This window comes from Chenopodium album, chromosome 13 (assembly GCF_948465745.1).
Source record: "Chenopodium album chromosome 13, dcCheAlbu1.1, whole genome shotgun sequence".
NCBI classification, from domain to species: domain Eukaryota; kingdom Viridiplantae; phylum Streptophyta; class Magnoliopsida; order Caryophyllales; family Amaranthaceae; genus Chenopodium; species Chenopodium album.
This window is the reverse complement of record NC_137846.1, coordinates 21,816,980-21,889,068: the sequence shown is the minus strand read 5'-3', so window position 1 is coordinate 21,889,068 and position 72,089 is coordinate 21,816,980. Positions and strand designations below refer to the sequence as shown.

The following is a 72,089-nucleotide window of genomic DNA, read 5'->3' as shown; positions in this document are numbered from 1 at the left end:
GGATTCCTGATTGATCAAGGGGGATAGAGGCCAACCTAGAGAAGATACAGGCGGTGATAGACATGAAGTCACCTCATACTGTAAGGGAAGTCCAGAAACTTACCGGTTGTCTGGCGGCTTTGGGTAGATTCCTTAGCTGGTCAGGTGACAAGTGCCTCTATTTCTTCCAGGCGATCAGGAAGAAGAAAAGGTTTGAATGGGGGGATGATGCTGAGGTGGCCTTTTAGAAATTAAAAGAACATTTACACTTTTTGCCAAGGCTTGTTAGCCCTTTGCCCAAAGAGACGTTTTACATGTACTTAGCCGTCTCAGATCATGCCCTCAGTGCCGTTCTCCTTGTTGAAAGAGACGACATTCAGCTTTCGATTTATTTCATTAGCCATGTGCTCAGAAATGCTAAACTACGGTACCCCATGGTTAAAAAATTTGGCCTCGCTCTTAACATGGTTGTTAAGAAATTGAAACCTTACATCTTGGCACATCCGGTTGTGGTATATACAGACCAACCCCTCAAACATCCAATGGCAACCTTGGAGTCATCCGGTAGACTGCTCAAGTGGGATATTGAAATGCAAAGTCTTAAAATCACTTACGAACCAAGAAAGGCAGTGAAGGGTCAGGAGTTTGTTGACTTCATTGTCGAAATGACAAGGCCGGTTACTCCGGACAATCCTGGTCAGCCTTGGAAAGTGTATGTAGACGGGAAATCTACTATGAATGGCTGTGGTGCAGTAATAATCTGTCAGTCTCCTGAAGGGGACAAATATGAGTGTGCACTACAGTTTAAGTTCCAGGCCTCAAACAATGAGTCAGAATATGAAGCCCTGCTAGCCGGTATTTGCATGTGTAAGGCGGTAGGGGCAACGAAAATCGACGCCTGCTCTGATTCTCAGTTGGTCGTAAGCCAATGCCATGGTGACTATGAAGCCACCCATCCGGCAATGATCAAATACATTCAGGCGATCAAAGCTGAAGCTGGGACAGTTAAAGAATTCCATCTAAGTCAAGTGCTCAGGTCTGAAAACAATCAGGCGGATGCACTGTCAAAATTGGCATCCTCCGCCTCCTATGATACGCCTCAGTTAGAACCTGAGCTTACAGAGAGGCAAGCTTCAGAGGGCTCTTCTGGGAAATTATGGAAAAATGTAGTATAATTGAAGAAGAGCCCATTGGAGTACTTGACCGAAGCTCTACCTAGATGGATGGCATACGGGCATAGTTTCAAGACGGCACGCTACCTGACTCACCACAGGAAGCGGCTGTCCTAAAGAAGCGAGCAGCAAACTTCGAGATGAGAAACGGAGAACTCTTCAGGGCGGGTTTCTTAAAGCCGCTGTTGAAGTGTGTTACCCCAGAAAGGGGCAGGAAGTTCTTGAAGAACTGCATGCGAGATATTGTGCCTCTCACATAGGCGGCAAATCCCTGGCTGTCAGGACCAGGCGGTAGGGTTACTTCTGGCCCACTCTTGAGTCAGACGCCATGGAGATGGTAAAAAAATGTGACAAGTGCCAAAAATTTGGCAAGCTCATCCATCAGCCGGCAACTGACCTGACAACAATCCACAACCTAGTCCCGTTTGCTAAATGGGGCATGGACATTTTGGGTCCTTATACGCATGCATTAGGCGGTAAGCGATATATTCTGGTGGCTGTGGATTACTTCACCAAGTGGTTGGAGGCAGAGGCGGTCAAGAGCATCAAGACGAAAGATGTCATTCTTTCATTTGGAAGAACATCATCACCCGGTTTGGGGTACCTATGTCTATGGTGTTTGATAATGGCCCTCAGTTTGAAATGCCTCAGCTCAAGACTTGGTTGGGAGATTAAGGGATCTCACATTATTTTGCATCAGTCGGCCGACCCCAAGCAAACGGCCAAGTTGAAGCCTTCAACAAACTTATCTCAAACGACATCAAAAAGAAAATTGAAAGAGCCGGTGGTTTATGGGCTGAAGAATTAATTTATGTCTTATGGGCCACCTGGACAACTGAAAAAGGGACAACCGGTGAAACCCCATTTCTCATGGTATACGGTGCTGAAGCCGTCTTTCCCATTGAACATTATGAGCCGACTCTACGAGTCATGCTATACGATGGACAGGCAAACTGGGAGGCCATGTGGCTAGCATTGAACTCACTCCCGGAACGCAGGGGTAACACCGCCTTGTATCATGAGATTTACCGTCTGTGAATGACTCGTGCCTACAACAAAAGAGTACACAAACGGCCCTTGAAAGTTGGGTATTGTGTTACAGAAAATGGAGGCAACCGGTAGGGCCAATGAGCATGGAAAGCTAACTCCCAATTGGAAAGGCCCCTCCGGATCTATGAAGAAGTAAGAGACGACAACTACCGCCTGGAAACTCCAGATGGTAGGCGGCTACCCAGAACTTGGAATGTAGATAACTTAAAAAAGTACTACTTTTAAGAGTTGTAAATTTTTGTAATTGAAAAGCCTATCAATGAAAAAGTTGCTTTTTGTTTTCAATGTTGTTATTTATTTCTTTATACATATGCGCAATGTTTAAAGCACCGCCTGCGAAATGCACAGACGGTCGACTTTCACATACTAAAATTAAACTAAGTTAAAACTTAGTGGCTAAATCAATGTCTAAAAATCATGAGGCCAATGGCTGAATGATACTTATTTTATAAATTCATTTGCTCTAACATGAATACGGCGTCCGGCGACGCCCATTCGGGTGGAATCGTCACAGAGAGTATCTCTTATCCGGGTGACAAAGTTCTCTACAAACGCATTCAGACGGCAAAAATTGAACGACCTACTGGGTCAAGTCATAGCCATCTGACCAGGATAATCTAAAGAACGACTAAGTATCCGAAAACCGGATGTCTAAGGACATTAGCCGGTCGCCGGCCGAAGTTCTAACTTAGATTATTTATTGAAATTATGCAAGTTCACCCAACGGGGCAAAAAGACATTGAGCATAATTGGATTGCAAGTACCCTAGGCGGAGGAGAAGAAGTTCAGTACAACTATTTCACTGCTTGGGCTAACGGCTACCCTTTTGCATGCTTGGACGGCTGTGTACTTGGTTTGGGGCAATCACTATTGTGATTGATTGACTTGAGAACCTCTCATACTCCTTAAAGTATCAAAAGTTCCCAAGCTAATCAATCAGCAAAGTACTGAAACCAACCACACAGCGGCCTAGGGGCAAGTACAGCCGGTTTGTTATCTGCCGCATGCTCTCAAAGAGTTAGGCAAAAACTCAAGTATATATATGTATGCAAAATTCAAACGCTAAAACTGAAACAAAATTTGAATCAATACCGACTCAGTCGGTACTTTCATAAATAAAACCCGGCCACAAGAGTTGGGAAGAAATGTTGACCGGATAACCATCCGAGTAAAAACAAAAACTGTTGATTCATTACACATTAATACTCGGCACACAGGTCGGAAATGCAGACGGCTTAAAGCCAAATTGAAGACAAAGAAGCTTAATTTTGGGGCACAGCCGGGACCTCCTCTCCTGTCCATTCAAGCGGCGGTTAAGTAGAGTTCACTTGAGCATCTTCTCGTTCTTGCTCTTTCTCACCTCCGCCTACAGCTTGAGCTGGCTCTTCTTTGATCTCTCGGTTGGCCCAAGCATGGAATGTCCCAGGGTCTGGTTTGCCCTCGGTCTTGGCATTAATGACCTCATCAGCATACTCATAAGCCAAGGCCCATAGACCATATTCCTGCCCCGGACATAGAGTTTCCCAGGAAAGCTTCATGCGGTCCATGCAGTCGGACTCGTTCTCTTCAACGATCCGGTCCTGCTCGGCCTCTAGCGTTACCTTGAAGTTAGCTTGAGCTTGGGCCATCTCATGCTTCAGGCGGTTGACATCCGCGCGGAGATCTGTTTTCTTCTTGTCAACCGCCTCAAGCGCCTTGAGGTCCGCTTGAGCATTTTTTAGTGCAGCCTCAAAGTCAGAGGCCTTTTTCTTGGCAGTCTCCAGCTCAGTTGTCAAGCGCCTAATATTTTCCGCCTGTTTCATTTAAAATGCTTTAGTCTCAAGTTCATTTATTGTATTTTGATATTGAGCAACGTCTGCGGAGTCTTGCGCAGCTTTAGTTGCTCGTTTTACCTTAGTCTGCTTGTGGTGCCATGGTCTCTTCAACCCATCCACCCTCAGCATAGCCTATGGACACAAGCGGAGTGTTAAGAACTCAAACGGAAAAATACTTAATGAAATTTGATTTAAAGGGTTATACCTCAGACAGGAGGGCCATGATCTGATCAAGGTTGAACGTCTCAATGCCCGGAATGACATCCTTCTCCTTCTTGGGGATGACCCCAAGCATAGACTTGGCGTACTGCTGCACATCTGGCCACCGGGGGGAATCTGCATCACAACCAAGATTGGGTGAGTAAGCTGTGTAGGCGGCACCTATCTGCAGACGGCTCCATAATGAACCCTTTGAAGTCTGCTTTGAGTGAGACTTCACCTGCATGGGCCTGGGTGGCTCAAACGGTGATCTGAAAGGACTAGCCATACCTTGCTCAATAATCTGTAAGCTGTCATCACCCACAGTCGTGGCAAAACTACGAGCCGCCTTAAGCTTTTCGTCCACCTTAGGCATCGCCTTTGCGCCAAACTTCTTGCCTAGGTCTATTCCTAGGCCAAAGCCTTGTAAGCTGATGCTCTTCCCCCTGATGTTGAGATGGGTCTTCCCAATCGGTAGTTCAAGAGCCGTTTGGGTCAACGACACCTTTTGGGACTTGGTGGAGCTGTGGGCTTCCTTATCCGGCTTTCGCTTGATGAGCTTGTTGAAGGACCGATGAGGATTCTAAACACAATTGCACAATGAGTATATAGTCGGCAATGAGCCGCCTCTAGTGGGAGATTAAGACAAAATTCAAAGTAAACAGGTCAAACGGTGAATACCTGACCCTTGGCGGCTATTTTCGCCCTTTGCTTCTCCGCCTTGTCTTTGCGGATCTGTGCGGCCGATCTCCTGAGGGTCTTGTCGCCTAGGAGCATTCTCAAAGCTTCTTCTGCAAAACACAAAGGAACAGTCAATTCAATATAATGAAAAGACGGTCAGTGCAATAATAGAGGCGGCAAAGTTGCCGGATGTGTAAAACACCTACGCTTTGTGAACACCATGCTTAGTCCACAGGCGGACAAGAACTAATGCCCTGTTCCTCAACCACTCATGTTTCGGGATCCAGTTTTTCGGGACACTTATTAATTCCCCGGTTGAGAGGGTGTCCGTTTTTAGTTCGAAGAACCCCGAATCTATGATCTTTTCATAGTCCTCATCCAGGATGGTGGGGAAGTTGCACTTCTAACCCAGAAGGTCAGGCTTTTTATTGTATCGGCGGAGCTCGTAGTTCTCACGCCGTGTGGGGGCAGTAACCAAATAGAATGGGTTCTTTCAGTTGTCCCACTTAGACGGTTTGTCTAAGGTCATCTGATACTTGGGATAGGTGGTCAAAATGTACCACGCCCTCTAGCCGCCTGGGTTGCGGCTAAGATAGTGCATGTGAGCGAATGCCTCCCAGCTAGGGTGCAGACCCTGCATCTCACAGGCGGCGACGTACCCCAAAATATTTACCCCAAGATGGCCTTCACAGCATCATGTAAGGGGAACCGGAGACCAGCCAAAATGCCACCTCATAGCAGCCGAAGTAACTGTTGGCATTCTCCTGGTCGTCCTTCCAAGCAATGGTGCCCAACTCAGGCGGCACCCGGACTATACCCTTCACCAAGGGACCGTTTGAGCTTAAAATTTTCAAGTCTCTTCTCCATACTCTCTCTCTCCTTAGTAGAGACATGAATCTTGAAGGGATCTGCCTTCTCACTCCAATTCTTTCCCTCCTCAACCTCACTATCCTCAAGAGGGGAAAGGGGGGCATCACTGCTATCCTCAGAGCTAGACCTAGAGGCGGTGCTTCCCCCGTCTCTCTCTTGGGAGACCTCTTCATCGTCTGATCCCAAGGCAGACGCAGTTCTCTCCTCGTCTCCATCTTCGGGATCAAGATCTCCAAGTCCATCATTAGAGACGGCCTCTTCACCGTCTCTACCCTCAGTCTCATATAAAATCCTATCACTTGGGGTCATGGGGATCCCAGAAGGGGAGTATTCCCCCGAATCAACTTGCATATCTTCCCCCTCAACCGGGGTCACTTCCTCAGACGGTACTTCTAATGTACCGTCTCTCCTTCGCCGTCTAGTGGCTATTTGTTTGGTTTTAGCCATTGTGTCCTGCACAGGCATAGAGACGGTCGGTTTGGGTGATGTACAAAATTGCTCCATACACCTAGAGCCGGCACCCCCAGTCCTAGACTCAGCCGTACTAGGAGACCGGCTGACTACTGATCTAGGCTGTGCTGTGTGTGTTGGTGATGAATCCATTTATTGAATGAAAGTATACAAACGGAAAAAGCAAGAATGAGCTGAAGGGGGTAGAGACGGTACCTTTAAATTTGACTCTGAAAGGGGTCAAGCATTGACCAGTTGTAGCAAGCGGGTTGAAGGTGATTTTGCTTGTATATAGCACAAGCAGTTGCTAACCGGCTGGGTAGACAGGCGAAAAATGAAATTGCTTGTATTTAACACAGACGGTGGTTAGAGTTTCTCTCTAGAACTCTTTGACTTTCTCTCTCTAAAACTTTTTGGAAACGTCCAAAAATGAGAGGGGTAAAAACTGTATTTATAGAGGGGTAATTTCAGGGGCATTCCTGTAATTTCCCCAGAATGTGAAAAGTTAAATTTCATAGTTAAAATTCAACCAGTGGTAGAGTGACACGTGTCATAGATGCCATGTGGCGCGCCGCGTCACATTTGTGAGGGGCAAATGTTTTGGTTAATTTTTACCCAAGCCATGTGGACCACCCAGATGGCGACATATGTCAGCCCAGGATTAGTCCAAATTGGACCTATCCCCACTTGACACGTGGCGTTACCAGGAATTAGGAGAAAAGACGGCCTTTAGGGCCCAAATCCCGAAACAGCTGCAATTCGGCGTAGCCCATCAGAATTAGGTCAGGGTGACCTAATCAGGGGCACATTTTCCAATGACACTATAAATAGGGAGATTCCCCCTATTTTGGGGACATCTACAATTCATTTATCACAACCTACCCCACATTCTCTCACATCAGAGAAAACACCTGATCTCGGAATCCGAGAAGATATCGCTTCTACATTTCCGCACTTTTTACATTCTCCGAACACATTCTAACTTGATCGTCGGAGGCGGAGCTCCAACCACCTGGAGTCTCTGTTGTTTTGCAGGTACATGCCGCATCGGACTAGTCTTCGAGCTGTAACTCTCCCGAGGGACTAAAAACACCCAAAACACCATAAATAATTGTGTGGTTCATATACAACATGCCAAAAGATTATTTTTCAATCATTAATCCATCACAAATAAACCACGCTTCATAATTCAATCACCAATATCAACCAAATCACAATCTCCAATTATAATCTAGCATGATACTACTTGGGATTAATTAATCAAGCCTAGCATGTTACTACATCATAAAAAATATGCTAAGTACGCGAACGTACTTTAAATACGATCTTAAAATTGCCACGACTAATAGAGATCACTCACTTTAAAGTCTCCTACAAGCTAAAATCATAATATGGCATTAAAATCTACTCCACACAAATTTCCAGCAATATATACTCTTATTAAACCACTCATAATTTAATTAAAACAAGCTGAAAATTCATTTAAAACCTCTTACTTTAACCCCAATTAATGGGTAATCAAAAGTCGTTTAAGAAACTTAAGTTTTAGCTTACTAACAAAAATTCCAGCAATATTAATTTATGAAAACTTGTTGTAGTTATACTTTAAAACCCTCAAATTAAAGGTTCAAACCACCCTAAATCATACTCCTTCAATAATCAATTATTTATAAAAGGGTTTCAAAATTGGGGCTTTTTAATTGAAATTAAAATCTGAAAATTAATTCACATCATACTTTAAATCAATCATTATAAAACCATCACAAAAACTCATAATTTATAATTAGATCTAGGATTAAACAAAAGGAAAAATAAAAAAAGAATAATTTTTTTTTTTTCCGAAAAGGAGGCCGGACAGCAGCCACGGCACCACAGCCGGCTGCTGCCGTGCTGCTGGTGGCGCCGCCGCTGCTGCCGACTGCTGCTGGTGGTGGCCGGCGGTGGTGAGTGTCGAAAAGGGGAAGGGGAAAAAGAAAGAAAAGAAAAAAAAAATAAAGGAGAAGGGAGAGAAAGTTTACCTTGGGTATTCTCCACTCCGGACAAAGTTTAATTTGCCCAAGTGTTGATATACCCTTTTCTCTAGAAACCCTTTTTACCTAACTTTCCTTTTTTAATCCTTCCTAATCCGTTTCCTAATAAAACTTTACTAAAATAAAACTTTCTTAAATTAAATCTCAACTTAATAAAATAATTAATTAAATAAAACTTTCCTTGTATAAAATATTTCCAAACTTATTTAGAATAAATAATTAAAATGCCATAAATAATTCATTTCAAATTATTTAAATACCTCACAAAATACTTATTTAAAATAAAATACGTATAAAAATACAGGGTATTACAGTCTACCCCCCTTAAAAGAAGTTTCGTCCCGAAACTTGGGAAATGAGATTCAAACTTTTTCCTCACTTTGTATAATATTGTTGTACTTTTTGTCATGCCTTTACCTTTTTGTGGCTCTTTGAGAACACAATTACTCAAAATACTCGTTAAAATTGTGCAAAAAGTACAAAAATAACTAAAAAATATAGGAAAAAGTGCGAAATTCTACTACATTCTACTTCCCTTAAAGAAAACGAGTTACATCCCCGTAACTCAAAATACCTGAAACAACTCTGGGTATTTCTTTTTCATTTCATCCTCGGCTTCCCAAGTGGCTTCCTCATATTCTTGGTTAGACCATAGCACTTTCACAATCTTAACATTCTTATTGCGTGTACTACGCACTTTACTGTCAAAAATCTTGACAGGTCTTTCCTCATAGGTTAAGCTTTGATCTAACTCAATGATTTTAGGTTGTAACATATGAGACTTATCAGGGATATATCTTCTCAATTGAGACACATGAAATACATCATGCACTCCATAGGTAAGGCCAACGTATAGGCCACTTTGCCTATCCTTTGCAGTATCTCATATGGGCCAATATACTTTGGACTAAGCTTTCCCTTCTTTCCAAACCTCATCACTCCCTTCATTGGTGACACCTTTAGAAACACTTTATCACCAACTTCAAACTCCTCTTCTCTACGCTTCAAATCTGCGTAGCTCTTTTGGCAATCTTGAGCTGCTTGAATTTTAGCTTGAATTTACTTTACTTGCTTCACTGTATCTTTGATCATTTGAGGCCCTAGAATCATTGTTTCACTTATGTCGTTCCAACAAATGGGACTACGACACTATCTTCCATACAAAGCCTCAAATGGAGCCATACCTATGCTCTCATGATAACTATTATTATAGGAAAATTCAATTAAATCCAAGCTATCTTCCCATCCCCCTTGGAAGTCTATAACGCAAGCTCTCAACATATCCTCCAAGGTTTGAATGGTCCTCTCAGTTTGTCCATCTGTGGCAGGGTGAAACGTTGTACTCATATTAAGTGTTGTACCAAAGTTTTGTTGCACACTTTTCCAGAATTTTGAAAGAAACCTGGAATCTCTATCAGACACAATATCCTTTGGAGCTCCATGTAACCTCACAACATTTTTGATGTAAGCTTTTGCAAGTTGCTCCATATTCCAAGTCTCCTTCATTGGTATGAACACTGCAGATTTTGTAAGTCTGTCCACCACTACCCAAATAGTGTCATTTCCACTCTTTGACTTTGGAAGGGAAGTCATAAAGTTCATTGAGATACAATCCCACTTCTATCCAGGAATTTCTAATGATTGCACAGTCCCTTGGGGTCTCTTGTGCTCTATCTTCACCTTTTGACAATTTAAACACTTTGTTACAAATTCCGCACCTTCATTCTGTAGGAGTTTATAGGTACTACGCAGCGGAAAATCATGAATCATATTCATAAAAGTACCTAATCCCAAGAACACATGCATAACACACAAGACACATAATCATACCTTTGAAGCGTGAATTCCACGTTGCAATTTGATTGACAAATCAGGGAGAGAATAGAGCCCCAAGCGTTGCTCTTCTACTTAGTCCACGAGCTTCGAACGAGCCGTCCACCAATACTAGATTGGTCGAGTGATTGAGGAAAACCGCGATCACCACCATTAATGGACTAACCGACCACCACGATCTACCACCACCACGAACCACCACACTAGCGCCAAGGGAGGAGGAGAGAGCCGTGAGATAGAGAGGAGTGTTTGAGAGGGGTTGGTCTCGTGTTTGCTAATTAGGGTTTGATCACACTGATCAGATAATTGCATACTACTTGCAAACCCTAGGCCCCTAGTCTATTTATAATCATATTATAATTAGACTAGGGTTAGGAAGCCCAAAACCCTTCAATCCACTCCATGTGGCCGGCCATACTAGAGGATGAGGCCCATCATGGGCCTTGTCCTCTCGTGCCCGATGTAGACCCTTTGTGTGACCTTATAGGATCCGTCCAATTGGGCTTTGGGCTATTTTACTAGCCCAAAGATCGTTAATACCTCTAGCTATGATAAAACGACGACCCAAATGTCCGAACTTAATTATCTCCATAATTTGATCCAATTATATATCTAGTAATTGCACACGCCGAAGACATAAATCCTTCACATTCTTCATCCTAAGCCACCAATACACCTTTTTCAAATCCTTGTATAGTTTATCCCCTCCTAGTTGCACCGAGTATGGTGTATTGTTACCCTCTTCCATTAGTTTTCTTTTAACTTCCTCACATTTCTGTGGTACACACCATCGACCTTTGTATCTTAAACTCTCATCTTCATGAATTTTGAAATTTGTAGCTTCGCCTTGTTTTATTTTCTTGCGAATCCTATCCAACTTCACATCTCCTGCCTGATTCTCTCTTATTTCATTGAATATTGTTGGTTGGATGGTTAGGTTCGCAAGTATGCCTGCTGGCACTCCCCATTCTACAACTTCTAGATGCATTTTCCTCATCTCTCTACATAACTCATTAGCCACTACTAAAGTATTCAATCCATGACTGGTCTTACGACTTAGAGCATCTGCAACTACATTTGCTTTCCCTTTATGATATTGTACGTCCAAGTCATAATCCGTCGTATACTCCAACCATCTTCTTTGGCGTGAGTTTAAATCTTTTTGAGTGAAGATATATTTTAAGCTCTTATGGTCTGTATAAATCCTATATTTCACTCCATACAAGTAATGCCGCCAAATCTTTAGTGCAAATAATGATTGCAGCTAATTCCAAGTCATGAGTTGGGTAATTTACTTCATGAGTCTTTAATTGCCTTAATTCATATGCACATATTCTGACATTGTGTATGCAACAGTACTCTACTTTGAACTCTTCAAGCTTACTGTCCTTCTTCATACAGACATAAACATGCATTTAGATCACCATCTAAAGTCATCTTGCCTGTTTGGAAACTTGCATCCATATAACCTTTTGACAACTTATTCACTTTTAACACCATTAGCTAGAAAAATTCCTTTAGTTCTTCTCAAGTACTTAAGGATTTGCTCTTTTGCAACTTTCAGTATGCTTATTCTGAATTTACTTGAAACTTGCTCTACACATGTACTAGTCATATGTAACATTTTGCTTTGTACATATCATGGCACATATAATGGACTCTTTTGCAAAAGCATAAGGTACACTATCCATACAACTCAACTCTATTAGCTTTTGAAAGCACTGAGTTTTACTGAGCGTACTACCATGAAACATGGAAAAACATCCTCTCTTAGAGTCTTGCTTCATGAACTTGTCAAGATCCTTATCAACATAAGTCTCTCGATGTTGTCCAATCATTCTTCAAGATTCACTTCATGGATCCTAATTCCCAATATGTACTCAACATCTCTTAGTCTTTCATATAGAAACAACTCTCTAACCACTGCTTGACTTATTCAAGCATTGATATGTCATTTCATATGAACTGTATGTCATCTACATACATGACCAAGAAGACCAATTGCTCCCACTAAACTTCTTGTCTCTACAAGATTACTTTTCCGTTCTTTGAGGAAATCAAACTGTTTGATTGCCTAATCGAAACGAATGTTTCAATTCCCTTATGCTTACTTCAATCCATTAAATGAATTTTTGAAGTTTGCAAAACTTTCTGTGAATTCTGGATTTCAAAATTCTTAGGTTTTATCATATACATACCATCCATCAAGAACATTTCATGAAGGTGATTTTGTTCTCCATTGCTAAACTTCGTAATCGAAATCAGCAATCACTAGAAGAATCCAAATAGGCTTACGCATCTAATAGGTTTGACCCTGTTTGTAAGACTATCACGGACTAACACATCTTCACAGACATGGAGTCCATTCTGGATCTCATGACCTTAAGCCATTTCTTGAGTTGGCACTTATCCAAAGCTTGCTTGTAGGGCATGGGTTCCAATAATTCCAAGAGGAAAATTTTAGAATCCACCTTTTCTCAGAATTTCAACAAACTGTTTATTTTGATCCCAAGTAACCTACAATAGGTATGAGCAACAATAGAATTATTCTCTTCAACTCTTTGAAGCCTTTCATTCAAGTTGGGACGATAGAAGCCTTGCTAGTGGAATTAGCTTGCTTCGACACATGGTTTATCAAATTAGCTGATTTCATATGCCTTCGTCTCTGATGTGGTGTTATCCACATCCATTTGTTGCTCGTCTTGAATCTCATCGAGATCTAACTTTACTCCCACTTGGCTTTGTAGGAATAGATTTCTTTCTATAAAGACACTATCGCGAGCAACAAACACTTTGTTTCTACGCGATTTGTAGGAATAATACCTCTTAGTTTCCATGAGAAAACCCATGAAGAACTATTGTCTGATTTAGGGTGCATTATGTCATCTTTGTAAACATTTTACATCGACTTCATAAACCTTAATCCTGTTTAGAAAAGATAACTTTTGGAACATTTCCAAATCATAACTCTTATGACATCTTTTCTACTACTTTGGTTAAGTTTCCTGTTTAGTATATTTGTAATTGTTGTTGTAATGCATATCCTCAAACGATATTTGTAAATCATTAAAGCTAATCTAGGATCGAACCATGGCAAGCAAAGTTTGATTCCTTCTTTCTACATACACTTTAAATGTAATGTTTCTGGATTGTGAACTAATTCAACAATTCCCTTTAGATGATCATTTACTTTTTGAGTTAAATATTTATCACAACAATCATATTGTGGTGTTAAATTGCTTATCTCAAACTGATTTTACATTTCATTTTGGAATTGTTGAACATTTCAATGTTTCCAAGCTTTACTTCATTAAGTAATTATCGATATATTTACTTAAATCGTTAGTGAAAGCAATAAAATAGTTAAATCTCTTTGCTAATTCTTGAACTTATTGGTTCACCCACATCATATGCTTGTGTTCCAAAAGGTCATTAGCTCTTTTACCCTTTCAACTAAAAGGCAACTTGGTCATCTTACCTTATCAAACATGACTTCTAATTCTCAAGTGATTCATAATCATATAAGAATAAGAGTCCACCCAATATAACTTTGGATGTGCAAAATGGTTTATGGGACCTAATCTTACTTTGTTATAAGTAAGTTTACTTTAAATCATCTAATTTTGCTTTTGTGATCTACTTATATCAATGTCATAAAGCAAAATAACTCATATCTAGCAAAATGAAAACAATTTATTACCTTGGTCATGGATCAACACTTGTCCAAGCCAAGTAAAAACAAATCAGTATTCAAACTAACACTGAAAATTGTCTCATCAAAACTGGAAAATGTTCTAAAATCATGATAAACTGATCAGAAAATAAAACTATGAAGCTATCTCTGGCCACTCAAACACTTCTAGTGCACCTTCAAGCTCCATTTCCATGCTAGCCTCACTTGTTTGCAGTTCCTGCGCAACATTCATAATGTTAAGCACTGCAACTTGGTATCACATACCTAAGTGAAAGTTAAAATGTTTATAACATAATACCTGAGGTTGATGCTCCATTCTTCTTGAGGAAGTCAAGGTATTTCTGGCAATTGCGTTTCCAATGCCCCTTCTTCTTGCAGTAAAAGCATTCACTTTCACTTACAGCCTTGGGTTTTGGATTCGCCTTAGGCTTCTCAGGAGCCTTGGCAACTTGCTTGCCCTTCTCTTAGCACTAGCCTTTTGCCCCTTCTTCTTGAACCCCTTTCCCTTTTGAATCACAAGAACTTCCTTCTTAGGTTCCTTAGGGATTTGTTTTTCAGCACTAACCAGCATTGCGTGTAATTGATTCATAGTCTTTGCAGTCGCAGTCATGTTAAAATTCATGATAAACTAGTTAAAACGTTCTGGAAGTGAGTGGAGAATGATGTCTGTTGCCATCTCATCACTGTATGGGTGCCCCAGTTTCTCCATACTTTGAATAAGGCTGATCATTTTGAAAACATGATCATGAACTGTGGCACCCTTCTCCATCCTACAATCTAGAATCTCACGATGAAGTTCGTACCTTTCAACTCTTGCTTGTTTCTTAAACAAGGCTTTGAGTTCTTGCATGATTGTGTACGCATCCTGATCCTCAAAATGCTTTTGGAGACTAGGTTCCATGGTAGCAATCATCAAGCAAGTGATAGGCACAGCTTTATCATGATCTTCCTTGTGCCTCTTGACTTCTGCCGTAGTTGCAATTTCTAGCAGAGGTCCTGGCAATGGGGTGTCAATGACATCCTCTCTACCTTCAGATTTCAGAACGAGCCTTAGCATTCTTTCCCAAGTGGAAAAATTTTCTCCTGTCAACCTATCCTTCTCAAGGAATGGTCGAAGATTGTAAATGTTGTTGTCATTGTGATTACGGCTACCCATCTATGTCAAAATAAGGAAAAGTTGAGTAATTATGTTTAATTTAACATTAAAGTACCATATACGAATTAATTAGGTAACTTTAAAGCACTTTATTCAACATTAATTGATCCCAATTGAATTTTAAGTGATTCCAAGATCCTTTATTTGTGTAATAGTTGACCGGACTGAGGCCCTACCATCAAGCATTACATTTTCAAGGTGAGTAAACTCTTTACTGATTACAACTCTTGTAACTCTTGGTTGAATAATTAAACATCACATGCTTAATTATTACCCTTTGCTTCAAGGTTCTAAACTCTTTAGGTAACCTTGTTGAGCATAACCAATTAAATATGTAGAACGTGATCTACCCCAAATTACCCAAGATAACAAGTGACACTCTGCTGAGGCCGACCCATCACTCAAGATCGAAGGATTGTTGGGTATCTAATTGGAAAAGGAATCTCAATATTATTGGGACCTAGATTCATTTATGTTGTGATTATTTAGTGAACTCTAGCGCATCATCAATCAACATAAATAAAATCTAACATGCATAATCTACTAATGCAATAAAACATGACATAGTATGGCCCCTTAGTCCTAAGAAAACTAGAAATGAAAAGCTCCCACTTGAATCATCATGGATTTCCATCCACCTTGCTCCTTTGGGCCTTTACTTCATGAGCTTCTATGGACTAACACTATTTAAATAACTAATCTATTTACTTTAAATCAAAGTTACAAAAATACTTAACGGTACGCAAACCGTATTTTAGATTACATAAATACATCACGATGCGCAGATCGTATTTTAGAATCTATGGGCCATACTAGTCTATATATACAACAACACAATATCATATATTATAAAAGTGTCATATAATAAATCACTCAACATGCTTGTCTAAACTACAACATCGAATGTTCATAATGTAAGGCAACGCATTTCCTAAAATATCATATATTTTAAATCATAATTAGATAATATCATATATTATTCATGGCCAATCATAAAATATCATATATTTTAATTCAGGCATGAGATAGAATCAAATCTTATTTTAATCTAGAAAGATAAATCATATTTAATCTTCCATGATTATCCTAACAACTTTAGGAGATTCTATCCTAATTATTAGCCAATCAAATAATTTTAAAATCAATTATCCTAATCTAATTATGGGATAATCACATTATTTAAATCAATTATTATCCTTTTGGAATATGCTTAGAATATCCTAATCAATCTTATTCAAAATGAACCTCTTTAATTATGGATAATTACCAATTTAACAACTTTAAATAAGGATAATATCAAATATAACAACTTTTGCAAGATTTGATTTTATCCTAAAATAAAAGATTTTATCCAAAATAAAACCAATTTTATCCCAAAATAAAAGATCATATTTTCAAAATATTTAATTTATCCCAAAATAAATCATATTTATCTTGAAATATTTTTAAAATAATTTTTTTTTTCAATTTAATTAAAAATAACTTTTATCAAAATTAAATCAAATCAGTCCAAAATTTAAAATTAAATCACATTCAACTTTAAAATTAGGGTTCATCATAAAATTAATCCCAATTTAATTCTAACTCTTAAAATTAAATCAATGATCATACATAAAACATTTTTATGCATAAATCAATCTGATTAAAATTATGAAACATAAAACAATTCGAATTAAATAAAAAATCAAGCACAAAAATCATATTTTAGGGCTAGGATTTTCAAAAATTCGAAAATTAGGGTTCTAGGGTTCAAACATTTCGAATGATCTAGGGCTTAATTCGGTCCTCTTCATAGCTATTTTGAGCATAATTAAATCACATTTAATCAATTCCAAAATTTTAATCACATTAAATATAATAATTGAACCATAATTAAATTAATTTCTCCCTCTTAATTGATTATAAAATTAACCTGGACTTCAAATTAATCGTATTCATATGATCAAGCGCGTTCCTGCAAGAGGCTAACTAATACCACTGTAGGAGTTTATAGGTACTACGCAGCGGAAAATCATGAATCATATTCATAAAAGTACCTAATCCCAAGAACACATGCATAACACACAAGACACATAATCATACCTTTGAAGCGTGAATTCCACGTTGCAATTTGATTGACAAATCAGGGAGAGAATAGAGCCCCAAGCGTTGCTCTTCTACTTAGTCCACGAGCTTCGAACGAGCCGTCCACCAATACTAGATTGGTCGAGTGATTGAGGAAAACCGCGATCACCACCATTAATGGACTAACCGACCACCACGATCTACCACCACCACGAACCACCACACTAGCGCCAAGGGAGGAGAAGAGAGCCGTGAGATAGAGAGGAGTGTTTGAGAGGGGTTGGTCTCGTGTTTGCTAATTAGGGTTTGATCACACTGATCAGATAATTGCATACTACTTGCAAACCCTAGGCCCCTAGTCTATTTATAATCATATTATAATTAGACTAGGGTTAGGAAGCCCAAAACCCTTCAATCCACTCCATGTGGCCGGCCATACTAGAGGATGAGGCCCATTATGGGCCTTGTCCTCTCGTGCTCGATGTAGACCCTTTGTGTGACCTTATAGGATCCATCCAATTTGGCTTTGGGCTATTTTACTAGACCAAAGATCGTTAATACCTCTAGCTATGATAAAACGACGACCCAAATGTCCGAATTTAATTATCTCCATAATTTGATCCAATTATATATCTAGTAATTGCACACGACGAAGACATAAATCCTTCACATTCTTCATCCTAAGCCACCAATACACCTTTTTCAAATCCTTGTATAGTTTATCCCCTCCTAGTTGCATCGAGTATGGTGTATTGTTACCCTCTTCCATTAGTTTTCTTTTAACTTCCTCACATTTCTGTGGTATACACCATCGACCTTTGTATCTTAAACTCTCATCTTCATGAATTTTGAAATTTGTAGCTTCGCCTTGTTTTATTTTCTCGCGAATCCTATCCAACTTCACATCTCCTGCCTGATTCTCACTTATTTCATCGAATATTATTGGTTGGATGGTTAGGTTCGCAAGTATGCCTGCTGGCACTCCCCATTCTACAACTTCTAGATGCATTTTCCTCATCTCTCTACATAACTCATTAGCCACTACTAAAGTATTCAATCCATGACTGGTCTTACGACTTAGAGCATCTGCAACTACATTTGCTTTCCCTTTATGATATTGTACGCCCAAGTCATAATCCGTCGTATACTCCAACCATCTTCTTTGGCGTGAGTTTAAATCTTTTTGAGTGAAAATATATTTTAAGCTCTTATGGTCTGTATAAATCCTATATTTCACTCCATACAAGTAATGCCGCCAAATCTTTAGTGCAAATATGATTGCAGCTAATTCCAAGTCATGAGTTGGGTAATTTACTTCATGAGTCTTTAATTGCCTTAATTCATATGCAATCACCTTTCCATTTTGCATAAGCACACATCCCAAGCCATTCTTGGATGCATCACTATACACATCATAGATTCCACTATCGTCTGGCAGTGTAAGCACTGGTGCTGTAATTAGCTTCTGTTTTAAGAGTTGGAATGCTTCTTCACACTTATCATCCCACTCGAACTTTTTGTCCTTCTTCATTAGAGTAGTCATAGGTTTAGCAATCTTTGAGAAATCCTTCACAAAACGCCTATAATACCCTGCTAAACCTAAGAAACTCCGAACATCAGATACTGTTTTAGGCGTAGGCCAACCTTTCATTGCCTCGATTTTTGCTGGGTCTACTTCAACTCCATCCTTAGACACAAAATGTCCTAGGAATGCTACCTTCTCTAACCAGAAGTCACACTTAGAGAACTTTGCATAAAGATTGTTTTCTCTTAGTGTTTGTAGAATTGCCCTTAAGTGTTCTACATGCTCTTCTTTGCTCTTTGAATACACCAATATATCATCTATGAACACTACGATGAACTTATCCAGAAATTGATGAAACACCCTATTCATCAAATCCATAAAGATTGCCGGTGCATTTGTCAATCCAAATGGCATCACTGTAAACTCATAATGTTCATATCTTGTCCTAATTGCGGTTTTAGGAATGTCCTCATCTGCAATCCTCAGTTGGTGATACCCAGACCTCAAATCAATCTTAGAAAACACTGTTGCGCCCTTTAGCTGATCAAACAGATCATCAATCCTTGGTAATGGATACTTGTTCTTTATTGTTACCTTATTTAGTTCCTAATAATCAATACACAGTCTCATACTTCCATCTTTATTCTTAACAAATAAGAATGGCGCTCCCCAAGGAGATGCGCTTGGTCTAATGTATCCTTTTTCCAATAAATCCTGCAGTTGCTCCTTTAACTCACTCATTTTTGCAGGAGCCATATGATATGGTGCTTTGGATATTGGTGCTGTCCCTGGGACTAAATCTATTGTGAAATCAATTGCCCTCTTAGGTGGCATTCCAGGGATCTCCTCTGGAAATACATCGAGGAACTCATTCACCACTTCTATATCCTCTGGTTTAGTTGCCTCCTCGTGATCCATGTTTCTCACACTGCAGAAGTACACTGGATGTCCCTTCTTAATGTACTTTTCCAACTTTAGCACGGATATCAACCTTAGGCACTTGGTTTCACCATGCATCCAATAAGTCACTGACTCATTCTCACTTGTGTTCATTTTCAACTTCTGCGATCGACAACTGATTTTTGCACTGTAGTTGCTCAACCAATCCATTCCCAGAATGAGATCAAAATCACTAAACCCAAACTCGATGAGGTCAGACAGGAACACTTTCCCTTCAATTTCTAAATGCACGTCTCTAAAGGTTTTGGTACATTTCACTACCCCACCCGTAGGAATAGTTATAGGTAGGTCTACTACGTCTACTGTTTTCAAACAGTCTTTAAGTTTCGAAACAATACCCTTTGAAATGAAAGAAAAAGTTGCACTAGAAACAAACTTTAACAGGAATAGAGTTAATATAGAAAAAGTACATGTGATGACATCTTTCGTGGAATCGGCCTCAGCTCATGCTTACTCAACACATTCAGTTTCCCTGTAGCTCCACCTTTCTGTTGATTATTCCCACTGCTATTGTTGTTGCTCTTCGCTCCATTCTAATGCACTCCTTTATTCCCAGAAAAGTTGTTGTTCCTTAAAAGTTCCTTTGGGTTCCTCCGGAATTATTATTCTGCTTATTCCCATTAGGATTTTTTGAGAAACACTCGTACTCCCTATGCCCCAGCTTATTACAAGCACGACAAGTAACTAGATTGTCTTCACAATCCCTTCCGGGGTGGTTATTCTTGCACCTCTTGTAGAAATAACGCCTCTCATTCTTGTTATTCCCTTGGTTATAGTTTCTAGTCCCTCAATTGAATTTTCGTCCTCCTTGATGATTGTTACCTTGGCAATTATTATTGTTGTGGAATTTATTGTTGTTATGGTGGTACTTTTGCTTCTTAAAGTTGTTCTGGTTACCCTGTTGGTTCCCAGAACTTTGTCCCACCTCTTTCCTTTTCTCCTTCCCTTCTATCTCAGCTAGTTCTTTCTTCTTCTTCACTTCTAATGCATAAAGGTGTGCGGCTCTCCCATACACTTCATCCAAGGTTTCAAACACTTGCCCACACAACTTTAACTGTAAATCAGTAGTCAAACCACTCTCAAACTTTCTCGCCTTTGCCTTCACTGTAGCAACAGACTCTTTAGCAAAACGAGACAGCACAATAAACTTTGTGTAGTATTCGGTGACTGACATCTCTTCCATCTTGAGGTTTGAAAACTCCTCAGCCTTCTGCTTCTGTAAGAAGCTAGGTAAAACTTATCTCTCACTTTCTTCTAGAACTTAGTCCAATTGACTCCAGGTAATGCCCTAATGGTGGCTTCATTTTGCTGCCACCAAAGGTCAGCTTCATCCCTCAGATAATAAGTAGCACATCCCACCTTAGAATTTTCTAGGCACCTAACTGTCCTAAACAATTTCTCAAACTCCCTTAAGAACCAATTTTCCAGTATGGTAGGGTCAGACTCTCCCTGATAGGTTGGTGGTTTGCTTTGGGCCACCTTCTTGAAAAGCTCTCCTTGAGCATCCCCATTGTTAGTCGAGTTCCTTGCCAACTGTTGGGCAACAACTACCAATTGCCTCACAACTTCACTCAACTCTCCTCCATCATTATTGTTACCACTTACCCCTGCCATGTTTCTTCTCTAGAATTAAGAACAAGGGTCTATATTAGATATGGTCTTAGTTAGCTCTCAAGGTATACACTCATCTATTAATTAACACCCTTAGAACTTTCGCAATAAATTTGAAGCTAACAAATTGGGATAACAAAAGCTAAAATTCCCTAAATTTGTAGCTTTGTCAATAAATTATTGATTGCTAACCAACCATACATTTAATAAAGCATCACATAGATGAATAAAAATAATTCCCATAAATTCCTATAGCGTAGAAATAATTTATTGAAGTGCTTTTGATTGAGGATTGGCTCATTGAAATGATAATATGAGGTGAACAATTTTGGGAAGTGAAATGAATTAATTGACAAGGATATAAATAGAATTTTATTAATAAAAGAAATGAATAGAATTATTGATATGTTTATTTTATATAGTATTTTACCCCCGTCCCTTGGTCGTAATTGGTAGTATTTTTGGCTCTTTAGAGCCACTTTTATTACTAATTGGTGTTTCCTAGTGTTTTGGTAGTTTTGGTTGAGTTTTGTAGGGAATTGCACATTTGGAGTTTTTTTCCTGGGATTTTATGAAGTGACGACGAGCATTGGAGGAGCACGACCGATATACCGAGGCAATTGGACCGAGTAGTCAAGCCCCAAGGAGGAAACCCGGATTGGGCCGAAGTATCGGAGCCCAATCGAAGTCCAAGGCTTGCCCAAAGTGGCCTTGCTTTCCCAAGATGGCCTTGCCCAGCTAAGATGGTCTCGCCAGAAGGCGCGCCCGGCCGGGCGGGGCGAAAGAATGCAAGATGCCCGATTTCGCGCCCGACCGGGCGCGAGAGAAGACATAATGAAGAAAAAGGCGCACCCGACCGGGCGGTGTGGCTCCCGACCGGGCGCGTGTTTTTGGAAGTTAATTAAGCTCGATTTTAGTTCGTTTAAGTTTAGGATTTTCGAGTTTAATATATATACATTTTTGTTGAGTAAATTGAGTACCTTTTTCTCTTAGCTTTCTCTCTCTACTTAGTTTTCAGATTAGTTTTCTCTCTCGACAATTCTACAACCTTGTTCTTAATACAATTCATTATTTCCGTTAATTTTGGTAACGATTTCTTCTCTATTATTTTCAGTAATTTAATTTCTTTATTTCATCATGTCTTGTTTAATTGCTTTGATTAGTTTAGATTTAATTATGCGTGAGTAGTTTTCTTTCTAGGGTTTATGCGGATCCATAAATAATATTAAGGGGTAATTTATTATTGTTGAATGTCAATGCTTGATTAATTTCCTATTGATTGATTTAATGTTATGCAATTAGATTAGGCCTGGTTTAATTGTATGAGTTATGCAATATTGATTCGAGATTCGAGAGATGAGAATTGATGTTTAGGCTTAGTTTCAATAGGCAGACTAATTTATAAATGGTTAAGTCGAGATTTGAGAGATGAGATTTAATACCGGTAAATTAACTCTGTGATTGTAATACGTAGCGAAAGCCCTTTATGATCTGATTAATTGATGCATTGATGATTGATTATTATGTTTTAGCCTGGAATATTATTTACTGGTGAACCTATGCCCTAGACAGAAGAATTTTTACAGGCAGATACGAGAATTTCTGGAGGTAATCCACCTTCGGAACCCCCATCTAATTCTAGTGATTCGGAAGATTTTTCAGAACCTGAATAAGAGATGACGTCACCACCACTTCCTCCACCTCGCATGCTTAGCGATTATTCGCAGCCGTCGCTGACAGCTTTTCCACACCTTATTCCTACTCCGGCCCTTGATGGAGCGCAATTTGAGATCAAACCCAGTTTATCACGATGATATAGAGGAAGCAATTCAGTGGAGCTTAGGGTGAAGATCCTAATCTTCACATTGCAGATTTCTACCAATATTGCAGCACCATTAGGCAAGCTGGGGTCACGCAAGACTAAATCAGGGAGATTCTTTTTCCCTTTTCTTTTTGTGGAAAAGCTAAATTATGGTTTAATGGTTTGAATAGAACTGCACTTGTTGTTACTGACTAGGAAACTCTTGCTTTGAATTTTTATAATAAATATTACCCTGTAGAAAGAACAACTTTAAGGTGTGCTATTCAGAACTTTGCCCAAGAGCCAGATAAAACTCTATATGAGGCTTGGGAAAGGTTTAAGGATCTACAGAGAGAATGCCCCCACCATAATCTGGCACAATGGCAGTTGATCTAAGCCTTTTACAATGTTATAATCCTGCAGATTCTAGATCAATTCTAGAGTCTACAGCTAGTGGGAGATTCATGAATCTTAATGTTGAAAATGCAAGTCAGGTTATCGAAGACATGGCAATTCACAATTCCCAATATGGGAATCCGAGAGGATTTGCTAACAAAGGAAAACATAATGTCGATTTCGTATCCTTTTTGCAGGCTCAGTTAACATCTATTTGTCAGAAACTAGATAATCTTACTGTTGTTCCTAACTCTGTAGCTAATGTTTCTGCTATTATTAACAATGAAGCTTTTTGTGAAAATTGTGGAATTGTAGGACATTGGGAGCAAGATTGTAGGAGTTCCATAGAGCAAGTTAATGCCTTCCAATCTTATAGGTAAAATAACCCATACTCCAACTCTTATAATCCTGGCCTCTAGAACCACCCATATCTTTCCTACCAGAGTACCAATGTACAAAACCCTCCACCTCCACAACAAACACAACAGCAACCACCACCACAACAAAAATATTACCATCCTAATTCTGGCCAGAAAAACCAGTCACAACCCTCCTCATCTTCTGACCCTGCTATGTCAGAAATTAGAGCAATGCTTTCAAGCATGCAAAAGCACATGGAGAGTAGGGATGCACAAATTGATTCGATTATAGCTCACAATAAAATCATGGATAATCAAATTGCGCAGATTTCATCTACCCTACAAACCCGTCAGCAGGGAACTCTACCATCACAACCGATCCATCCTACAGATCATGCTAATGCAATCACTCTAATGAGTGGTTCACACTATGATGGGCCTCCTATGCCCAAGGATGATGGACCTGTTGCTAATCCAGATTCCCTTATACCAAATGCTAATCTTACTAACCTTGCAGGGCTATAAAAGGAAACGAACCCTTCTAATGTTTCTTTGCAAGGTGAATCTCAGGACAAGGGTGGAAATGTGCGGAGCCCAGTTATCAAGCTTCCATTCCCCAATAGACATTTGAAGAGTAAGTTTGATAAGCAATTCAGTAAGTTTTTGGAGGTTGTGAAAAATTTGTAGATAACAGTTCCTTTCACTGATTTAATCACTCAGGTTCCTGCATACGCTAAATTTATGAAAGATATTTTGACTAGGAAAAGGGCCTTTGATAAGGTAGAAACTGTAGCTTTTACAGAGGAATGTAGTGCTTTATTGCAAAATAAATCCCCTCCTAAATTAAAGGATCCTGGTAGTTTTTCTATCCCTTATCATATTGGTAATGTCTTCATAGATAAAGCATTATGTGATTTAGGTGCTAGTGTTAGTGTTATGCTATCGTCTGTGTGTGCTAAACTTAATGGGTGATTTGAAAGTTACTAACATTACTTTACAGATGGCATATCGTTCTGTTAAATACCCCTTAGGTACTTTAGAGGATGTTCCTGTCAGAGTTGGTAAATTTTTTATCCCTGTTGATTTTTTTGTGTTAGACATGGCTGAGGATACACAAATTCCCATTATATTAGGTAGACCTTTTCTCCATACTGCAGGAGACATTATTGATGTTAAAAATGGAAAACTAACCCTTTCTGTAGGAAATGATAATATCACTTTTAATTTAGGGAAGGTTTTAAAAGGACCTATGCTAGAAGAAAATTGTTGCTTAATTGATGTCATTGATATAATGGATGATATTTGTGAAGAAAGCTTACCACAAGTTCTTGCACGGGATCCCTTGGAAGAAGTTCTTTGTAGAGATTTATCTGCAGGTGATGCAAGCATTTGGAGTACTGAGGTGGATGCTATTGAAAAAGCTCTTTCAGTAGAAGAGCTTGATCCTAAAGAGACCATGAAGGTAGTGAAATTAGTTCAAAAATCAAAACCTACAGAGGTCAAGAAACCTAAACTAAAACCTTTCCCTTCTCATTTGAAATATGTTTTTCTTGATGAGCAGGAACTATACCTTGTGATCATTAGTACTGCACTTGATGACCCACAAACTTCCCAACTTCTAGAGGTTCTTCGAACCCACAAAGGGCAATTGGGTACAGTATTGATGATCTCAAGGGTATTAGCCCTGATTTTTGTATGCACATGATACATTTAGAGGACAACTACAAGCCATGTATTCAACCCCAGAGGAGGTTGAATCCTAATATGCAAGAAGTAGTCAAGAAAGAGGTGATGAAATTACTTGATGCAGGTATTATCTATCCTATTTCTGACTCAAAGTGGGTAAGTCCTGTTCAGGTGGTTCCTAAAAAGGGTGGGATGACTGTGATTAAAAATGATAAAAATGAATTGATTCCCACTAGAACTGTTACAGGGGAGCGTATTGGCATTGATTATCGTAGATTAAATATCGCCACTAAAAAGGACCACTTCCATCTCCCTTTTATTGATCAAATGCTTGAAAGGTTGGATAATCATAAGTTCTTTTGTTATTTGGATGGGTGTAGACACCCATTTGTGTCTCCCCAAAACCAAACCCATTGATGAATACCTTTTGCGTCGAATGATTATCGAATAAGGTGAAAGTGTGAAAAGTCAAGTGTTGCGGTTGGTTTTTATTAAAAATTCTTTCTTTCTGTTTTCGAAAAACAACTCTATTTTATGAAAACAGCTAATCCAGTTTAGTTTGGTTCACGACAAGGGTCCAATAATAGTGTAGTTGGATGGGGCTTGCAAAGAGCTTTCCAACGATATATTATAAGCCTAATTCCGATGAATAATGAGGAAGTTATGGCCAAAATACTAAACTGGGCCTGGTTTGATCTTTACATGCGGCCCAATGATCTAGGGGAGGGCCCGATGTTAATTATTATTCCTAAAGTTATTAGAATTAATTATAGTCTTCAAGAATTCTCTAGAAGGTTCTTTTAAATCCTAATAGAATTAGAATTAATAATTAGATTTTGATAAGTTTTACTTGGAATAAAATATTATTTTATGAAAAATACGATTTCAGTTTTCATACGGACTTTACAAGTCAATTTTTATTGATAAGTGGACTCCGTGTTTGAAAGCGCGTAGGAATCCAGGCTGTTGCCAAATGACAGGCCTTGTCGCCACGCAACATAGCTTGTCGCCAAACGACAGGATTGTCGCTACGCGACAAGACTTGTCACCAAGCGACAAGGTCGGTTTTGCAGCGACAGCGTAGAGTTTTATTCCTTATCAAATTCTACCTATTCCGGACTGTTTTCTTATAAATAGGGTCCTAAACCTCCGTTTTTATTCATCTACAACAATCATCTCTCTCTTTCTCTCTCTAAAGCTAGAAGCTTTCTTTCTCTCTCTATTCTTTTTCTAAACCTTCTCTCTTACAAAATTCCGCATTCACGAGATCTAGACACGCCTAGCCAAGTTCGAAGTTGCCTTCGCCCTAGACATGAAAGGTTATAATTTCTGAGGGTTTGGTCCCTAATCTTTCTTTCAATTATTTAATTTGATTGTTTAATTCAATTATTTTTCTTGAAGTTACTAACGCGTGTATTTTGTCATTAGAAAGAGGCACGAGGCATCAAAGTATGTAATCTTATTGCTCTATTCTTGTGGAAAGCATGTTAAAATTTGTTTAATTCCTAATATCATGTTAGGATGTCTTTATTGCTTTCTAGTATCATGTTTAGGGTGCTTCCTATGCTTTCTAATATCATATCAATAGCATGTTAGTATCATGTTAGGGTTAAAGCTTTGATTTTTATTGCTTAGTGACATGCTAGGGTTTGTTATTAATCTTTTTAGTATCATGCCTAGGATCTTGCTATTATATTTAAGCTTTATTATTAACATGATTATAATGATGATTATAATGATTATTATGTTGCTTGATATATTTATATTGTTATTGCTTGATCACGCCTTTTATGCATGTTTAAAGGGAATTTGTACTTGTAATCACGCTTAATAAGATAATTAATAATTTTGTTTAAGGCTAATATGATTATAATCCAAGTGATCGCCAATAATAGTTTTTCTTGTGCATTAAGTTCAACCAACATAGATAAACAGGTTTAGGGTTAATCTGTTGATTGCATGCTAGTCAGAAAGCGCACATGAATACGAGAAGAATAAAGTACAGGCCTATTATTAGGGCAGGTTCAATCTCTTTTAGGTTGGATTTGTACCTTCATCCCCGAACCCTATTTGGTTCAAGACCTTTTGGAGTTGACGATCTCATGGATCGTTAAGGGGTGTAATCTTCACCTTGTGAACGGTTTACAAGTTCCTAAAACTTGTTAGCGACTCTTTTGCTCTAGCTTCCTTCCCTTTGGACGCCACCATACTTAAGTGTATGATCACAGTGGGGTTCAAGTTTGGGGTAATGCTTGAAATATTCCCTACAATGGGTATTCGGGATTTTTCCAAATTCCAATTCACCCTGAAGATCAAGAAAAGACTACATTTACATGTCCTTATGGTACTTTTGCATATCGTAGAATGCCCTTTGGTTTATGTAATGCCCCTGCTACCTTTCAACGTTGCATGATGAGTATCTTTTCTAATTTCATAGAGTCTATCATGGAAGTATGGATGGATGATTTTAGTGTGTATGGGTCTTCATTTGATGCATGCCTTGTAAATCTCGCTAAAATATTGAAAAGATGTGAAGAATGCAACTTAGTATTAAATTGGGAAAAGTGTCACTTTATGGTGATAGAGGGAGTAGTCCTTGGTCATATTATATCTGGTAAGGGTATATAGGTAGATAAGGCTAAGATTTCTGTGATTGAGCAATTGCCTCCTCCAGTCAATGTTAAGGGAGTTAGAAGTTTCTTAGGTCATGCGTGGTTTTATCGTCGCTTTATCAAAGATTTTTCTAAAATTGCTAAACTACTAACTCAGCTTTTACTCAAGGATGCCCCATTTGATTTTACAAACGAGTGTCTTGAGGCTTTTCACAGGTTAAAGCAAGCATTGATATCGGCGCCCATCATATGTGCCCCCGATTGGACTCTCCCTTTCGAGATCATGTGTGATGCAAGTGATTTCGCGTTAGGTGTCGTGCTAGGACAAAGAAAGAACAAAGTTTTGCATGCTATTTATTATGATAGTAAAACTTTGGATGAGGCCCAAGTCAACTATGCCACTGCGGAGAAGAAGTTTCTTGCTGTTATTTATGCTTTAGAAAAATTTAGATCATATCTAGTTGGTTCTAAAGTCATTGTTTTTACTGACCATGTAGCTTTGAAGTATTTAATTGCCAAGGCAGAGTCAAAGCCTAGGCTCCTCCGTTGGGTTCTCTTGCTCCAAGATTTTGATGTGGAGATTAAGGATAAGAAAGGTGCAGAGAACGTTGTGGTAGACCACTTGTCACGTATCAGGTATGATGAGGGTAAGAATTCTCTCCTTATAGATGATTCTTTCCCTGATGACCATTTATATGCAGTTGTAGAGAAACACCCTTGGTATGCAGTTATGCAAATTATTTGGTGGGTGGTACTCTACCCCCTGATTTGTCCTACCAATAGAAAAAGAAGTTCCTTTATTATGTTAAACATTATTTATGGGATGATCCTTTTTTGTTTCGTGAGCGTGCAGATGGATTGTTTCGCAGGTATTTTCCCGAATGGGAAGTTCACGGTGTTCTTACTAGTTGTCACAACTCACCGTATGGAGGACATCATGGTCCCACCAAAACGGTGGCCAAGATTAATAAGTCAGGTTTTTATTGGCCCACTATGTTTAAAGATGCTAACACTTTTGTGCAGGCTTGTGACTCTTCCCAGAGGACTGGCATGGATGCCTCAAACTGGAATATTAGAAGTTGAAATTTTTTATGTTTGGGGTGTTGATTACATGGGACCTTTTCCCTCTTCAAGAGGGAATCGCTATATACTTGTCGCCATTGATTATGTATCCAAGTGGGTTGAGGCCATTACCACTCCTACCAATGATGCCAAGGTGGTCCATAGGCTTTTCAAGAAAACCATCTTTCCAAGATTTGGAGTGCCTAGAGCTATAATTAGTGACGGAGGATATCACTTTCATGAGAGGAAGTTAGACACCCTCCTCAAAAAGTATGGTGTATACCATAAGACAGGTCTAACCTATCATCCCCAAACGAGTGGTCAGGTTGAAGTTTCTAACCGTGAGATCAAGGCCATTCTAGAGAAGGTGGTAGCAAAATCAAGGAAAGATTGGAGTGACAAGTTGGATGACACCCTTTGGGCGTACAGAACTGCACTTAAGACCCCGATTGGTACTACTCCCTATAAGCTTGTGTATGGTAAAGCATTTCACCTCCCGGTGGAATTGGAATACAAGGCATATTGGGCTATTAAGGAACTCAATTTGGATGCTAAGCTAGCGGGAGAAAAGAGGCTTCTTCAACTTAATCAACTAGATGAGTTTAGGTTGATGACCTATGATAGTGCACGTGTCTGCAAGGAGAAGACCAAGAGATGGCACGACAAGATGATCATTCCGAGAGAATTCAAAGAGGGTGATAAGGTGTTGTTTTTCAACTCTAGACTTAAACTTTTCCCAGGAAAGTTAAGGTCAAGGTGGTCGGGTCCTTTTACTGTTAAAAGGGCAAATAATTTGGTTATGTGGAATTAATCAATGAGCATGGTAACGAGTTCAAGGTTAATGGCCAACGACTTAAGCAATACCATGAAGGAGCTACGATTAGTGCAATTGAACTACTTCACCTAATCGATTCCAGTTCATCCTGATTAACGTGTGGTAATAGGGTCGTGCGGGACCTAGATAAATCAGCGCTTTGCGGGAGGCAACCCGTATTTTCTTGCCTTTTAGTTTAGTTTTATTTATTTTTATTAGTGTGAGGAGAGAGGAGAGAAATTAATGAGTTTTATGAGGTTTTGTACAGGTTTGATGGGAAAAAGTTAGTCAAATTTGGAGACAAGAAAAGAAGGAAAAAATCGGACTCAGTGCTGTAGCGCGCCCGACCGGGCGCGAGAGTAAGGTTTAAGTATGAGGAAATTCGCCTGACCGGGCGAAGCTCCGCCCGACCGGGCGCGAGAGCGAGGATGGAAAATTTACAATTCTCGCCCGACCGAGCGAGATCGCGTCCGACCGGGCGCGAGAGTTGACGAGTACGGAGCTTTCTCACGCCTGATCGGGCAAGAGGGCGCCCGACCGGGCGCGAGAGTCAAAGTAATTTTGAAAGGGAAGCTCGCCTACCATTGGCATGAAAACTATAAAATGGAGGATATTTATCATGTTCTAACCGGTTTACTCGCCCCCCCCCCCTCTCAACATGCTAGTGCTCGACCTATTCATCACCCTATTCCTAAAATTTTCCAATGATTTTCGGGTGTTTATTTCCTAGGTAGGAATGAGCCACACAATGCCCAAACCAACGAGCTAGCTGTTATTGGAAATTATGTGTATGGGTACGGTAAATTGAACATGGGTAGGCTTATCATCCACCATTTGAGTAGGCATGCCACGGCTTCTAACACAGCTAGTACCCCTATCCGGTAAGGAGGCCTAATTACTAGGATAGCGGTTAAGAAGGCCAGTTTTAGTGAGACTAGGGCCCACGGTCTCACTAATTATGGGGGGAATACCTACTTGACCACTAGGCATCTAGAGGACGTAGGTTGGGTTAGGATGGATGGCCAAACCCCCTATTGGTGTGTTAGGGTAGGAATGGAGAAACCATTGCCTATTTTTCCCCTTCCTAACCCCGATTTGACCGCCTTTCCCCCTGGGAAAGACTCTTATACTTATGCTACTCTAGTCGCCCATGCCCAGGGGCATGCACCTCCACCACCTCCACCTCATATGCCTCCACCTCAGCCCGAGCCTATGATGCCACCTTCTCCACCTCATATGCCTCCACCTCCCCCTAGGCATGACACAGAGACCGTATGGGATCTCCAGAGCATAGGGCAGGCCTCAGGCCGTATTGAGGGGAACTATGGGGAGGTTAGGCAGATGGTTGGTTCTATCGACCAACGTTTGGGCTACATTGAGAGGAACTAGGGTAGGGCTTTATACCCTATGTTTGATGATTATGCTCGTCGGGGTGCTACTCCCGACGATGCTCTCTACCCTGACTGGTTCCAGGCACCGCCCCAGGGATACGTTGATCCCACCTCCCATGGTATTTACACCGACTATTCGGCCTTTCATAGATATAGCCAGGACATTCCTTTTGGGGGGCCTTCGGGGGGGACTTATAACCCTAATTATTTTGGTGGTAGTTCTTCTGGTGGTGCGGGTGGTAGCGGCGGCGGTTTTGGCTTCAGGGATGATGAGGCGGATGATTAGCCATGCTTGGGGGAGATTTTTGGATTTTGGTATCTTTCTTCTTCTCTTTCTCTTATTTTTGGTGTGTTTTAGTATAGATTTATTGCTATCTAGTATAGTTTTATTGCTTTGATAAAAATGAAAAAAATACAAAAAAAATTGAAAAATAATAAAAAATACAAAAATACGTTCCAATGAATTGTAAATCATGCTTCCATGTGCCCCATACTTGAAAATTGTTTTGATTCTTGGTATATGATGATGAGCATTGTGGATAGGTTAGCCATGATTTGATATTCGATTGCTTGGATATCTTAACATGCGTCAATTTTTCCCAACTACTTGTGAATACAGTGCTTGACTAGCTGATTTGGTTAGGAATTGTGTGTTAGTTCCTGGTATGTCAATGAATTTGAGTATTGGTTTGCAACTTTGAGTAATGTTTGTATGACTCATTATTATGCACATTGAGGAGGACGAAAGCATTTGTTCCTTTAGGTGACCTTCAGATGATTTTAGATACATTTGTTCCCTTCTTGCTACCCATGTTGTTGCCTTGACTTTTTGTTGTTTATTAACCACATTTCAAGTCGATTTGCCCCATTGGTTACTAGTCCCAAGCTTGGCTTGGGGGAGCTATTAGCTTAGTGAGTGAGGTGAGGGAGTTTTGTGGTGTGCTTATTATTTGCACAATTTGGGTGGATATGAGGAGTTGATTTTGTTCTTGATTGTAATTTATTTTTGATGATCTTGAAAGTTAAATTTCTTTGAAAAAATATAGTGTGATGATATGAAAAAAAGAAGTTCAAAAAAAAATATAGGAAAAAAAAAAGAAAAAGAGTGAACTTCAAAAGGGAAAAAAATAGAAAAAAAAAGAGCAAAAAGAGGAAAATTTGTTATATGTTCAAATATTCTAAGTGAAGGTTGATCAAAAGAAAAAAAATTTGAAAGTTGAGTTTCAATGGAAAATAAAGTTTGTTATTCACTCAAGTTTACATTGTTATATTTTTGTGAGTGAAATTGTAAGTGTTGGGATTTGTTTGTTATGATTGGAGTTGTTTGGTGAATTTTTGGTGGAGTTGAGTTATGTTGGAGATGATATGGCCATTACTTGTTTTGACCTTGGGTTTTATTAGGATTTGGCTCCCTTAAGCATTGCTTTTCTCTTGCATTTTCCCAAATATGCCTACCATTTACCCTAGCCTTACATTACAAGCTTTAAAGACCTTCCGACCTTTATGCATAGAGTTGTGTGAATGTGAAATTAGTTGTTTATCAATCCAAAGAATGATTTAACATATTTCGAGTCGACTATTATGTTGAGTTCTTATCTTCTTAAACACACGAGTGTTGTGAGTTTGGGAGGGCATTGTTCACATAAAGGGGTTGGGATGGAGAGCGATCGAGTACATCTTTTACTCGCCACATAAATGAGAGTTGAGTGTGTGAGCACTAGTCATGAATTCTATATGATCTAGTGGTTTTCTCTATTTGAAAATTGTTGGGGAGGATGAGTGATTGGATGGATGAGATTGGTTGATGTTGATGCATGCTTGTTTGCCTTGAATTGGTTACTTTTGATTTTGATTATTTGGGGTGAGGCATGTTTTATGTATTCAATGATGAGCTCTTTGCTTAGGGACAAGCAAAGGTTTGGCTTGGGGGAATTTGATATGTCTATTTTATATAGTGTTTTACCCCCATCCCTTGGTCGCAATTTTTAGTGTTTTTGGCTCTTTAGAGCCACTTTTATTACTAATTGGTGTTTTCTAGTGTTTTCGGAGTTTTGTAGGGAATTGCACGTTTGGAGTTTTTTTCCTGGGATTTTATGAAGCGACTACCAGCATTGGAGGAGCACGACCGATATACCGAGGCAATTGGACCAAGTAGTCAAGCCCCAAGGAGGAAACCCGGATTGGGCCGAAGGATCAGAGCCCAACCGAAGTCCAAGGCTTGCCCAAAGTGGCCTTTCTTGCCCAAGATGGCCTTGCCCGGCCAAGATGGTCTCGCCCGAAGGCGCGCCCGGCCGGGCGGGGCGGAAGAATGCAAGACGCCCGATTTCACACTCGACCAAGAGCGAGAGAAGACTTAATGAAGAAAAAGGCGCGCCCGACCGGGCGCGTGTTTTTGGAAGATAATTAAGCTCGATTTTAGTTTATTTAAGTTTAGGATTTTCGAGTTTAATATATATACGTTTTTGTTAATTAAATTGAGTACCTTTTTCTCTTAGCTTTCTCTCTCTACTTAGTTTTCAGATTAGTTTTCTCTCATTGTTTCTCTCTCGACAACTCTACAACCTTGTTCTTAATACAATTCATTATTTCCGTTAATTTTGGTAACGATTTCTTCTCTATTATTTTTATTAATTTAATTTCTTTATTTCATCATGTCTTGTTTAATTGCTTTGATTAGTTTAGATTTAATTATGCGTGAGTAGTTTTCTTTCTAGGGTTTATGGGGATCCATAAATAATATGAAGGGGTAATTTATTATTGTTGAATGTCAATGCTTGATTAATTTCCTATCGATTGATTTAATGCTATGCAATTAGATTAGGACTGGTTTAATTGTATGAGTTATGCAATATTGATTCGAGATTCGAGAGATGAGAATTGATGTTTAGGCTTAGTTTCAATAGGCAGACTAATTTATAAATGGTTAAGTCGAGATTTGAGAGATGAGATTTAATACTGGTAAATTAACTCTGTGATTGTAATACGTAGCGAAAGCCCTTTATGATCTGATTAATTGATGCATTGATGATTGATTATTATGTTTTAGCCTGGAATATTATTTACTGGTGAACCTATGCCCTAGGCTTTTATCAATTGATTTCTCCCTATTATTATCTCCCTTAGTTTAATTCCTTACATCTATAATTTAATTACTTTATAATTTAAATTATTTTAATTAATTAGGAATAGGAAGACTTGTTTCCCTGTGGATCGACCCTTCTTCCCTATCTGTATAGTTAGAGGAACTTAGGAATTATTTTTGACTATGTGATACGACTTTATCCTGTCATTTAGTGAAATAAAAATGAGTTCTAAAAACTTATGCATTACATAAGCTCACTGACTCACTGTGGTTATGCCACTTATTACTTTACTAAAATTGAAAGGGATGATAAACGGAAATGAAACTCAGAATCCTTAATGAAAAGGAACCATAAAGGTCTAAGCCCTTCGAACATCGTCCCTCTTATCAGTGGACTGTTTGTAGCTTCCAGAATCGAACTCAGGATCATCTGTCTCCTCCATGGGTTCAGGTGACTCTGGTTCAGGCTCTACTTGAACGAACTCTCCCTCTTCCTCCTCATCAGAAGAAATATCAATTATTATTGGGGTTGGAGGTGGATTTGGATTAGAAATCTCCATAAGGGAACTGTCAACAGTGTTGTTACTCTCTTCCATCGCTTCTCCCTGTTCTTGCTCTCCAGTTGCCCCTGATTGATTTCCCGTGGAAGAAGAACTACCTGACCGATGGCTAGGAGAAGGGGGATTATTCCCCACTGGATTGTCATAGTAGTAGTCAGGATAAGGAATGTGCAAACGTTGACAATGGGCTTTCTCGACCCTAATGAGATAAGTAATGAAGAATCGGTAATCTGGATACCACTGACCAAAGAAATCCTTATGCTTAGAGTAGTTTGGAATGTTCCCTGGAAGGTAGAAATCAGAGAACTTTGCCTTAACATCAAGATATGGAGGCTCGTCTGGAAGGCAATGCACGATCATAGCAGAGATACGATCATGGAGGTCATAAAGTTTGTTTTCAAGGACGTTACTCATATAGGAACAATAGTGACGAATTTTCTCCACATAATCGTAGGGATGTTCATTGTTTTTCTTGACTAGAGTACCAATTTGGGTGTTTTTGGAAGGGCGGTTCGACATCCTATAAAGGAAAAGACTTAGAAAAGAATTCCCTTTCCCAAAGAAAACAAAATAATACAGTTCTTGCATGAATTAGGTTCAATGTTCAATTAAACAATTTTCTTATTTCTAATCACATAATTACATGCTCACAAGTAATCCATTCACATGATTAAACATTACAACCTAAATATTAATGCACACAAGAACATGATTATTTCTAACTTATTTGCCCAGATTCCTTCCTACCCAATCTCACTAACATGCTTTTAAAAGCTTTTAACACATAATACTTACCTCAATCCTTGCTTTCCTGCAAAATGAACAAACAAAAAAAAAATATTTTTGACTCCTCTTAAATAAAATTTTCGAAAATAAGCATCAAAAGACCAAAAATTTCGGCCCCCTTTTAAAAAAAAAAAATTCGGACACCCTAAATAAATAAAATTTTTGGATATCCCCTCATAAAAAAAAAAAATTTGGACCTCTCTCATAAAAAAAAAATTTTGGATTTTTAAATTAATCAAATAAAATATTTGATCTTCTTAAAACAAAATTATATATAATAACTCTCTTTAGAAATCCACAATTAAATAAGTACTTGGCCAAGTTTTACAAAATAAAACACTTTAAAACACATTTTTGGCTTTAGTGGTAATAAAATTTCAACCTGGCTCTGATACCACTTTGTAACATCCTAGAAATTAACACGGAAACTAACCGTGCCAGTATAAAAGAACCACTCGTAAGTGGCGAAATTCCTGCACATAATAATAAAAGGAAAGTACAGCGTCCTGTACTCCCAGTAGAAGTTATGGTCAAATATAAAGTCGCATAACTCCCCCTATATGTTCATATTCAAGGTATATACGTTCCAAGAGTTTTGGTGCGTAATCTCTTTCACTTTACGTTATTTATATATTATTAGACTTGGTGATGACTCTTAAACCATAATCATTCAATCATAATAATTATTCAAACAATCAAACATACCAATTAATTCTTGAATAATTAGTGACCACATAATATTTAATGTTGAACCCTTTTTAAATCTAGCTCGGTGTCAAAGACACCTTAAAGGCATAATGCACCACAAATCCTATCGCTCGATGTTGAAAACACCTTAATTGCACTAAGGCTCCAAAATATAATTTATTCCTCATGTTCAAAGACACTTAAATAGCTCTTTCCTCATGCTTAAAGCATCAATAAAAATTATATGAACCATAATAAAATTCCTTTTCAATATTCCAAACTCAATTAAACATGTAGTTTAGTTAAACATGCTTTCTATCATGCCATAAATAAAAGTGTGGTTCATATAGAACAAGCCAAACGATTATTTTCCAATCATTAATCCATCACAAATAAACCACGCTTCATAATTCAATCACCAGTATCAACCAAATCATAATCTCCAATCATAATCTAGCATGATACTACTTGGGATTAATTAATCAAGCCTAGCATGTTACTATATCATCAAAAATATGCTAAGTACGCAAACGTACCTTGAATATGATCTTAAAATCGCCACGACTAATAGAAATCACTCACTTCAAAGTCTCCTACAAACCAAAATGGCATTAATATCTACTCCACATAAATTTCCAGCAATATATACTTTTATTAAACCACTCATAATTTAATTAAAACAAGCTGAAAATTTATTTAAAACCTCTTACTTTAATCCCAATTAATGGGTAATCAAAATTCCTTTAAGAAACTTAATTTTTAGCTTACTAAAAATTCTAGTAATATTAATTCATGAAAACTTGCTGTAATTATACTTTAAAACCCTCAAATTAAAGGTTTAAACCACCCTAAATCATTCTCCTTCAATAATCGATTATTTATAAATCTAGGGTTTCAAAATTGGGGCATTTTAATTGAAATTAAAATCTGAAAATTAATTCACATCATACTTAATATCAATCATCATAAAACCATCACAAAAACTCATAATTTATAATTAGATCTAGGATTAAACAAAAGAAAAATAAAAAAGAATATTTTTTCCTTTTTTTTCGAAAAGGAGGCCGGACAGCAGCCACGGCACCACAGTCGGCTGCTGCCGTACTACTGGTGGCGCCGCCGCTGCTGCCGGCTGTTGCTGGTGGTGGTCGGCGGCCCACCGGTGGTGGCGGTGGCCAGTGGTGGTGTGTGCCGAAAAGGAGAAGGGGAAAGAAAGAAAAGAAAAAAAAATAAAGGAGAAGGGAGAGAAAGTTTACCTTGGATACTCTCCACTCTGGGCAAAGTTTAATTTGCCCAAGTGTTGAATATTTATACCCCTTTCTCTAGAAACTCTTCTTACCTATTTTTCCTTTTTGTAATCTTTCCTAATCCATTTCCTAATAAAATTTTACTAAAATAAAACTTTCCTAAATTAAATCTCAACTTAACAAAGTAATTAATTAAATAAAACTTTCCGTTTCTAAAATATTTCCAAACTTATTTAGAATAAATAATTAAAATGCCATAAATAATTCATTTCAAATTATTTAAATACCTCACAAAATATTTATTTAAAATAAAATACGTATAAAAATACGGGGTATTACATTTTGAATTTGGTGACTCATGATTTGATATTTTACAATGTGAAATCTTTTTGAAAATTTATCACTTATCTCAATTAATCACATATGTTTAATTGATGTTTGGAAATAATTTCCAAGGTGATAGGATATTTATTTTTAGGTAATAGCATTATAAAATCTACTTTTTTTTATCTACCGAAAAAATTACGTTTAACTTCTTCTTTTTTTATTTTATTTTATTTATTTTATTTTTTTAATAAGGACAATTGTCCTCTTCCTTATTTTACCTTTTTTTTTTTATTTTTTTTTTGGGTTTGGTTTCAACTAAATGTTAAAAAAAAACTCTCACCTTTATCCTAAATGATTACAATCCTTTTAAAATATCAATTTTCATTTGTGTCTTTTGGGTTTCACTACATTCATTATGTAAATTTTCAGTTACACAAAAAAAAAATAATATTTTATCTTCCCTCTCTTTCACTAATTTTACCATTCCTCTCTTTCACCCAAAGTCTATAATTTACATCAACTAATTAAAAAAATAATTATTTTCAATTTGTATACAAATTTCAAAAAATAATGGTGGTATTGAATTTACAGGAGCATTCAAAGGTATTTTTTTGATCTACACTTTATTTACACTTTGGTTTTTTTTTTCATATTTCTGTTTAATTTTTCGTTGTTTTGAACTCTATTTTTTTAAAAAAAATTGCTTTACAATTGTGTAGGTTTTCATAAAAATCTGTATAATTTTTTTCTCTATTTCAATGTTAAATGGTCAAATTTTTTCTATTATTTTCAATATTTTTAAATTTTATCACATATCACATTTTTCAGATCTGATTTTTGTTAAGTTTATATAGGATTTTAATTTTATTTTCAAATGCTTTTGTATCTTTGGATCATTGATGTTTATTCTTTATTTAAAACAATTGTGTTTACTTGCCTAAAAAAGAAAAAAAAAATTGTGTTTACCGTTCAAAAAAAATGTATTTCAAAATATCATCTGGATTTTTAAAAAGTTTTCATAATTAATTTACTTTTACTGTGTCCAAAAAAAAAAATAAAAAAAAAAAAAATTCTTTTACAATGTTTAAAGTTTGAGTTAGTTTTTTAATGATCTCAATTATGAATTTAATTTTGTTACTTCGTTTTTGTTTTCTGATTTTTTTTAAAGCACTATTTTTGTAAATTTGAATTAGATTTGGGTAACAATTTTTTTATTTGATCTATTTTTTTAATACAACATTTATAAATTGTAACTATTATAGATGACAAATTGTTTAAATTTGACAGACTTCTATGTGTATTGTATATTAAAAATGCTAACCTAACACTATTGTTATAATATTGCCAATTACTATAAGATTCGATAGTAATGTTTATATATTAAAAAATATATATAATAACCCATTATGTATAATGTTGAGATCCCATATTATTTTTATTGATTTTTATTTTTTGAAAATAAAAAATCACAATACAATAAACAGCCGTGCATCGTGCGGGTTTAAAACTAGTTTGGTTTTAAAAATTAAGGTTAGATTCTAGGCATTATTGCTGAAGTAAGTGTTGTAGGCTAAACGTCAAATTGAATCAAAATTGCTTTTCAAGGTTTTTACCTGATTTGTTTGTTTCATGCTATAGATTTTTGTAAAAAAATAATAATTAAAAATAAAAACAAAAACCCAAGGTGAATATTATTGAGATAAAATTTAATTCAATCCCAATTAATGACTAATTCAATTTGGATTGCAAAAAAATGTGATAGAATAGGACTTTTTTTTTTTTAATTTTTCATTAGCGAAAAAGGTGTTCGAATAAATTTATTTTTTATTTTTAATTATATAGATAGTTAATGCGTATATATATTGTGGAAAGACATTATTTATATTGTTTATTAAACACTTTTTTATATTGAACTTTTTTTTTCTAAAATCTTTATCTCACAAAGTATTTTGGTCATTATGATGTTTTAGATATATGATTTAAAACTTATATATAATTTTGAATTTTTTTCCTAACCGTTTTGGAAAAAACTGAACCTGAATCTTTTGAATGATGTCCAGGCACGACCCATGCTCCATTGAAGTGTATGTTGTGTTATGTATGATCCATTTCGTAGTGTGCCTAACTAGCCTTTATGCTAGCCTAGACCATGCTCAACTGTACATGCTTGCGCAGGTTAATCTTCTTGAAATACATTTGATGTTGCTTTCAAAAAAAAAAAAATACATTTGATGTTTATCAAGATATGAAGTTGTCTTTTTCTATCAATACTGAAGGAATTTTGTGTAATTTACACGTATATAATTAATGTTTTTGAAAAAATCTCTAACGTATGCATAATTAATGTTTGGAAAAAAAAAATCTTTAACATGATAACGGTATTTATTTTAGGTAAGCATTATGAAATTTACTTTCTTATTATTTATTTAAAAACTCATGTTTAAATCATTTAATTAAACTTAATTTGAACTATGTTAAAATTTTAGACTATGGAAACATTACATATTATTTATTTGTAGTGAATTTTTCGTAAGAATAAACATAACAATGTGAAATCTTGTTGCATTATCTCATTCATATTTTTTCAAAAAAGAAAAACAAAAATTTATTGATGATTGGAGACAATTCAGTTAAAAGCGCGGTTGTGTGCGGCTGGCCACACTATGTGGCCGCTTGTAAAAGAACAAAGTAAATCCTATAATATTGATTGAGTAACCCTTGTAATAAAGACCGAGTAATCCTTATAACACTGACCAAGTAACTCATGTAACATTGATCAATAAGTAACTTCTATAACACTAAGAAAATAAACCCCATGATAGCTAGTCACATAAGAATTTGTGTTCAATAAAAAATATGCATTGAGGAACTACTGGGTTTTTTCTTCAGTTTTTGGTAACCTTTAATAAATGAGACTTTTTCTAGAGAAGAGAAGAAGAAAAAAAAAAAAAAAAAAAAAAAAAAAGCGAAGAGAGAGTAGAAAAAAAGTACAACTTATTTCAGATTTTAAACCACTAAATTCACCCTTAGTAAGTCAGAAAACATGAGAAAAGATGCACCATTTCAACGTCTCAACAAGTATATACACATTCAAAGTTAATTTGTTTGTTCTGCTGTTCCTCTGGCAACTTTACATGGAAGCCGAAAACCTTCTAACATAGAAACTTCTTTACATCATGACTATCTTTTTGGCTCATTTAAAGTCTTACCCTCAAAGAACTCACCCAACATTCTTTCCAAGTCTTCTGGTGTGTATCTGATGTATTTTGAAGGGTTCTTCCCACTCTCAACCAAAGGCCTGAATTGACATGAAACAAGTTTTATTTCAGACTAATACTCAATTTAAAAAGCATACGTCAATATATCAACATCACCACACATATATAACCATAGTTGTTTTCACGCTCAAGAAGGAAAAAAAAAAAAAAAAAACATGGAGTGCAAAAGCCCCAAAAATGTAGTGGAACCTTCTATTTGTTTATAGTATAGAGCAACATAGATTACATCCCTTAATCTTTGGATTCAAATAACTTGATTGGAAGTATCATAGTATCACATATCCTGTCAGACTATGTCCAGATTGGTTTTTTTGGTTTTAGAATCGCTTTTTCACCTCCCCTTCAAACTACTTACTCCTCAACTCCCATCCAGCCCTCACACTCTAATCTGGTCACCTTCCAGTCTCCATCACAAGCTGCCACTTTGCTAGTAGTTTTCTTAATGAGCTTAAGATTTGTGCGCACCACAGGTTGCATAGATCCCAAACTCCAGACCTTTCCAATGGCAAAATCCATACTGGGCAGTCGAGGGCTGGTGGTGGTTGAAGAAAGTCAAAATCTAACCAATATGATCTGGCATCAAACTATGCAATCAACCAACCCCAATAATCCAAATGAGAGAGGTCAGCAGCAGAAAACAGTTGTAACAGTCACATATTAACTGATGAAATTACAAAACATAAGAATACCTGTGTTATCACAACTTCACACAAGTTGCAGAAAGAAAGGAATTATAATCATATACTTCCTCCTTACTTTGAACCAACATCTCAACCCAACATTCTCACAAACATAGCAGCACTCCAAGTATTATTAGAGTTAAGCATCTAGTTAAGAGTACACGCAAATTCCTGCTACAATATCAGAAACAAGAATGGCAATCCCATGAAGAGCTGAATAATTTTCTGTTTGATATGAAGGTAGGAACTGGGAAGTGGCCCTTAGCCAACTCTGATTAGGAAAAGGCTTGGGCGCTTGGGGCTAAGCCTGGGGTGGGGACGTGGGCAGAAGCCCTAGACTGAGATTAGTCCAAGCCTGATCCAGTTGATAGGGTCTCCCAAACAGATAAACTATGAACTTCAAATTACAACTAATGAAATCTACTGAGTACTGTCTCTTTCACTTCCGTTCTTTTTTTTGTGATGTATTGGGCCATTGAATAGTCTTCTGGATCATGACTGTAGTCAAAGCAGCCTCTTTGCAATTGTATGGCGGAGGCTAAAAGAGCCTTCTTTGTATATTGCTTGATAAGGCTTCTAAATTCTGGCTCAGCTTAGCCACCTATATATCCCACCCTAGGCCAAATCATCACTACAAATGGTGGAATATTCCATTGATGGTATCACAAGGTATAATGTTATATCTGTAGGATACAATATAACCAAATGAAAAGAAGCCTTATCAAACAAAAGAAAGTTTCAGTCAACTTGTGTGATAAGTGTTACCAATTACCTACCCACCATGACATTTGCCGGGAATGGCTTGGAGATGAAGCACAACGAAGATCCTCAGGGATAATTTACCAAGACATGGAATGAACAAGACACAAGAGCACATACCCAAAGCGTTTGACGAAGGATCGATATGCAGGGAGCAAGACTTCAGCAACTGCAAGTCTCAGAGATTCACGCAACTCTGTGTCAGGCACTGTCCACTGAGATTGTCTTTGATGAAGCTCCTCAAATTGCACATTGAATGTTTTTAGCCTGCAATCACAACTCCACTTAATCAGAACTTGTCAAATGCAAAAAGGCATATTTTGCAAGCAGTAAGATTAAAAGCTAACCTGTCCTTGATTAATGCTCTTGATACTCCACTACTATTTCCTCCATCAGATGGAATTCCAGTCCCTCCCCCAGATGAAGTCAAACCCTGTGTGGAGAGAGATTGCAGAATCTACAAGCAGAAAATATATTCAGATACAGTGCATGGCAATAAGGGAACATCAAAATTATGAAATTGCCAACCACAAAAGGCAACAGATTTCTTCAGTCAGATGACTGGTGGAACTGTCAGTGCAATCAAAATACTACTATACTAACACTACAGGATATTTTTTTATCAAAAAATAAAAAAATAAAAAAATAAAAAAAACCTACAGGATATTTTGCCTAGTTAGTTTGATTGTAATTTGCAAGAAAAGTCAAATGACAATGTCCACGCCTCCACGGTAATGCTTCTCTACCTTTATGCATTAAAAAAGGGGGCATTTTATTGAAAAATAAAATTACTCACACAATATCTTACTAATTGCATAAAAAAATTATTGACATTGGACAATATAGTAAATAATCTATAACACAAATGCACTAAGGGTAAATGCAAGATTCTATCATCTAAGAAGTAAATCATTATCACCTTGATAATATTATTTGAAAAAACTTTTTAATTAATGTATAGTTCTAAACTTCTAAACATTTCCTAGCATGCAACAATTACCAGTCATTGCACCACCACCACCATTGCTGCCCCCCCCCCCCCCCCCCCCAAACAGCACCTTGTCATCACCACAGGTCATTGTATTTGATCAACCATAAGTTTTTTTTTCCAATACCTTAGCCAGATGACTATATGAAAAAGTTACGAGTAGTATGATTGGGGATATCACTTTGACATAAAGAATATTACAGAAATTAAAGTTGGGTAACTTGTAATATTTCATTCATTTGGGTTTTGATGGAGAAAACCATAGTGTTTAGTTCACAAAAGAGGAAAAAAAAGTGAGTATATACAGCCACAAATGTCTTCTATTTTAGATTTCCTTGGTGTTTCAAAGGGAAAAGAAAACAACAGACAACTAAGTCAACCAAATGTAACTAGAGTACTTCCAAGTAATTATACCGTTCATATTTTCATAGTTTACAAGTTTTTTTGCTGAGTTTTCCTCTTCAAATTGTCAAAGACGCCATATTTAACAAGGGTAAGGGTTTGATCTTTTGGCACAGTGCAGGAAATCAAACCACAAATTTTAATTAAAACAGTTGTTGTTTAGGCCATAGAAGAAAATGTATCAAAGCTTTAAGGACAACTCATTAAACTATATTGAATTTGAAAAAGCTTAAAGCACCACATACTTCCTCTGTTCTTTTTTAGATGACCTATTTCTTTTATTATGTTTGCCAACACATAAGTTCAACAATTAGTTCCTGTAATCAATAAGTAAATATTATAAAAAGTTGATATTTTGAAAATATACATTGAGAGGAACCTAACAAGATCCTCATCGCCATGTTTAATCATAATTATAAATCGCAAAACTTAATTAATGTAGAGTTTATAAACAGTTCAAAAGTCAAAGAATGTCAACTATAAAATGAGGAAGTATGTTGGTAATGGTTAGTTGAAAGGACAACTCTAATTAATTCAACGTTACTCAAAATCAAACACTGGGTAAGCTTTGCAAGGATGCTCTTTTGCAAGAGATTGTTTCAACTGATTAACCTTCTAGAAATGGAGAGAAAGACTTCAAATTAGCATGAGTGTACAAAAGAAAATAGTTTATTAGGAAAAAAAAATGAGTTTTTGTTTCTTCTTTAGAATTATTTGATGTACCTCTATGACATGAACTTTATGTGGTTCTCACCATAAGAATAGTTCTCATCATGAGCATGGTTCTAACATGAATCTAGGGATCACTCATGCTCTCGTTGAATTCCCTCTATTTCAAAGCTAACCAAATGTTGAGTACCACTCATCCATCTTTGCTAATATTTCGATAGTTGACTGCAATTTCATGATGCAATATCACATCTACAAACAAGACTCAAGCTAACTAATACGATTTATCTTCAGCCAAGGACAACTAGGCATATATGGAAATCCTCGAACATATCAAAACCTAAATCAACCAAGTTCCAACATCAGGAACTTTACAGGATCAACTGCCACAGGTGATGAAACTCTCACATTCTGTTATTGCAAATTTTGCATGAAAATAAACAAGGCCAGAAAAAAGTCAAACTCCCAAGGTAATTTCTAATAAAATTTCCAAAATTAATTATTAGGTGAGTTTTTTAAGGGCTGAGCCAGCTGGGTCTTTTCTTTTTTGAATAGAGAAAGGTCGGGCTTTTTATACTTTCTCAGTTCTTTTTAATTTGCAACCTTGGAAATTCTATACTATTTTCACAAACTCCTATGACCACCTTTAGTGATTCTAACATTAAAACAAACATAGTCATGTAGAATTTTGTTAGATTCGCCTTGATTTTTATATTCAAAATATTAACTTCATATTACTAAAGTATAAATAAAGATATTAATGATACAAAATGTGCATTAGCAAGCGTAAAAACCAAAACGTTGCTACTAAATGAGGAGTAATTTTTTTTAAGGGTGGGTTACTTTTATTAAGGGTTAGTTGTTAGTTTGCCTTAAACAAATTATAAAGGATCCTAAGTCATACTCGGGAACAAAATTTTTAACCCCTAAGACATTGAATTTTTAACCCGTAAGTCATACTAGGGAACATTGAATATTTAATTTATTTTTTAGCCCACTAATGTTTCATGAAATATATTGTTTTCCTTTGCTAACTCCGCCAGTGGGTTTCCCGCTGCTAGTCCCAAGCCGGATAAAGGAGGGTTACGATAGGCCAGTAATAGTGTAAAATTTGTCACATCGCTTTACATGAGCCACAAAGATTAGACTTGAGAATAGTAAGAGGATGGGTGACCCCCTTGGAAGTCCTCGTGTTGGTTCATGTTCCAACCTCATTTGCGGGATTAAGGCGTTCAAGTAGAAGAAGAAGAGGAGGAGAAGAAGAAGATTGTTTTCCTTTGCTAAAGTTTTCTCAAACCTTTATGTTTTTTTATTTCAATATTTTAACCACTCTTTTAAACCTTTCTTGAATTTTATTCTTGGTTCTCTTTTAGAACTCCCTTAATTTTTCTTAATTGCTCTTTCGTTTACTCACTTTACTCACCTTTTTTCAAACTCTTTCAAAAGATTGTGTTATGTCCTTTTCTTTATATCATACGATTCCTTATGAAAATTCATGTTAGCCGACTCCAAATCATTTTGGGACTAAGGCTTTGTTGTTGTTATTGTTGTTGTTGTATCATCAAATTTCCTCCAATGATTTAGTTAATTGAATATTCCCTTTTATTTTTACACATGGTTTCTCTTTTTAAATTCATCATAAAAATGACAAACCATTATCCAGCTAACAAGCCAACAGATAAATGATTTCGTAACTGACGAAAAAACAATGATTGAAAGACACAACAATCACATTCCAAAAGCTTTGACTATAAGATGTCTCAGTGAGAACCTACCTTAGCCCATGCAATCCTCTTATATTGATTCGCATGCTGCTGAACAACTCTTCTATGTCTTTGCACCCAATCATCACCCAATAGATCTTTTGCCTCAGATCTGAAACTCAAGATGATTCAATCAATAGAGTTTCCACCATACTAAGTTAATACAAATTTTAAAGGCTTAACTAGATAGATCTTCTGAGATGACATACCTGCGTACAGATCTTACAATGTAGTGAATATTATTCATTAGAAACAAGTGGGTCAAAGCAGGATCTCTGTATTGTTTGGACTTCCCATCAAGATTGGTTTGAAGAGCCTGCATTATCCGCATAGTCACACTGGCAAGCTGAGAATTTGCATCTTCTGCCTTCTCAAACTCCTGGAATAGTTGCTTCAAGGTTGACTGGTAGCTACATGAAATCAAATATACAAAGCTTAGACCAGATTTACAGCAGGTGCATCTCATCTTAACAGGCAACAGAATAGCACAAGTTTTTGTAATGGCCTAAATATAATTAGTTTCCATCTAGCCTCTTATATTATCTAAAATTTGATCAGATTTCAAGGAATATTGAACACTCAAAACATCAAAGAGCTGCAGATATGGCAACTTTTAGATTACTCCATTCCATCACAGCAAGCTTTAGTCTTAGAAAGACTGCAGTATATTTGATATATCGACAGTCTAACTACAAACCAGGAGTAGGAAACCAAGATACATATAACAAGAACATTGTGCTTCCCTATGAACATATACAAAATCAGGTGTCTGACTTGAAGGTGGAAGGCATAAAATGAAAATCTTGACTGAATGGTTATATACAACAAGAAAAGTCAAACCAGATTTTTAGGCACTCTTTGCAATTATTAACAAAGCTTTGATCATAATAACATAACCACCTCTTAGCTTTTGAGCAAAATTGAGAACCAAAGTACCAAACACATCACATAAGTAATGGTTGTAGTTGCATGTCTTCTTAAATGACTTACAACAAGGTAATATGCAAAAATTTAATAGATGGGGAACTAAGTAAGAGTAGTGAACAGATTTTACAATATTTCAAGATCTCAGCATATTTAACCAACAGCATCCTTATTTTTTTTTGTTCTTTGAATTTTTATTTTCTTCTCTTGCATTTAGTAATAAGGTGTGGACTGAGCTTGGTGCTAGATTCCTTCAGAGTTTTTACAGAGACAATGCTCAAGAGGCTAGAGATAAATTTCCCAGTGTGTGTTGATAATAGGTTATCTTGGAATAAAAACTAGGAAGTTTTGTCAAAAACCTCCTTATAAATCAATTTTTTTTGTCAAAAACCTTCTAATAAATTTTTTTTGTAAGAACATACCTTACACCTGCGTTGCACGGACTCGGCCCACCACCCAGCCATACCGGCGTCGACACGACGCGACCCCGGTGCGGACACGGAATACGAGTCGGACTCCTGGGAGAGAAAGTGGACTCGCCTAATTTTGAACAAACATAATTAGGCGGAGTTTTCCCAAGGGTCGGACCTGGATTCCTCCATAAGGGCTGCCATTTTTTTGTGTTTATTTGTATTTTTTTTGTGTAGGATGAAGAAGAAGATGAAGCGTCTTTTTTGTACAGTAAGAAGATGAAGGACAAAGGAAGAAGATGAAGCATCTTTTTTAGATTAAATTTTAGCTTTTTTTTTTTGTGTTTATTTGTTGTGTACAGTAAGTTATCCAAGTCCAAAACAGCTGTAAAGCTTTGGTAAAGTGGAAAACAGTAAATGCCCATTTAATTATTTTCATTTATTTTATATTTTTTTTTTTTACCCTAGATGCCTTACTAGTTACTAGGTGTTACAGTAGAATAAAGTAACACATTTTCCTACAATTCTACTACGTGTGAAGAACCCTACAATTCTATCTTTTTTTTTAATTTTTTTTATTTTCTGAGGGAACCCTACAATTCTATCTAATAATATTATAATTTTGACAATTGTATTTAATGAAGTGTAATCTTTAATTCTTTATTAATATTTTCCTTTTTATTCTCAAATATTTTCCTTTTATTTTCAACATGCTAGACTGTACATACTCCATATCTTTTAAATTGTGTAGTTGAAAAGTCATTTTGTTTATTAGTTTCCTTTTCCTCAAAAAAAAAAAAGTACTCCTAGGAATTTAGTACTACCTATTTAAGATTAGATATTTATATATTTATCATTTAAAATAATAAAAAAAACTTGGATATTTAAATTAGAAATCATCATATTTAATCCTTGGCTACATATTTAAGAGTTAAGATTTTTTTTCTTTTTTGAAACCATTTAAGACTTAGGATTCGAGACAAAGTACCTGTTTTTTTTTTTTTTTTTTTACAGTCGATACAAAGTACCTAAATTTGATATCATATTATTTTATTTTTTTTTAGAAAAAAGATAATATAATAATTAAAATCTTGTACAATGTAATTAAGATTAGATACAACGTATGTATAACTTCCATCCAAAAAAAAAAAAAAAAAATTCAAATTTAGAAATGATAACATTTTAATTTATTTTTTTTACTAGAGAAATCATAACATTGTATAATTTTTTACCACACATTTAATATTAGACATAAACAATACAAAATATATACTACATAAATTAGAAATCATAGTGTACTTTTTCTTTAAAAAAAATAGAAATGATAAGAATTTTTTATACTAGAGAAATCATAACATTACAAAATCTAGTACTACATATAATAGATACAAAGTATGTACGACATAAATTAAAAATCATGGTATAAATGACAATTTTTTTTCAAAAGAAATCCTAACATTTCAAAATCTTTTACCACTACGTAAATTAGAATAATCATAGTATTTTTTTTTTTTACAAAAATTACACTACATTGCTATGTCGCGGAAAAAATTAGGGGAAAAAACTTTATATTAGAGGGATGTTAATGATAAATATACTTTCTATGTTGCAAAATTTAGGGGGGGGGGGGGGGGGGAACCTTTAAATTTGTAACAATGAGCATCAAAAAATTTAATTATTATATATATATATATATACATATATATACTACATATACATATATATATATATATATATATATATATATATATATATAAGATCTTTTGAAATATTGATAGGTCAACCATTAATTTAAATCCGATAAAATTATAAATAAATTAAAAATGATTAAGAGTAATTTGTATACATATTAAATTTCTTTTCCTAAAAAAAATACATATTATATTTGTTCGAAAAATATATATATTCTCTGCAAAAAAAATGTTATATATACATTAAAATGATTAAGAGAAACAACATTATATTATATTATATTTTCTTCTTTGAAAAAAATGTTAATTCTTTGCGACCTTCAATAATTATTTTTAACTATTATAAAATTCTAAAGGATTATTAAAAATAAAACCAAAAACAAAAAAAAAAAAACAAAATCCTTCATTTTCACTCAAATGTACTTTTAATGTTATATTGTTATATATGTAGGCTCAAATCAATTTTTAATAAATCCTTCTTATTTTTACTCATTCAAGTGTACGTTCATTGTAAAATTTATTTTAAAAAAAAACTAATTTTTAATTAATATAACACTCGAATTATTAAGATTAATTGTATAATATTCACTCCAACATAGATTATGATAACTTTTGTAAACCTAAATAATCCTAATCACCCTAAATCCTAAACCCTAACCCTAATCCCTAACCCTAAACCCTAAACCTAATCCCAAACCCTAAACCCTAAACCGTTACATAGGCTATGATCATTATAATTCATCATAAACTAAGCTAAGCTAACTAATATCATTAGATCATAACTATTAAACTTAACGTTACGTAGGTTATGATCATTTTGTAAAGATCATTGATCCTCGATCTATAATAATGCAATATAAGACTACTAATATCATTTTATCATAAACTTATTTAAAGTTACTTATTCAAACTATGATCATGCCATATAACATATAAGGTTAACTAGTATCATTAGATCATAAGTTTTATTAAACTTAATGTTACGTGGGTTATGATCATTTTGTAAAGATCATTGATCCTCGATCTATAATAATGCAATATAAGACTACTAATATCATTTTATCATAAACTTATTTAAAGTTACTTATTCAAACTATGATCATGCCATATAACATATAAGGTTAACTAGTATCATTAGATCATAAGTTTTATTAAACTTAACGTTACGTGGGTTATGATCATTTTGTAAAGATCATTGATCCTCGATCTATAATAATGCAATATAAGACTACTAATATCATTTTATCATAAACTTATTTAAAGTTACTTATTCAAACTATGATCATGCCATGTAACATATAAGGTTAACTAGTATCATTAGATCATAAGTTTTATTAAACTTAACGTTACGTAGGGTATGATCATTTTGTAAAGATCATTGATCCTCGATCTACAATTATGCAATATAAGACTACTAATATCATTTTATCATAAACTTAATCAAATTTAAAATTACTTATTCAACTATGATCATGCCATATAACATATAAGGTTGACTAATATCATTAGATCATAAGTTTTATTAAACTTTCCGTTACGTAGGGTATGATCATTTTGTAAAGATCATTGATCCTCGATCTATGATTATGCAATATAAGACTACTAATATCAATTTATCAAATTTGATATTACATTTTTAAAATTTATCAATTTATCATAAACTTAATCAAATTTAAAATTACATTATTTTTTTTGAAACAATTTTAAATTACTTATTCAATCTATGATCATGCCATATACATATCATTTTATCATAACTTAATCAAATTTTTAAAAAGTTTTACTACATACTAGATAGGAGTACTATACAATTATACATAAAAAGATATGTCCTACACGTATATCAAGTAGGAGAAGTTTATCCTCCCAAAGCACTATCATTATCATCCATCTACTACTCCCATTAAGATTATTCATTCCCTAAACAATCACATTCAAGCTTCCTCTGCTCCCAAAATATGGCGATTACAATTCTCTTAGCTTTAGTCTCCCCAGCTATCAAGTACTCATACTATTTAAACGACATCCATGGATCTCCAAATTCTCACACCTCGACTGAAATTTTCTCCAATTGTATCATCATCCCTCAGTATCAATGTCCTCACCAAACTCCTACACGCCTAACCCCCAAAGAAATTCAGCACCAAAAAGGCCTAGTCCTAACCAATTTTCATCATTCGATGACAAACCATTATGGAATCATGTAACTATTGTCGGAAACGCAACTAGTGGTGGTAATAGGAAATGGACCTGCAACTATTGCCTCAAATTAGTGACTGGTTCATACTCAAAAGTGAAAGCCCATCTCTTATGTTTGTCGGGTCAAGGTGTCGAAGGATGTAAGGGTATGTCCGATCAAGTTAAGGCACAATTGCAGCAAGAGCATGAAAAGGCAGAGAATTTGAAGAATAGAGAAGCGTATGAATCAAAGAGGAAATTGGATTATGTGACCCTCCCTCCGGGTACTGATTTAATCCAGCCGAAAAAGAAAAAAGGAACTGTGGAATTCTGTTTTAACGCTGCTGACAGAGATGAGTTAGATAAGGAATGTGCTCGGATGATTTATGCTTCCGCACTTCCATTTTCACTAGTCAGGAATCCTTACTTTCGCCAGTTTTGTCTTAAATTGGCGAACAGTAAGTGTGCTGGTTGGCTACCTCCACCGTACAATAGGCTGAGGCTCTCTTTACTTGAGCAAGAGGTAACACATGTTGATACTCTTCATCAGCCTTTCAGAGATTCTTGGAAGAAGAAGGGAGTATCATTATGCTCGGATGGGTGGACTCATCGGCAAAAGAGGCCTCTCATCAATGTCATGGCAGTGTCGGGTGGAGGATCAATGTTTCTCAAAGCTTTTGACACAAGTGGTAACATAAAAGATGCAGATTATGTTGCTAGTCTTTTTCAGAAGGTTATTGACAAGGAAGGTGCTCATAATGTGGTGCAGATTATCACTGATAATGCTGGAGCAGCAGGTGAAAAAATTGAAGCAAAATATCCTCACATTTTTTGGACGCCTTGTGTTGTGCATAGTATGAACTTAGCACTCAAAAGCATATGCGAGCCCACTGCCAATTCAAGTCAGTATGATGACTGTAAGTGGATCTCTTCCTTACTGTCAGATTGTGATGCCATTGTTATATTTGTTTTGAATCATCAGAAGGCCCTTACTATTTTTCAAAAATATTCAAAGCTTGCACTTCTTAAAGTAGCAGAAACACATTTTGCCTCACATGTTATTATGGCAGAACGTTAGTTTGAAACAAAAAATGCTCTTGAAAAAATGGTTTTAGATGTTGAATGGAAAACATTTAGGAAGACACAATTAGAAAGCAAGGCTGATAAGGTTAAGGAATGTGTGATTTCGGATAGATGGTGGGACAAAGTTGAATATTTTCTGAGTTTTACAGCCCCCATCATTAATAATAGGTTGAGGAAAGCTGATCTTGATACTCCATGTTTGCATCTAATATATGACAATGTGGGATACCATGATTGAAGAGGTTAGAGAGAAAATTTATGAGCAAGAAGGCTTAGATAGAATTACTAGAAAATCCTCTTTTTTTGATGTTATTCAAGGTGTTTTGGTATCAAGATGGAATAAAAGTAATACTCCCCTTCACTGTATGGCTCATTCATTAGTTCCGAAATATTATAGTGAGTCTTGGTTACAAGGAGGTAGTGCATTGGTTCCAAGGGTTGCACCTAATGTTGATCGAGAAGTATCTCAAAACAGAGATTTGTGTTTCAAAAAGATGTTCAAAAATTCTGATGATCTCAGAAAAATTTATGCTGAATTTGAATTTGGACAATCTCGTGAACATCATGTAATGGAAGCTAGGGCTCATGAAGATCCTTTGAGTTGGTGGGCTAGTTATGGTTCATCAACACCAACTTTGCAAGCATTGGCTTTCTCTTCCTCTTGCTGTGAAAGAAACTGGAGTTCTTTCTCTAATATTCATTTCATCGCGAGGAATAGGCTAACTTCAAAAAGAGTGGAAGCTCTTGTCTATGTCCATACCAATTTAAGAATGATGTCTAGGAAGAAAGAAGAGTACAAAAGAGGTCCATCTACTTATTGGGATGTCGGTGAGTATTTCAGATTATATTTTAAATTACTCATAGTTTCAACAAATATTAATATATTTAATTTAGTTTTGGAATATTGATTTTTTTTTCATTATTTTTTAGGTGGAGATTCACTATTTATTGATGATGAGTATGTTGAAGGTTTTGAGAATTTATTTCTTGAAGATACTGAAGATGGATTTTTTAATGATGAAGAGCAAGAGAACTAGAATCTAAGATGATGGACTTTTTGAAGATGATGAACTTTTTGAAGATGATGAATAAGTGGAGTTTTTGACGTTCTAGAGCTTTAGGCTATGATTCTGTTTTTTTTTTTCTTTTCTTTTTTGTTTGGTTAAGTTCAAGTTTCATTAGACTATGATGTTTTATTTCTGTTTTTTTCCCTTCTTGTTTGCTCTAAAAAAGTGGAACTACAACTTTATGTATTAAGATTTTCAATCAGTAATATAGTTAAAATTTCCATTATTCTGATTTTTAATATCAAAAATGTATGTTAATGCCTTGGTTAAAAAAATATTATTTTATCAAAATATATATATATATATATATATATATATATATATATATATATATATATATATATATATATATATATATATATGGATTATTAAACACCGTGTCCCCGAGTCCATATCCTAAATTTAGACTCTTTTAAAACGTGTCCCCGGATCCTTGATTTTAGAAATTTTCGAGTCTGACACTTGGACCCATACCCGAGTCCGACACCCGTACCCGAGTCTGTGCATCCTAGCCTTACACAAAAAAAAAAATTGCGACATCATACCTTATGTCGAAAAATGAGTTTGACCCGGTTTTCTGATGTTGACTACACCACATGCTCACTCAATACCACTCCCTTTCATTTTTCCCCCTTTTCCCCTCCATGTACACTTTCTCTCTCCTCTATTCTTCCCCCTCTTTCAAATCACTCGCAATTAAGGGCAACGAGCTCCATTCTTTTTGGCGAAATTGTGCAAGGGACTTTAATAATAAAGCCAGGTAAGTGACGAAATTTGTTAAATTAATTATTTAATTCCCCCAAACGAAAAAATCACTGACACCCACGAATTACCCCTCAATTTGTTAAACCCAATTCCTACTCTTTCTCTTCCTTCATCTTTTGAAGCAAAACCCTCAATTCTTGAAGTGAGTCTTACCGAAGCCCAAAAAACCTTCTTCCCCAAATAAGTGAAGTTCTCTCTTTCTGAAAAGGGTGGTATGACTGATAAATCTCTCCTAGATTCTGGAAATTTTGCTAAAATTAAACAACCGGGTGTTAATTCCAAGGAACTGTCGAATCTTAATGGAAAGGATGAACTTCCTCAATCAGAATTGCAGTTCCACAGAAAATTAATCTAGTGAAGTTGTAAGTGAGGTTGTGCAATTGAATTGGAATCTGCAAAAAAGGGGGAGAACTTTAATGGGATTTTGCAGAAATTGGTAAATGGTGAAGATTCAACAAGTTCATTGGAGTTGAGATGATTGGTGGAACTTTGCTTCCTGGGGTTGATGTTCCATTCGCTAATGATGTTCTCTCTTCTTGGGGAAGAACAGAGGAGAGACTGTAATTGGAGGGGAAAGGGGGAAAAATGAAAGGGGGTGGCCGGGTGGTATTGAGTAAGCACGTGACAAGCACGTGTGTAGTCAACGTCGGAAAACAGGGTCAACCCCCATTTTCCAGCATAAGGTATGATGCCGCAAAAAAAAAAAAAAAAAAAAAAAAAAAAAAAAAAAATTGTTTAAGGTATGTTCTTACCAAAAATAAAAAATTACAAGGATGTTGACAAAAAGACTGATTTATATGGAGGTTTCTGACAAAATTTCCTAAAAACTAAAATTTGAACTTAGAAGAACCTTTCATTCCCACAAATGAGAAGGAAAAAAAAAAATCCTGTAGAGTAAAGAGAAGCCCAGGATTAAATTGCTACATAACAGCCATGAAAAAGTTGAGAGGCTATTCAATTGCATGGTTTCGATAATTCAACAGGTACACTATGGTTTCCAATATACACCAGGTGCCCTTAAGATTCCAAAGATTGACATGGTAATCCCCTTACAACTAACAGGAAGTAAAATCCTATCAAATAAAACCCCAACAATTACTCATCCTTAAACTATCCTTGTAGATTGACTTCTCTTCCTGTTCATCAATTGTTTTTAGTGGCTTACGAATTTAGCCTCTCCTTGGATCTGGTTATTTAGCTTAATTTTAACATAATTCTCACATGACAACCGTCATCAAACTTGTCACTGAAGTAACACTGATTAATCATTTGAGCCAAAAATTACAGTGTTGTTCCTCAGCCAACGTGTTAGCTCAGAATAATTTCTTTTCTACCATACAAAGGCAATTAGCCAAATTTGATGGCCAAAACTCCACATTTCAGTCCAACATTTATTCAAAAACAGAGCTCAGATAACACGAGTTAATATATAAGTAGTGTTACTAGGAGTTTTCATGTACTTTCTAATATTCATTTAGGAATCTTCAATTTGGTTTGAGGTGATACACTTATAAAAGACCACAGAAACAAATTTCAAGCAAAAAGGAATCAGGTCGCTTCCCTTTGATGCCCAAAAGTCCAAGCCAAAAGTAACACAGCTAAGAATGAAGTAAAGCCATTCAAGAACAAATCTTGGGCCGTAATTGTTGAATTTACATAACAAAGGCCAAACAGAAAAGTTACAAAGTCAATTATGTCAGTATAGCAGCTACTAATCCTAAATTAAGAAGAAATACAATTACTTATCTCCATCATCACCATGAATGAATGTCCAGGCAAGAATACGGTATTTAAATATGTCACCAGCAATCACATGAAGGACATACTATTCTTTCAATCTGTTGTTTCTAACAATCTAACTGCTGAGTGCTGACTATGACAATAATGAACAAATCATAATATGGCTGATGCTGAAAGGTTTTCATTGGACTCATAATTTCTGTGTCATAAGATCCTAATCTGTACATTTAATTTTTAACTTTTCAATAGACAATACAGCCTGATATGTTAGGTAGTTGATCAAAGTTTGACCAATTGATTATCAATAGTTATTCAATTTTGTCAGTCAATTGCATACTCTTCATCTCAAAATCTGACATAAATGATGAAGACATCATATCCATTAAGTTTGTTCAGATTTGAATTCTCATGTTTTAGATGGTTAATGATAAAAAAGACAGGGGAAAAATTCAAAAATTTGAAGCTTGGCAGAGAACTAGCATTGCCACCTTGTTGAATGTAAGAGGTTGTGCTAAAAAGCTGTAGGAGGAGCAAATCAAACTATTAGACAATGGAGTACAAACCCAAAATTATAAAAAGGCTCTCCACACACGCTGACTAATGAATATATTCTTATATAACAAAATTAATAAAATAAGGTAGAGTGAAAATTTTAAGTCACTTTCAGTTTAACATATTCTCCCTTCATACCTTTAAGTTGGTTAACGACTCCACTTTGATCCATTCCTTAAGTCAGTCTCTCCCACAAACACAATATTGTTTTTTCCACCTTATGCTGCTTGTAACAATCTCTTTCTGAATATTTCTTACACAAATCCCATCTACAACTCTTCTATCTACTTGTTCTTACATAAATCCCACTTTACAACAATTTATTTCATATTTTTTCTTTCACAACTCCCATTTAAGTGTGTGCGTATGTCAAGTGTGTGTGTGTGTGTGTGTGTGTGTGTGTGTGTGTGTTGTATATGTTTATGTATGCACTTAAGAGAGAGAGAGAGAGAGAGAGAGTCTCATCAAAGATTCAACCTAAAGCATCCAGATAATATTGGATTCAGAGAAAGATTGCATCAGAAAACAGTCGAAAATTGCAGAAATATAAAAGATGAACTTACTCGAACAAAAACTTCACATAATTGATCACGTAGCTAGTCAGGGGATGGACAGTTCCATCAGAAACTGCAGTTTTTGTTGCATCCTTCTCAACAGCTTCTTCAAAATCACCAAAAGTTTCTTGCGCAGTCTGTGCAAGGCGCTTTGTCAGACCAAAAGCAGATTCTCTCATTTCTGCGCAAGTTTTACCACTGAAAAGTAATTCAATCTGCAATACAAGTGAAAGAATAAGCCTTCAGAATTTGGAAAGCAAATCTGTAAAGCCTAATCAATCTACATTTTGCGCAACAATATGAAAGAAGTCCAATGGGCAGTGCTTTATCAATTATGTTAATGCAAAAAACTTCAACAAAATGACATATTCTTCATGATAGGAGTGCAAGTTTTTTTTTCACCCAAGTGCTACAATTTAGTCGCATGGTATTGACTTGAAACAACAATACAAGACCTGAGTGCATGTGCAAGTGTGAAACTAAACATTTTGGTATGGGTTGGAACTCTGTCTGATATACTTATCTCCAAGTACTAACATTAACACTAATACATCAGCTACAGAATTGTCCCGAGTATTAAATACCTCTGAATGCAATTCTCGCATTATTTCATACATGTCAAGCAGCACAAACAGTTTTTCTGGGGACCTCTTGCTCTTGGCTATAGCATCACCAAAACTAAGTAACAGTTCAACACTACTTGCGGTAACATCAGAAAAACATTGATCCCTCAGGGAATCAATGCCTTCAAACATCTGATCACAAACTTTTCTTTCACCAGCGAAAAGAAGTTTAACCTGTTGGCAATAAGGATGATTACACAGTTATACATCTCACATGCTGAAAACACCAAATCCAGAAATTAATTCTTACAGCAATGCGCATGAAATGGATCCAATTCCCAATCTTAGCCTCCAAAACCTCCCACTGCATTTTCTGAACATCTTCTTTGCTAAGCTTTTCAACACCCAATTTACGCAGGCTTTGCTCTAAGACTGAGGCACGGGTATCCCTGAAAAGAAATTTGTGATCAACTGTTATCAGACTATACTTTATAAAGTTCAGAACAATGTCAAAAACCTTCACATCATACATGGAACGCAAGGTGTTACTTGCGCTGTCTAAGTCTGCAGGACTCAGGGTAGTTTCTATAATGTAAGGATGTCGGGAGTTCATGCATATCACAAGTAGTGGATGGGTGACAGGTATGCAATGAACACATTTAAGCAGGTACAGAAATAAGGGACCCCAGAACTTGCCCTAACTCAATAACTATACTTATTTCACTATGAGATATATTTAGCCAATTTAGGTGTTGTATCTTACACTGAGGAACCCATAGGATCCTGCAACATAAATTTGTCTGTAGGAGTTGGAAGCAATAGAGTGTTTCCTCGGTTATTATTTTATTCATTATATTGCCATTTGACCTGTGCAATGCACGGGCTGTTGAATCATATACTATGTATATATTATAGAGAAAAATGAAAAGGTAGAGAGAGGAATTGAAATAGTGAACATTAAACTATACTCGAATAAAGATAAAAAAAATCATGAATGTGAAAAGAAAAACATCATTATTAGATACATATAAAAGAATGAAGGATATAACTATGTTTTAAAAATAATTTAGAGAGAGAGAGAGAAAAGAAAGATTAGAGGTAGGTGATACAAGTGGCACTAATGGTTTTAGTTTTCATAAACTAGGTATAGATATCTTTCTCATAATCTTATCCAATTAGCCTAGTCTTGAATCTCTTGACAATTGTTAGGGTGGATATCTTCCAAGATATTGCAATTGCCTAGAACTTTATATGGGAAGTGCTAAAACCTATTGCCTATAGGAACTACATGTGTGATTTTTCCTGTATAAACTCATCAGTTCGGGCTAGGTACAATTCCATAATTTTGTGTATATCCTTGCTCTTGAATTTAGTCTATTTAAAAACATTCCAACTTTATTTACTCAAAAATTCTACGGTTCTATGTATTTACTCATGTAAGCTAAACAGATACTTAATGAGCTTGAATGACCAAAAACTTAAAAAACTATGTTTATCAATTTTTCAATTATACCTAATTGATTGTGGGATTCAACATTGGTATTCACACATACTAGATTTTAAGCCAAAATCTAGCAAAATCTTCATTGTATGGAAACTACATAGACAATTTTGTCTTGACAAATAGTGGGAATTTGAAAGGCATATGATAGAGATGACTTGGAGGTGGGAAAGCAACCCAAAAGTTTGTTCTCACCTAGATTACAAATCCTATCATAACCTCTTTTTCTTTCAAACTTTAAGCTATTGCCAAGTGTCAAAGCCTCATTTATGAGCTGACGATCAACATTTGGGAAAAAGAGCCAGGGGAAAGCAGTTGGCAGCTTAGCACATCTAATAGGCTGCTGAACAACCTAGAAAAATAAACCCTCAATGTTATCCAAATTATCCAATCCAAACCAATATTGTATCCAAAACCTAACCAACCTAAATCTTGAATATGAAAATTTTGAATTGAATTTTTGTCATGAACTAACAATAGATCCAAGTATGATCTAAAGAGAATTGAAATTGAAGGAACGATTTCACCAGGATATGACCTAAATAAAACCCAATCCAAAAATTTCCATTTGCAGCCTCTAAAACCTGCTATATCTTTGAAGCAAAATCTGAACTTTCCTGCTTAATCTATATTAACCATGCTTATGAAGAGCCCATTAGGCTATAAAAGTGGGAATGGCATTGAGAAGACAGATAAGACTAGATGAAAAACATAAGATGAATATAGAAACAAAGCCATATGACAGCAGTTATAGCTAGGGGTGAGCAAAAATTTAGGGTACCCTGATGTGGAACCGGAACCTGTTCGGAACCGCAGGTTCCAAACCCGGAACCTGTTGAACAGGTTCCGGTTCCGGGTAATAAAATTGGGAACCTGTTGCAACAGGTTCCGGTTCTGGGTAATAAAATTTTGGACCTAGAACCTGTAGGGTACCCTGTTAGTACATATTCCCTATAGGATACATGAAACCGAAACCTATATGGTATTGAATATTCTAGACAATTAGTGTTGGTTTGTTATATTTGAAGCAGTTTACTAAAGTTGTAAGCTTTTATTGTGAACATCCATTTTTAAAAATATAGAATTGTCACAATTATCAAGTAACTATTAAGCTTACTTTGAAAAACAGGGTACCCTGTTTAGGAACCGGAACCTGCAGGTTCCGGTTCCGGTTCCCAAATCTTAGGAACCTGTTGCAACAGGTTCCGGTTCCGGTTCCTACTTTTAGGAACCTGTTGCAACAGGTTCCGGTTCCGGGTACCGATATTTTTACAGGGTACCCTGCTACGCTCACCCCTAGTTATAGCACTATCCAATAGGCCCTTGTGCGTCTGGATAAATGAATTAGTTATACAAAAACAAAAAGGATAATCTTATAAGAGACATTTGTAACATCCTAAAAATGCTCCAGCATAATATACAAAAATCTATTGTTGAATCTTATATATCAAAAATCTAGTGTTGAATCTTATATATAACCCTTACAGTCTCGAACAGGATTTAAGACACTACCTGCTGTTATTACATGACATCCCAATCCCTCCCCTCCTCTTCCCCAGGCCCTCCAAAAGAACAAGTAAATTGAATTTCAGCATTGCAAGGATGGATAACTAGCATTACATATATAAAGCATGCAGTCTAGGCTACTGAAAGACAAGATTTAAAATTATTCTAGCCAAACTTAATAACCAGATGACCAAGCACTCATTTAAGACATGACATATGGAAATTTATTGTGCATTAGCATAAATAAATACACCACCTGTAAATTTTGAGTACTTGCTGATGATGCCCTGCCTGAACCATTTGCTGAGCTAAGTTATGCAGCAAAGGAAGTATTCGCGGAGGTATGAGAGCAGGTGGTGTGTAGACAGCATTCTCTGAAGTTTTAGAATCACCATGATTTTTGGTACTGGGATCAGCCTGATCTCCATGAGAACCAGAGGAAGGTCGCATCGAATTAGGGAGACATTCAAAAAGGCGATCTGGTTCAACAGGCTTACTGATATCCTCGCATCACACAGAAAAAGATCAATAAAATATGAGGAGATATCAACACTGTAATGGACACAGCTTATTACAAATGAAAGTAAATATCAAACACATCAAATTTGTATATGCAAAAACAAGATTTGTTGATTATACTTCCTTCGTTTCTTTTTAGTTGACACGTTTCTTTAGTCATGTTTGCCAATGCACTTATTCAATCATTAATATCTTTAATTATCGATAAGCAAAAATTATGAAAAGTTGATATTTTGAAAGTATATAACGTGACGAATCTAACAAGATCTCACATGACTATTATTTTCATTACGTATAAAGCACAAAACACGGTCAAAGGGAGGTGTGTGAATAGTGCTAAAGTCAAAACGTGTCAACTAAAAAAAAACGGAGGTAGTATGTAAGGAAGAATACAAGTCAACACTTTCAGGTCTAGAAGGCAGTCAAAATTGAGAATTCAGCTTAGAAAAAGATGAAGTGGGAAGAGTTGGGGGGGAGGAAATGCAATGATTTTACGGCTTTACGCCATATGAGCTTGGCTAATACGTTTTACTCCAGTCATTCCTGCTTCCTTAACCTTACCACAGACATGCCGGGTATATTACAAAAGTACCATACGCCTTAGTATTGTAGCTGTTGCTCAATGCAATGCAAATGTCCATAAAAATCCAAACTCTAAGATGCAATTGTCCTCCAGATTCGAATACCCCCTTCACCATTTGTCAGAAGGTTGAAATTTTCCAAACATAAATAAAACCTTTTTCCTTGATTTGTAAATTTTATATTCATATAATTTACAATCCTCTTTCTTCTGATACAACCAGACCTTGAGGATACGACATAGTTTCTAGTGAAAATTAGCTAGATGGTTTCAATATGCTCTTGCTCTTGTGTAAAAATTTCCGGCCTCTTCTTCACCATACATATCTTAACAGTACATTGTACCTCTAGATCACTGTAACATTTCCCTTTTTTCCCTTAATAGGTTCTATCTGTTCAGCGCAGGAAAAGCAGGGCAAATAAACTAAACATCTCAAGCATTGACACATGTTCTCCTACACAATTATGAAAGGAGACGTAGATTTAATTCAAATCACTGAAGTGTAAATGTTTTATGCTATCAGAGTTCAAGATGAAGGCACAGTAGTTAATTTTTTATTTTTTATTTTTTTTTTAAAAAAAAAAGGCTTTACAACAAAACAAACACAATGAAGGAGCAACCTTATTTTTATTTTTTTTTAACTTAATTGTAAATTCACGCACCTGTACAATGATAGCAGTTGTTTGAACTCCTCCTCCAGCTTAAGAACTGCCTTACCCAGTAAACTGTTTACATGGTTGGCCACCCCCTCATTATTCCTAAAGCCTTTGCAATTACCAAAAAATCGAATGATGCCTCTTAGTTGATCAATTGCTTCCAAATAACTTTCCAAATCTTCGTGTGGCCCCTTTAGTACTTTGGCTTCAGCCTACAAGTCAAACCCATGGCTCATAAAGCTACTCTATTGTCATAAAAAGAAGTAAAAAGACACAAAGATGGAAGTGAGTTAAAAGTATGTCAGGTATATTAACCTAGAGATGCAACACATGCACATAGCCAACACCTAACAGCTCTTTCTATGCTTTTTGTTTTTTTTATCCTTTCTATTTTTTTTTTTTTTTTTTTTTTTTTTTTGTGTGTGTGTTGATAAGAGTAGGCTGGAGGGATGGATAAAGCTTATTGCAACTTCAAATAGTAAAGGAAAAGCAGCAAATTAGCACTATGATGTATATCATCACCGCGAGATCACAACCTTATGACGAGCCTCTACACCAGGTGAATAACCCTTGAAACAATCAATTTAAATCCAAAATTCTACCAAAAAATCAAATAAATACCAAAATTATGAAGAAATAACATATAAAAAAAAGGCAATTCTCGTTTTGAATACGTTATATATATCAAATTTTGCAAACAACCCTATCACTTAATGGAATACGTCTAAGTAGTGGCAAAAACTTAAATATCTGGTACTTATTATGTAGTTATTTATATTACAAAAAATAATAAGATGGTTTTCATTGGCCAATTAGAATGTGACCCTTCACTTACAACAGATTGATTACGTGGTTATGGTCCTAAGCAAACTGACACATAAAAGCAACCATGAGTGGATCCAAGCAATTTTTAAATGTGGGTAGTGAGCACAATATACCATTATATCCAGTTCTAGTATTCTAGTGCTACAGTAATCAAACCAAAAATTATGTGTTCATTAGGCCCTTTTTGTGCTAATTAATAGAAACTACTGCCCTAATGTAATACTCCCTCTGTTTTTCATTTAATTGCCCCAAGGGCACATATGTCAAATCTAAACTTCGACTAATAAGATCTTTAATTATCGGTAAGTATAAATTATAAAAACTTGATATTCGAAAACTACACATTGAGACGATTCCAAAACAAACTAACATCGTGAAATATACTCCCATGCAACTTTGAAAGTTAATGAAGATCATATGAACTAATTCTCAAAATAATTGGCCCATGAGGCTTAATTGCCATGGCCAACCACTAAAGTTTACCAAATTTGTTCTCACAACATGTCATCCGTGTTCATAGGTAGCAAACAATGAGAGTCCAGAATTCGGCCTCAATTGTCAAAGCAACATCAACCATTACCTTCATAAATGTCAATATATCTAAAATCATATCACGACCAAATATTTATATCACTAATTCACTATAGTCATCCAATAACCTATATATATCAGATCAAACTGTACTAAATTCACAAAAAAAAAAATGCAATAACAAAATCAACTAAAAAAAGGGGGCAAAATTAAACAAAATGATCACAAAACTAACCTCACGACTAAGGTCAAATTGAGCCAAGATCACTTCAGCAGACTTCAAAGTCCGGTCAATATTTTCAGTAGCTCTTCGAATTGAATGTGTCCGAATCTGAAAAACTCAATCAAATTACAAGATCAACCTCAAAAATCAAAACCCCTTTTCACAAAATTCAAAGTTCACAGAAAAAGAGGTGAACCTGGGTAGGACGCATGGCGGTTTCGAGGGCGGAAAGACGATGATCGAAAGAACCCAAAATTGAAACAATATTATCAGTGATTGTTTGACTCTTTTGAAGTGATTCCCGCATTAAAGCTGCTTTAGAGCTTAAAGTATCCATTGATACTGCTCCTCCAGCAACTGGGTGCATTGGCAACCCCATTTTTACTGATTTCTTCAGCAGTTTGAATTGGAGGAGAGAGAATGAAAGAGATTTCTGGGTATTAATTGAAATGAATTGAATGGATTGAATTTGAGTTTGAGTTTTTGAGTGGTGTTGTTGGTTGACGCTTTTTGAAGAAGAAACTACTGCTGCTGCTACCTGTTTGTTTGTTGTATTGCTTAGACAGGGTGTTTTCTCGGTGCTCGTTTATTTTTCTTCCATATGACTTTTGTTTACTTTTTATTTTCACATTGGACTCGGCTTGTTTTTTTGGAAAATAATTTATTTAGAAAAATGATTAATTTAGATCACGTGCATTTTATCTTATTTTTAAGAACTAAAATTATTAAACAAATATTCATTAAAGGCGGATTTACACTAATTTAGTGTAAATCGCACCTCATAAGGAAACCGTTTTTTGTTTCCTTAATGTTCGCACGTGCTTTTCGTTTTTAAAATTTACAAAACTAATTATTTTCTCTCTCTTCCTCATTTATTTCAGAAGCTTCTCTCTCTCTTCTTTCTCTCTCTTCTTTCTTACCCTAGTGGCGATTTCATTCGAGTTCTTTGCTGTGTTCAACCTCTCTTCAAACGGTGATTATCTTCTTGTTTTTCAGTTGCGAAGTTGTTAATTAAGGTTCGTTTACTTAATTTTTCCAGATTTTTGTTAGTTTTAAGTTGTTTTGATTCTTCAATTTTAGGTTTTTTGATTTTCTTTCTTTTTAATTTCGTTTTTTGTAGTGTTTGATTGCAATGGTGAAGAAGAATACTACAAAGAAGTCGTCAGATGATGCTGAAGGTGTGTTTTCTTAATTTTTTGAATAATTTTTTAAAATTTTGAACTGAATTTTGACTTTAAATCTGTTCTTATATGTCGAATTACTAGTGCATGTTATTTTCAGAGTTTGCACATGCTTTTTTTCTTATTTTGTATGCAGATTATGATAATTGGATTTGAATTTTGAAGTTAATTTGTTTATTTTTGTTTTTATTTTATTGTGCATTGTATATAATTGGTTAAAAATTTGTTATACATGTGTTGTGGTGTTGTTATATGTTAAACAAAATTTGCATGTTAGTTTTCAGAATTTTTATTAATTGATTATTATTTTTCAGAAGTTGTTTTTTGTTATTTTTGCATGTTAGGTTTTAGGCAGAGAATGCTAATTGGAACTGATTTTAGGTTTAGGTTTTAGGTTTTAGTTAGAGTATGAGAATAATAGGCATATGTGCATTGTGTTTGTGCATTTGTGTTTGAGTAACAGGCATATGTGCATTGTGTATGTGCATTTGTGCATTGTGTTTGACTAATAGACATGTGTCATTTATATGCATGACAATGGTCACTTTATGCTGTTAAAAGGGTCTGTAATACCCCGTATTTTTATACGTATTTTCCTAATTAATTAATTAATTAATTATTATTTTCAAAAAAGGGTATTTTAGTAATTTAACTTACTATTTAAATCTTGGAGCCAAAACGATATTTGAATTTTGGCGCCAAAAGTATTTTAAAAATAAATTATTATTTTGAATAAGATTTATTATCCATTTATCCTATTTTAAAAACCGGATTATTTATATATTTTGGATATTTTAATTAAGGCAAAAGCTATATTTTATTATTATTTTAATAAGTCCGAAATCCCATTTATTTGGCTAATAAATTTCGGATTTTCCTAAGAGAAAATCTAATTTTATTAGTTAAATTATTTGGTGAATATTTGGTATTTTATTATTTAATTATTTATTACAATAAATATTATTTACACAATTATTTTAATTCCTTAAAACTAGCAAAATAATTTCCTAAAGTACTAAATAGAGGGCCGAAAATATGAGCTTAGGAAAGCTCAAAAATTTCGGCCATCCCATGTAGATTTTGGAAAAAATATTTTGGTAATTTGTATTTTTAATTATCTCCTTAAAATCTCCTATTTTCCTTAAATCTAATTCTCCATCTTTTTAGTATCCAATCATTATATTTTCTTGCCATCTATTTTTCTTAATTATTCCCCAAGTAATTCCAATTTCCTTAATATTTTTCATGACAATCATACCTTCCATATTCAATTATACACAATCTCTTTAATATCAAAACTTTCCTTAAATCTTTACTCACTTCTCCAAGTAATCCCTTAAACCCTACTTACCATAATTCTTCCCAAATTCTCTTACCATAATTCTTGCATGAGCTAGCCTATAAATACCCCTCCATACCTCTCACATTCTTCACACCAATTCTCTTCTTTTCTTCTCCTCTTTTTACACAAATCGTCCCGTTTATCTTTGAAGCCAATTTTCGGGCACTTCTGGTCAGTTTTTGGGGTATTGCTGTTTCACAAAAGATTGTTCCTCTCAAAACATCCTTGAGGTTAGGCTCAAGAATCACCCAATTCGGAGTTATATCGAAGGAGTTATAGCCTCTGCAAGTTCTGCCTATTCTTTCCAACGAAAATCCAATTCTTCTCTTTTCCTTGGTTTCTTATCTTTTCTCTTTCTCTTCTCTTATTCAATTATTATTATTATTATTATTATGGGGGACTTATAAAAATTATTATGAGTAGTTTTAATTATATAAATTAGATTTTTAATGATGTTTATGAAAATTAATTTAAAAGGTTCATGTACATATAGTTGGGGGTTTTTAATTTCATTGTTGTGATTATTTGTTAACCTTATATTAATTAAGGTTATATTTATTTGTAGGGTGTTTTTGATCAAGCTACTTGAGAGTTCTTTTGAAGTGTTTTTGGCTAAGCAAGGATCAAGGTACGTTAGGTGGTTAGATACCTTGAAAAAAAAAGATTGATTTGAATGAGCATGTTTGAATGATTTTATGGTGATTGAATTAAATTAACTTGAATTATAGTTTATGAAATAAAAGTATGTTTAAAAGATTGGTTTTAATAATTAAATTGGAGTATTGACTTTTATAACATGTTTTGATTAATTAATTTATTATTCATGTTTAAAAAGGATTGGTTTTGAAAGCTTGTTGGATTTATAAAAAAAAAGAAGGGAGTTTGAATTATTATTATTAAAGGATGGAGTTATTGGATTTAAAGAGGATTTATTTAACCATTGAATTAAATTTATTATTTATGCTTTATAAGCATGTTAGTAATCCCACTATGCGGATTTGGTATTTTGATAAGGCCTTGGACTTTGTATGACCGGGTCTTTCCTCAAGAATAGCCTTGTAACATAAGGAGACTAGCTTGGGGGTGTGCACACTTGGGAGAGGAATTGGTTAAATTGGTTTAATTGGTTTTAAAATAATTGGAATTGGTTTTATTGATTATTGGGATTTGAATATTGAGAATTGGTTTCGAATCATGAGTTTGGAATTATTGGAATAATTATTTTGCAAATAAATTGAATTTAATTATCTTGCACTTACCGTACTTAACATATTTGCTAACCCGTATTTCTTATTTGTTTTGGTTCGCCCTGTTTACCGTAATGGTAAGTAGTGTTATTTCAGGTGGAGTGAATAAATTGATGCATTGGAGTCCCGGGATTTGGTTTCACTAAGTTAGGAATCGTGGTCTTTGTATCTATTTTTGAGTACTCATAACATTGGTTTCTATTCATAGTTATTATTAATAAAGGAGAGTTTTGAAGTTTCCGCTGCAAAGTATTGTTTTGTTAGTAAGTTGAGTAGCCTTGCGTAATTACGCGGCGGTAATACACCTAAGTCTATCTCTACGGTATAATTATACGTATTATACTAGTATTTCCGTAGAGGGAGATTTGGGGGTGTTACAGGGTCAGTTTGTGCTGGTAAAAGGGTCACTTTATGCAGTTAAAAGGGTCACTTTTTCAGTTAAAAGGGTTACATGTTGCAGTTAAAAAGGTCACTTTATGCATTTAAAAGGGTCACTTTATGCATTTAAAAGGGTCATTATGCATATATTCTGAATTTTTCCACGAGTAATTTGTGAATTTGTAATTTATGGTTATTTCTTTGTATTAATTAGATACAGGTGCTTCAATAGGTGGATATCATTATAAATTGCCTTCAAAGGGAAAAACAATGCCTAAAGAGCTTGCTAAGGGCAAAGCAGTACCAAAAAAGACCAAGACAGTTCCTGAGAAGGCCATAATAGTTCCTAAGAAGGCCAAACCAGAGTCTGAGAAGGCCAAAATAGTGCATGATTCTCAATTGGAAATGCTTTCTGATTCTGATTCTGAGACTATTGTGTAAGTATACATGTTTTTTTGATTTGCATTTTTTAATTATATTTTGTTTTTAGTTTATATTGTTTCAATTATTTTTTTTATTATTATTATTATTTAGGGAGCAAAGACGCTTGATTGCAAGGTATAGACCACGTACGTTGGAATTTTTGTTGCAGAACTTTAGTTCTAACCAAAAACAAGTTGTTGAAGAAATTGGTTTTGGTGGTTTATTACATTTGAAATTGAAAACTCTTAATCGTCAAATGCTACCTTGGCTTGTTGAAAACTTCAATGGTGGTAGCTGCATGTTTACCATTTCTACTGGTAAAGAATTTGTAGTTACTAGAAATGATAAATGCGATGTGTTTTGCTTGCCTATGAGTGATATTTCTGTTCCTCAACTTAAGAAAAATGCTGAAGATGGAAGTGTAGATAAACGTATCATTCAGGCATGGAGATATGGTTATGGTCTTTCTGATAAGCAAGCTCTTCATTTGTCAAAATTGGAGTCTCGGATGGTTGATTTGGTTGATGGAGGGGAAGAATTTAAGAGGTGTTTTGTTCTTCATTCTATGTCTAGCTTTTTAGCTCCTACTACTAATAGGACTGTTTCATTGAAGTTGCTGAAGGCTGTTGAAGAAGTTGATGAAATCAAAGCTTTAGATTGGTGTTCATATGTTTTGAAAAAGTTAAAGAAGGCTGTTTAGAAGTATAAGAATGATGAAACTGCTCAAAATGTTAGTGGTTGTTTACTGGCTTTGCAAATTATGTATTTTCATCATTTAAATTTTCAAGGTGAAAAGGAAAGTAGTACCCTTCCTTTGATTCAACATTGGACGGATACTAAGATTAAGAAGCGGATTAATTTAGAGATAAAAGCTGGTGGTTATGGGCAGGGACCGTTTGATACTTTTACATATCCTGTGTCACATCCTGATATTAGGAAAACTGTTGTTAAGCAACCTCGTACTTTGGGATATGATCAGGGTGCTTCTATAAGTGGTACAACTGGCCGCATTCTTGCATTTGAGCTTCTGGAAGGTGTGATGACTGATGATGAAATTAAAGAAATTTCAACTGATGTAAGTGTTTTATTTTTTATTTATATGTTTAGTTATTATCCCTTTATGTGCACAAAAGTTACCCTTTATGTGCATTAAAGTTACCCTTTATGTGCATTAAAGTTACCCTAAATATTCAGTTACAAGGGTTACTTTATGCATTTAAAAGGGTTACTTTATGCATATAAAAGGGTCACTTTTTGCATTTAAAAGGGTCACTTTATGCATATATTCTGAATAAATTTTCACTTTTTTATTATTTTTATTTGTCACATTTGTTTAGTTTCTTCTTTGTTCATATGTCTATAGGTTGTTCATGAAACATTTCTTTTGGTTAAAAGAAATATGGATGTTTTATTATTGGTTTAGTCAACTGGTTTTCAAACCTTGAGTAAGATGGTTTCTTCTCACAAAACTGTTTCTTTATCTTCTGATGATGCTGTTGCAGTTTCTCAAACTGAACAGCTACTCTCTGATCCTCAGTACTTGAAGATTTTAGATGGTTTAATTGATGAGTGTAATAAGATGAAGTCTATACATGAGATGTTTCGTGGTTTTTTTGAACCTGTACAAGGTCATAAAGAAGATGTTCCTGAAAATGAACCTGCACAAGGTTTTAATGAAGATATTCCTAAGGATGATGACAATGGTCATGGAAAAAGTGTTAATGAAGGTGTTAATGGTGCTGGACCTTCCGCTATTATTCCTGGTCCTACTGAAAATGTTCCTGCTAGGCCTACTGAAGAAAATTTTCCTGGATGTATCATCAGAGCCAATAAATCTCTATGCTCACTATACTGTGGGCTAGTAGGTGTGCATGTGCCTTTTGTGACTCTGTTTTTGAGGGGTAATGCTCGGATTTATAGGAATTTGCCTCGGTTACATTTGGAAGTTCTCGATTATTGTTTGCTGAAGGATGATTCAGTGCATAGGAAGTTAAGTGTCATTTTTTACGATAATTATTTTTTATCTGTTTTTTTTCCTTTAGTTTTTCTAATGCTGATCTTATTTTTTATTGTTGTAGTGAGAATCTTGTTACTTTTGGATTTAATTTTTTAATTCCAAGAGAAGATATGGTGTCCCTTGCTGCTCCACTTAGGATTCGATGGTGCATTATTGATTGCTACTGTCTGTATTTGAATGAGAAAGCATGTTTTGACTCTTCTGGTCCTCGAAGATTCTTCTTTGGTGTGAGGCAAAGTGTACGTAATTTGATTTTTTTTTATTTAAACACATTTACTCTATATATATATATATATATATATATATATATATATAAACAAGATCTTATACTTTAATAGTTTGCATTCTTGCATGTTTGTGAAAACACTGGCAAAGGTGACATTTCTAGTGCTGTTAAGGATTTGTACAATCTATGGGAAGGTTGGGTGAGCTGTGAGAATCCTAAATGTGATATAATGGATGCTGAACTGGTATATTTCATGCTAAACTTAATATCATAACTTTAAAATAGTTCTGTTTATGATATGCTGTGTCTAAATCACTTTTAATTTTGCTGTTTCAGATCTATATTCCTATTCTTATTGAGAATCATTACGTTATGTTTGTTGTTGATCATACAAAAGAGTTTGTATATTATCTTGACAACATTATCTGGCGTGATTCTAGTCTTGTATATTTTTAAATTGTCTTCACAATTGGTATGTTTCTGTTGAATATTGTTATGTTTCTGTTGATTTATTGTTTCAATTTAATTTTTTTTTTGTTTTTAATGTAATCTAAACTTTTATATTTTATGTCAGTGTGGTCATTTGGGTGATTTTCTTGGCAAAAGAAATCATCCAAAGAGTTCTCATCTACATTCTTATGAGTTTCAAATTGTTGAGTTGGAATGGAAAAAGGATAAAGTTGACAATTTGGACTATGGGGTGTTTGTCATGTATCACATTGATGTGTCCAATTTATATAGTATTTTACCCCCGTCCCTTGGTCATAATTGGTAGTGTTTTTGGCTCTTTAGAGCCACTTTTATCATTAATATGTGTTTTCTAGTGTTTTCGTAGTTTTGGTTGAGTTTTATAGGGAATTGCACTCTTGGAGCATTTTCCCGGGATTTTATGAAGCGGCTACGAGCATTGGAGGAGCACGACCATCTTTCATAGCCCAAGATCGGTTAGAGTCATCGAACCGGTGATTAAG

General features: G+C 35.6%; 1 protein-coding gene and 1 long non-coding RNA gene across 2 annotated transcripts; one reads left to right on the top strand and one right to left on the bottom strand.

Moving 5' to 3' along the window:
- Window positions 1-40,874: 40,874 nt before the first annotated feature.
- On the bottom strand, window positions 40,875-64,894 carry LOC145574693 (exocyst complex component EXO70A1-like). The gene is made up of 12 exons (XM_081632545.1): window positions 64,501-64,894; window positions 64,317-64,412; window positions 62,732-62,937; window positions 61,227-61,466; window positions 58,274-58,412; window positions 57,985-58,197; window positions 57,410-57,615; window positions 46,646-46,846; window positions 46,449-46,548; window positions 42,962-43,071; window positions 42,735-42,881; window positions 40,875-41,195 (listed from the first exon to the last, which is right to left on the bottom strand). The coding sequence occupies exons 1-12, from the start codon at window positions 64,681-64,683 to the stop codon at window positions 41,078-41,080; spliced, it is 1,959 nt and encodes a 652-aa protein (XP_081488671.1). The 5' UTR covers window positions 64,684-64,894; the 3' UTR covers window positions 40,875-41,077.
- A 2,040-nt stretch (window positions 64,895-66,934) lies between these two features.
- Window positions 66,935-68,205, top strand: LOC145576494 (uncharacterized). Its single transcript, XR_014098407.1, has 3 exons — window positions 66,935-67,163; window positions 67,393-67,455; window positions 68,171-68,205. It is a non-coding gene; the product is annotated as an uncharacterized LOC145576494 (long non-coding RNA).
- The last annotated feature ends 3,884 nt before the right edge of the window (window positions 68,206-72,089 follow it).

Coding starts and splice junctions, on each gene's coding strand:
- LOC145574693 (XM_081632545.1), bottom strand. CDS start 64,683: ATGGGGTTGCCAATGCACCCAGTTGCTGGAGGAGCAGTATCAATGGAT. Junction 58,413..61,226: donor CAAGTACTCAAAATTTACAG/GTGGTGTATTTA, acceptor ATTTCTTTTCAG/GGATACCCGTGCCTCAGTCT. Junction 43,072..46,448: donor AGAGGATTGCATGGGCTAAG/GTAGGTTCTCAC, acceptor TTCTGCTTGTAG/ATTCTGCAATCTCTCTCCAC.